The sequence below is a fragment of the Cyprinodon tularosa genome, unplaced genomic scaffold (assembly GCF_016077235.1).
Source record: "Cyprinodon tularosa strain WSP-4 unplaced genomic scaffold, ASM1607723v1 ctg1149, whole genome shotgun sequence".
In the NCBI taxonomy this organism is placed as follows: Eukaryota; Metazoa; Chordata; class Actinopteri; order Cyprinodontiformes; family Cyprinodontidae; genus Cyprinodon; species Cyprinodon tularosa.
In genome coordinates, this window is record NW_024037947.1 from 1 (window position 1) to 60,000 (window position 60,000).

At 44.5% G+C, this 60,000-nt stretch overlaps 3 protein-coding genes across 3 annotated transcripts in view; 1 reads left to right on the forward strand and 2 right to left on the reverse strand.

Annotated features, from left to right (window-relative positions):
• The first annotated feature begins 723 nt into the window (after nt 1-723).
• On the forward strand, nt 724-14,547 carry LOC119796520 (gamma-aminobutyric acid type B receptor subunit 1-like). The gene is made up of 6 exons (XM_038305121.1): nt 724-882; nt 4,407-4,500; nt 9,960-10,087; nt 11,347-11,475; nt 11,915-12,058; nt 12,899-14,547. The coding sequence occupies exons 1-6, from the start codon at nt 739-741 to the stop codon at nt 13,181-13,183; spliced, it is 924 nt and encodes a 307-aa protein (XP_038161049.1). The 5' UTR covers nt 724-738; the 3' UTR covers nt 13,184-14,547.
• Nucleotides 14,548-15,846: 1,299 nt separating this feature from the next.
• Nucleotides 15,847-19,290, reverse strand: tnfb (tumor necrosis factor b (TNF superfamily, member 2)). The gene is made up of 4 exons (XM_038305131.1): nt 19,064-19,290; nt 18,935-18,989; nt 18,792-18,851; nt 15,847-16,581 (listed from the first exon to the last, which is right to left on the reverse strand). Exons 1-4 carry the CDS (start codon nt 19,250-19,252, stop codon nt 16,136-16,138), a joined length of 750 nt encoding a protein of 249 aa, XP_038161059.1. The 5' UTR covers nt 19,253-19,290; the 3' UTR covers nt 15,847-16,135.
• A 36,134-nt stretch (nt 19,291-55,424) lies between these two features.
• Nucleotides 55,425-60,000, reverse strand: part of LOC119796581 — a 31,438-nt gene continuing 26,862 nt past the window's right edge. The window contains exon 6 of the mRNA XM_038305205.1: nt 55,425-56,000. Within this exon, the coding sequence (XP_038161133.1) occupies nt 55,651-56,000 (350 nt within the window). The 3' untranslated portion in view covers nt 55,425-55,650. The remainder of the gene's footprint in view (nt 56,001-60,000) is intronic.

Here is a 60,000-nt window from a genome sequence, read left to right on the forward strand (position 1 = left end):
ATAGGTCTAACATGAGGCTGGTGTGAAGGACACAGAGCAGCCGGTCTGCCTCACAGGAAGCCAGAGGGACCCAACAGTTTATTCCTCCAGTTCATGTTGACTGGAGACCTTCAGCATCTTCCTGCTGCATGGGGCTCTATTGCTCCCTCTGGTGGCTGTTAGAGGGATGTGCAACCCAGCACATAATCCCACTTGGATTAATCATCTCAGCTGCTTCAATCTGAGATGAAAATAGTTTTGTTCATCATAAAGCTGAGGCTCGTTCATTTGAAGGGTTTCTATCAAAGATCTGCTCATCATGTCTGCATCTTCAGCATCAAGAACATCAAGAAACCAGGTGGTGTTTATTAAACTGTTCCACCTAAAGTCAGAAGATCTAGATTTTACTATCTAGATCCATCAGAACATTTTAGAAAACACAAAACTATCGACCCTGATTCAGACAGACCTTTACAGGAGACCCTTCCTGCCTCCAGCATCAACAGCTGGACGAAGGAGCCTCTGCAGGAGCTACTGCAACATCTGGTTTCCCTTGGAATCGATGGAGACCAGTGCTGAGGCTGAGGGGGAGACTGGGAATACTGGGAGGGAGGAACAGTTTAGTCCATTGAGGACATAGGGACCAATCATTGGTCCCCACAAGTACCAAGAAGTCCCCGATATGTAGCTTATTCCTAAGAAGAACGGACGGAGGCCTGGATAGGACACGCAGAGGGACGTTCGTCCTGATGTCCTCTGATGCTGCTGACTCCTGTCTTTGTGTTTCCACAGCCGCCCCTGGAGCCGTGGAAACTCTACTCCACAGTGGGAGTGCTCCTGGCCATCGACTTCCTGTCGCTCATGATCTGGCAGATCGTGGATCCTCTGCACATCACCGTGGAGGTAGAGTACGACACACTGATGACATCACCGCCGCCGCCGCCTCAGAGGCTGCAGGCTGATGATCTGTGATCATCTGAAGGACGTTTTTCTTCTTTATTCAAACACCTCGTTTTAAAAGTTTCCGTTCAGTTTATGATGGGAGATAAAAAGCGGCGCTTTGATCAACGTTGGAATGAAGTTTTACTTCAGTCTCCAGATATCTGCTGATATTAGATTGATCCATTTCTATGGGGGGGCTTTCAGCTGTCTTAGGCCTCCCTCCCTCTATGGCAGGCCGTTTTGACATTTATTAGAAGCGCTGCCCTCTCTATTGTTCCATTTGTTGATCTCTGAAAGAAGATTCTTCCTAGTTAAAAAGACATTCCTACTAGTCAAAAATTTACTTATAGATATCCTAAAATACATTTTTGCTAGCAAAAACTACATTTCAGGCTGCCAAAAATATAATTGTAATAGAATGAATAAACTTTCAAATACGTAGGAATCTTTACAAATTTTAAGTGGCCATTTTGAGGTTAATTAGCTTGACTGAATATATATTCCAGATGTCTCAAATGCATTTATTCCTAGTCAAAATGATCAGATAACATTCTTCCTATCTAACTTATACATGTCAGATATCTGAAATGGAAATCTTACAAACGATGTCATGTTTTCCATTCATGTGTGTTGGGCTTTTACTTCCATATATCTAAACATTCTTCTTATCTAAAACGAATTCTGACGAGGATGAGTTACTGCTGCTCATAATTACTATTTCAGATATTAAAGATAAATATATAACATTACAGATGTCAAGATGTCATAGATAGCGCTAAAGCATTCTACCTAGTCACATTTCTATCATAGATAGCACTAAAGCATTCTACCTAGTCACATTTCTATCATAGATAGCACTAAAGCATTCTACCTAGTCACATTTCTATCATAGATAGCGCTAAAGCATTCTACCTAGTCACATTTCTATCATAGATAGCACTAAAGCATTCTACCTAGTCACATTTCTATCATAGATAGCGCTAAAGCATTCTACCTAGTCACATTTCTATCATAGATAGCACTAAAGCATTCTACCTAGTCACATTTCTATCATAGATAGCGCTAAAGCATTCTACCTAGTCACATTTCTATCATAGATAGCACTAAAGCATTCTACCTAGTCACATTTCTATCATAGATAGCGCTAAAGCATTCTACCTAGTCACATTTCTATCATAGATAGCACTAAAGCATTCTACCTAGTCACATTTCTATCATAGATAGCGCTAAAGCATTCTACCTAGTCACATTTCTATCATAGATAGCACTAAAGCATTCTACCTAGTCACATTTCTATCATAGATAGCACTAAAGCATTCTACCTAGTCACATTTCTATCATAGATAGCACTAAAGCATTCTACCTAGTCACATTTCTATCATAGATAGCGCTAAAGCATTCTACCTAGTCACATTTCTATCATAGATAGCACTAAAGCATTCTACCTAGTCACATTTCTATCATAGATAGCACTAAAGCATTCTACCTAGTCACATTTCTATCATAGATAGCACTAAAGCATTCTACCTAGTCACATTTCTATCATAGATAGCACTAAAGCATTCTACCTAGTCACATTTCTATCATAGATAGCACTAAAGCATTCTACCTAGTCACATTTCTATCATAGATAGCGCTAAAGCATTCTACCTAGTCACATTTCTATCATAGATAGCACTAAAGCATTCTACCTAGTCACATTTCTATCATAGATAGCACTAAAGCATTCTACCTAGTCACATTTCTATCATAGATAGCACTAAAGCATTCTACCTAGTCACATTTCTATCATAGATAGCACTAAAGCATTCTACCTAGTCACATTTCTATCATAGATAGCACTAAAGCATTCTACCTAGTCACATTTCTATCATAGATAGCACTAAAGCATTCTACCTAGTCACATTTCTATCATAGATAGCACTAAAGCATTCTACCTAGTCACATTTCTATCATAGATAGCACTAAAGCATTCTACCTAGTCACATTTCTATCATAGATAGCACTAAAGCATTCTACCTAGTCACATTTCTATCATAGATAGCACTAAAGCATTCTACCTAGTCACATTTCTATCATAGATAGCACTAAAGCATTCTACCTAGTCACATTTCTATCATAGATAGCACTAAAGCATTCTACCTAGTCACATTTCTATCATAGATAGCACTAAAGCATTCTACCTAGTCACATTTCTATCATAGATAGCACTAAAGCATTCTACCTAGTCACATTTCTATCATAGATAGCACTAAAGCATTCTACCTAGTCACATTTCTATCATAGATAGCACTAAAGCATTCTACCTAGTCACATTTCTATCATAGATAGCACTAAAGCATTCTACCTAGTCACATTTCTATCATAGATAGCACTAAAGCATTCTACCTAGTCACATTTCTATCATAGATAGCACTAAAGCATTCTACCTAGTCACATTTCTATCATAGATAGCACTAAAGCATTCTACCTAGTCACATTTCTATCATAGATAGCACTAAAGCATTCTACCTAGTCACATTTCTATCATAGATAGCACTAAAGCATTCTACCTAGTCACATTTCTATCATAGATAGCACTAAAGCATTCTACCTAGTCACATTTCTATCATAGATAGCACTAAAGCATTCTACCTAGTCACATTTCTATCATAGATAGCACTAAAGCATTCTACCTAGTCACATTTCTATCATAGATAGCACTAAAGCATTCTACCTAGTCACATTTCTATCATAGATAGCACTAAAGCATTCTACCTAGTCACATTTCTATCATAGATAGCACTAAAGCATTCTACCTAGTCACATTTCTATCATAGATAGCACTAAAGCATTCTACCTAGTCACATTTCTATCATAGATAGCACTAAAGCATTCTACCTATTCACATTTCTATCATAGATAGCACTATAGCATTCTGCCTAGTCACATTTCTATCATAGATAGCACTAAAGCATTCTACCTAGTCACATTTCTATCATAGATAGCACTAAAGCATTCTACCTAGTCACATTTCTATCATAGATAGCACTAAAGCATTCTACCTAGTCACATTTCTATCATAGATAGCACTAAAGCATTCTACCTAGTCACATTTCTATCATAGATAGCACTAAAGCATTCTACCTAGTCCCAATTAAAATACTCCTGGTCAGAATTGTATTCTAGATGTCACTAATTACATTTCTACCAGTAGAAATTTAATTTGATGTACTCTGGAATCAAATTTGTACTAGTAAGATCTACATTTCAGATATCTACAAATGGTTTCTTATTTTAAGTGGCCGTTTTAACATATATTCTATTTCAGATATCTTTAAATATGTTCCTTCTATGGAAAACGAACATGTCAGATATCTGCTGTGTAATTCTAACTTTTCCTCATTCATGTGTGTTGGGCCGTTACTTCCAGAAATAAACATTCTAGATGTGTGAAAATGAATCGGATTGTTGCTGCTCATAATGCTGTGTCTCTCTGGGATCAGAGGTTCACTAAGGAGGCTCCTAAGGAGGATCTGGACGTCCTGATCCAGCCTCTGCTGGAGCACTGCAGCTCAGAGAAGATGAACACGTGGCTCGGTATGTGGAGCAACACACACCTGCTGTCACTATCCTCATGGACACTTTGACTAACCTAAGCCTAAACCTAATTCATACCTTAGTCCTAAACTAACCCATTTGTCCTTTTTGGACAAAGAAAATTGGTGGTTTGAGAGGGAAGGAAGCCATCTTTGTTAAGGCTTGTTGTAGCCTGGAACTAAACGCCATTTCTGACATTTTGAATTGAAAAAGTTTCCTGGATGGAAGAGAAACGACTTTTCTGGAATGACTTTGACCTGGATGACTGAGAATCCTCACCAGCATAACCCTGGAGCATGAGGAAGATCTGTCATTAACATGAACAAACTGAAATCGATCAGATAGATAAGATTTAAACCAGTCTAGTGCTGTTCCTTTAATTCCAACAAAATATTCAAGTCTTTCTAAAATAATATTATGGTCAACTGTATCAAATGCAGCACTAAGATCCAACAGGACGAGCACAGATACAAGTCCATTATCTGAGGCCATGAGAATATCATTAGTGACTTTCACCAGAGCTGTTTCAGTGCTATGATGAGCTCTAAAGCCAGACTGAAACTCTTCAAAAAGTTCATTATGGTGGAAGTGATCGCAAACTTGTTTGGCAACTACTTTCTCAAGAATCTTAGATCAGAAAGGAAGATTGGATATAGGTCTATAATTGACCAAGTCATCTGGGTCAAGAGACGGTTTCTTAAGCAGAGGTTTAATTCCAGCAACCTTAAAAGCTTTAGGTACATATCCCTGTAACAGAGATAGATTAATCACATCTAGAATGGAGGAGGAGATCAAAGGGAATACCTCCTTAAATAACCTGGTTAAAGGGAATACCTCCTTAAATAACCTGGTTAAAGGGAATACCTCCTTAAAGCTACAGTGTGTAATTTTCAGCGACATCTAGCGGTCAGACTGCAGACTGCAGCAACATGAACATCTCCCCCCCACCGCTTCTCCCCCCCAACAGTACGGCGAGCGTTACGGGACAAAATGTCTTCCACGACGTCCGCATCACCTACCTTCTCAAGTGATGAGGTTTGTTTACATAGATAATTTTACAGATAGTATTTCATTAGTCTGTGTAGGGTATAGATTTCATGTAGACTTAAGATAATAAATATACCCGTTATTTTTTCTACGTCGTTGTGACGTCTTGGTGAGCTGCTTTGCATGGTGATATAAACAGACGAAGGAATTGTAGTCATTAGTTTAACAGCGAGATTGTGTTCGCTGGAAGAATATATATTCCCCGTTTACAGAGTCCAAGTCTTGTTTGTGGCACGGGGGTTACAAGGCAAGGAAGAGGGAAAGGAAGAGGGCAGAGAGGGCGGGGTGAGCGTGCAGCTGGGGCCAGGCGAGGGAGGGGTGCCAGCGGGGTGAGAGCAGAGGAGGAAAGGCTTGAAGATCTCCAAAGGAGCCGGAGAGAAGTAACCGAGGTATATATCCAGAAAATTATTTTACAGAAAATTACTGAATCATTACCTGTGAAACGTCAGGGACGTTGCTGAATAAGTATACTGGAGAGTAACAGCATCATCACGCAGCATGTTATTGTTTTAGACAGGTCTGAGCATCCTGTACTCCAAAAACTGCAGTGATATTAGACAATTGTGTGTGTAGGATTAATTACCTGTCCAAGAGAAAACTGGCAACTTGAGCGTCACTTTGAAAACCTTTTTCCTCCATCAGTGACTTCCATCGTGGAAATGCCGTGCCAATGTTGATCCGTGTTTTTTGTCGTTTCTTGTCACTCTTGCGTTTATTCTCGTCGTGTTTCCGCTTCTTAGATGACGGGGGTTCGGTGTCCGCCGCTTTTCGTTGTGATACAGAGTAGGCATGATCCTCCATTCGTCTGATGTTTGGCCACACAGTGCCAAACAGTTTGCAAAGTCACTCACGCCTGCCGCCTTGTTCACCTTTCTTGTTACTGAGGCGCAGTATACCTGCTTCTTCTTCTTCTTTGGTTTCAGGCAGACTAAACGCTTCTCAGGCATAATACTGCCATCTACTGTTCAGTACCGTCTCAGTTCATCTCTCTCAACTTGCCGTAGTTATTTTCGAGCGTCATGGGAGATCTCGCAATCGCTAGTTTGTTGCCTCTGCACTGCCGTAGCGCAAAGATGTCAGCCTCCATGGCTGCGAGACCCGCTCCTATGTAATTATAAATAACGAATTCTAAGGCAACGCAAATGTTATGGTTAAAAGGCTGAGCTCATAGGTGATGATAAATAACATAGTTATGTATAATATATTAAATTTCTGAATTTATATGCCTGTAATTATTACACACTGTAGCTTTAAATAACCTGGTTAAAGGGAATACCTCCTTAAAAAACCTGGTTAAAGGGAATACCTCCTTAAAAAACCTGGTTAAAGGGAATACCTCCTTAAATAACCTGGTTAAAGTGAATACCTCATTAAATAACCTGGTTAAAGGGAATACCTCCTTAAATAACCTGGTTAAAGGGAATACCTCCTTAAATAACCTGGTTAAAGCGAATACTTCCTTAAATAACCTGGTTAAAGGGAATACCTCCTTAAATAACCTGGTTAAAGGGAATACCTCCTTAAATAACCTGGTTAAAGCGAATACCTCCTTAAATAACCTGGTTAAAGCGAATACCTCCTTAAATAACCTGGTTAAAGGGAATACCTCCTTAAATAACCTGGTTAAAGGGAATACCTCCTTAAATAACCTGGTTAAAGCGAATACTTCCTTAAATAACCTGGTTAAAGCGAATACCTCCTTAAATAACCTGGTTAAAGGGAATACCTCCTTAAATAACCTGGTTAAAGGGAATACCTCCTTAAATAACCTGGTTAAAGCGAATACTTCCTTAAATAACCTGGTTAAAGCGAATACCTCCTTAAATAACCTGGTTAAAGGGAATACCTCCTTAAATAACCTGGTTAAAGGGAATACCTCCTTAAATAACCTGGTTAAAGGGAATACCTCCTTAAATAACCTGGTTAAAGCGAATACCTCCTTAAATAACCTGGTTAAAGGGAATACCTCCTTAAATAACCTGGTTAAAGCGAATACTTCCTTAAATAACCTGGTTAAAGCGAATACCTCCTTAAATAACCTGGTTAAAGCGAATACCTCCTTAAATAACCTGGTTAAAGGGAATACCTCCTTAAATAACCTGGTTAAAGGGAATACCTCCTTAAATAACCTGGTTAAAGCGAATACGTCCTTAAATAACCTGGTTAAAGCGAATACCTCCTTAAATAACCTGGTTAAAGGGAATACCTCCTTAAATAACCTGGTTAAAGGGAATACCTCCTTAAATAACCTGGTTAAAGGGAATACCTCCTTAAATAACCTGGTTAAAGCGAATACTTCCTTAAATAACCTGGTTAAAGCGAATACCTCCTTAAATAACCTGGTTAAAGGGAATACCTCCTTAAATAACCTGGTTAAAGGGAATACCTCCTTAAATAACCTGGTTAAAGCGAATACTTCCTTAAATAACCTGGTTAAAGCGAATACCTCCTTAAATAACCTGGTTAAAGGGAATACCTCCTTAAATAACCTGGTTAAAGGGAATACCTCCTTAAATAACCTGGTTAAAGCGAATACCTCCTTAAATAACCTGGTTAAAGGGAATACCTCCTTAAATAACCTGGTTAAAGCGAATACTTCCTTAAATAACCTGGTTAAAGCGAATACCTCCTTAAATAACCTGGTTAAAGCGAATACCTCCTTAAATAACCTGGTTAAAGGGAATACCTCCTTAAATAACCTGGTTAAAGGGAATACCTCCTTAAATAACCTGGTTAAAGTGAATACTTCCTTAAATAACCTGGTTAAAGCGAATACCTCCTTAAATAACCTGGTTAAAGGGAATACCTCCTTAAATAACCTGGTTAAAGCGAATACCTCCTTAAATAACCTGGTTAAAGGGAATACCTCCTTAAATAACCTGGTTAAAGCGAATACTTCCTTAAATAACCTGGTTAAAGCGAATACCTCCTTAAATAACCTGGTTAAAGCGAATACCTCCTTAAATAACCTGGTTAAAGGGAATACCTCCTTAAATAACCTGGTTAAAGCGAATACTTCCTTAAATAACCTGGTTAAAGCGAATACCTCCTTAAATAACCTGGTTAAAGGGAATACCTCCTTAAATAACCTGGTTAAAGGGAATACCTCCTTAAATAACCTGGTTAAAGGGAATACCTCCTTAAATAACCTGGTTAAAGCGAATACCTCCTTAAATAACCTGGTTAAAGGGAATACCTCCTTAAATAACCTGGTTAAAGGGAATACCTCCTTAAATAACCTGGTTAAAGGGAATACCTCCTTAAATAACCTGGTTAAAGCGAATACCTCCTTAAATAACCTGGTTAAAGCGAATACCTCCTTAAATAACCTGGTTAAAGCGAATACCTCCTTAAATAACCTGGTTAAAGGGAATACCTCCTTAAATAACCTGGTTAAAGGGAATACCTCCTTAAATAACCTGGTTAAAGCGAATACCTCCTTAAATAACCTGGTTAAAGCGAATACCTCCTTAAATAACCTGGTTAAAGGGAATACCTCCTTAAATAACCTGGTTAAAGCGAATACTTCCTTAAATAACCTGGTTAAAGCGAATACCTCCTTAAATAACCTGGTTAAAGCGAATACCTCCTTAAATAACCTGGTTGAAACTGGATCTAACATCCCGCTGAAGGCTTAGATGATTCAGATCATTTTCTTTAACATAATTAATTAGTAAAATGAATATTTTTTAAAGAACACATTTTATTCACTGTTTATTAAGGAAATTTATGTTTTTCTTTTTTCGCATTTCTCCTGTTAGCATCTTTGAGATTAATTAGACATAAAGAATCGACTAAATCTGTCTGAACGAACTGAATGTGACGTAACTTTATAAATAACAGTGAAGTAAAATAGATTGTTTAATCATTTTCATCAAATTAATGATTTACTGTCTGTTTAGGAATCATTTCTAAAATAATTTGGGTGTTTTGGACATAATGATGTAATTTTCTCACTATTAGCATCTGTGTTTATTATTGTCTAACATGGTAGATGGAGAACATCTATCTAAATGTAATAAAGCTGATAATCCTTAAAAGATCAAAGCTACGCAGAGTTTCTGTAAAAGTGAAAATATCTTCAGCAGCATCAGACATCAGTTCACCTTCGCTTCCACTTTCCACTGATTAAAACTCAGTTTTAATAAATTAAGTCTGCAGTCTCTGCAGGAGCAGCTAATGATCCATGATGTTCAGGTGAAACGGTTAAACTCACCTCGACGCCACCGAGACCATCAGGAAAAAACTGACTGTTCTGATGCAGACATATTTTAATGGTTAAATGTTCAACTAGTATTAAAAATAAATGTATATTCATGCATCTATCCCTGTTTCCTAATGTTTAAAGGTAAACAGGTAAACAGGTAGACTGAATCCACTTCCTGCTCTGAACGCTGCTCCTCTCCCTGCAGGCGTGGTTTACGGCTATAAGGGTCTGCTGCTGCTGCTGGGCATTTTCCTGGCCTATGAGACCAAGTCTGTCTCCACAGAGAAGATCAACGACCATCGAGCCGTGGGGATGGCCATTTACAACGTGGCTGTAAGTCCAACTGGAATACGGTCTCTGCTGCTGCAGTGAAGCTGCAATAAGGTCCTTTTTACAGAACTAAGGTCTGATAGTTCTTCCATGGGTCAGTCTGTCCTTACCTTTCTAGCCAAGTCTGCAGGAAGACATTTAAACCGATTGAAAGACGCCATCAGAGGGGAGAGTTAGCATAGCTTCACTGTCGCTAAGCGGCTTCAGCCGCCTGTGGTTGAGCTTCCCTGCAGAGGTTAGGGTCACAGTGATTTAATGCATTTAGCGTTAATCAGTAAAATAATGTTTTCATCACGATCACTGAGTCTGGGAGCGGCCATTTTTGCCCACATATAGTAGCCCCTCCCTCCTGCCATCTTCCAGCAGTGACGTCACGGTGCGGTAAGCCTAGCGCCATTCTCCCCGCTTTCCAAGCTAAATCAATGGCAACTACTAGACACATCTGCAATCAACAACAATTATTGAAGGTTTCCAGAGGACTTCACCATTGAAATTCACCAGAGCTATAGTGAAACTGACAATGCCCACGTGCATGGCAGCTGGATGCTGGAATACATCGGGTAAAAGTGAAACAAAGAGTTATTCCACCTTTCTGATTCCTGATCCTCCACGGACGGGTTGGTCGTTGGATCGCCAACTTGAAGAGGGAGGATTTGCCATCGAACTTCTGGCCAGAGAAAAAACCCGTAATATGTAGCCAACATTTGGAAGAAGAATGTTTTCAAGATGACTTGGATAATAGCGCGTTGTGACAAACACCAGATACAGCACTGGGACTTGATCAACAGCCGATACCGCATCGTGACGTCACTAACCAGTAGGTGGCAGTAGTGTTCTTTGACAAACATGGATGCCTCCAGTAAAGCACATTCACATGAAAATTACTCTGAATTAAAAACACTGATCATTTATTGAACAGGATGGAATCATTTCAGATTTAAAGAACTTTCAGAAGTTTGGATTCTGAGTTTGACCAAACTTTTCCTTTAACTCCAGAGGAGTTTAGATGTTTTGCTGCTCTGGAAGATCTCCTCAGCATCAACCTTCTTAAACTAAACGCTCATTAAATAAATTTATCTCTCATTCTTCATGATTGACGATAACTGTGCTGCTTTTCTGCTGCAGTCAGAGCCAAGTTCAAAGTGTTAATGATTCCCACGTTTCATCTTAATGAAGGCGTAATGGAGTCTGCAGGAGGCGGAGCTTCCTGATGCTGGTTTGATGGATGTGATCTCCAACCCCTCCTCCCTCTGCTCCTGCAGGTGTTGTGCCTGATCACGGCTCCGGTGACCATGATCCTGTCTTCGCAGCAGGACGCCTCCTTTGCCTTCGCCTCCCTGGCCATCGTCTTCTCCGCCTACATCACTCTGGTGGTGCTTTTTGTACCGAAGGTGACTGATTCCCTGAGAACATGAGAGAAACTCTCTGCTAGTCACAGTTCAGTTCAGAGAAGGTCAGACCTGTCAGAGCAAAGTTCAGCTCAACATTTGATCAAAGTGCGTCTCTCTGCCTGATGTCTCCATTTGTCTCAAGTTGTTTCCAACAACAAGCTGAAGCTGCTTGATGTAAAGCTGCTGCCAAAACGTAAATAAAACCAGCTTAGTTTTTCTGGTGTAGAACCGCAGCTAAATGTGGAGATTCTGCAGAATGCATCAAATTAGAGATTTATTCTAGTTTAGACAGGAGGAGGAGACCTGGAGGCGGCCTGGTCCTGCTTTAACCTGTCAGCAGTGAACCTGCAGGAGGCGTGGCCTTTTAGTCAATGTGTGGAAAAGCGTTTCCATGGATTCTGAGCTTTTTGTTTGACTTCCTCTTCCCTCGGCGGTGCAGATGCGGCGTCTCATCACCCGCGGCGAATGGCAGTCGGAGCAGCAGGACACTCTGAAGACCGGGTCGTCCACCAACAACAATGACGAGGAGAAGTCCAGGCAGCTGGAGCGGGAGAACCGGGAGCTGCAGAAGATCATCCAGGAGGTGAAGACACTTCACTCCCTCAGGTCCACCCTGAGGCAGCTCAGGCAGCCATGTTGGACCTGGACTGGGTCTGCAAAGTCTGCAGAGCTGCAGAGTCTGCAGACTCTGCAGCTCTGCAGAGTCTGCAGAGCTGCAGAGTCTGCAGAGCTGCAGAGTCTGCAGAGTCTGCAAAGTCTGCAGAGCTGCAGAGTCTGCAGAGCTGCAGAGTCTGCAGAGTCTGCAGAGCTGAAGATCTAACAGGCTAGCTAGCAAGCCGCGGGTCGAGTCGACCTCATCGCCCCCGGAAACGGTGTGAGAAGGAGGAGTTTAAATAGCTGCAGACCAGGAAGCAGAGTCGTAGTTTACCAGACCTCTCTGCAGCTTCTCTACTGTTACTCTTTACTCCATCCAGACGGCGTCCAGCCCACGACCAGAATCTAATGACTTAGCAAATATTCCCAAAAGAAGAAATCATGATAATAATTAAAAATAAAATAACTCCAATTGGGAAAAAGTTAAAACTATTAAATGTGGTTTATTTAAAATAAGATCTATGTCTTCAAAAGGTTAAAGGTATTGGGGAGGATAAAAAAACAAAAACCCTCTTCACTTAAAAAAAAATGCACATGTACAACCCTGCTCCCGCTCCCGAGAGGGAACGCCTATTAGCGCCTATAGTGCGAGGGCGTGCACAAGCCCTGTTCTGGTTGCTCATCCAGCTGGATTCCTCTCCTGTTTGATATAAACCTGAAGGTTATTTAACTTGTTCTCGCGTTTTATAACTTTTCAGATCAAAGATGAAGCAAAGATCTGCTTTTTGGTGCCTGTAAACTAAACGCTCTCCTCATTGTGTTTCTGCAGAAAGAGGAGCGGGTGTCTGCCCTTCGCAACCAGCTGGCCGAGCGACAAGCTATACGTAACCGCCGCCAGCCCACCTCAGGCCAGAACCAGAACCACAACACTCCTCCTCCAGCGTCTCACACCGATCCCAAGTCTCTGCTGCCCCCTCCGGGGTACTCTCACCCCACCTCAGACAATCACTCGCTGCCGCCATCCTTCTCTAACTCCTCCAGTCTCTACCCAGCTGACAGCAAGATGAGCCGCAACCACTGTCACAACAGCCAGATCCCGCTGCTGTACAAGTAGGCGGGATGGGGGGGTGGGGGTGGGATGGGGGGTCGGGGGTATCATGAAGCATAAACTGGAACAGTCACCTTGTTTGGAAGGAAAGCACAGGAGGTTACACCACCCAAACATAGCACACAGAGACAGTGTCCATCACGTCTGGACTGCGGGGGTCCTCTTCACCTGCGGGGGTCCTCTTCACCTGCGGGGGTCCTCTTCACCCGTGGGGGTCCTCTTTACCTGCGGGGGTCCTCTTTACCCGCGGGGGTCATGTGAACATTCAGCCCCCTCCATTGTATCTTTGAGGAGCGGGGATGTTTAAGGATGTTTCTTTGCTGTTTGGTCGGAGGGGTTTGGTGACTGAGCTCCACATGCAGTGGATGTTTCTGTTGTTCTCTAAGATCTGATCTGACTCGTCTTGGACTTGTTGTGTGACGTTTTGTTCACCCTCCAGGAGGAACTGTACAGATTTCGCGCAGCGATCCAGTGAAGAGCGGCTGAGCTGGGATGTCCAGGGTCGCTGTGCTTCATGTCATCACCTTACCTGAAAGGTCAGGGATCCGCATCTTCAGACTGCAGCTCAACGATTAGCTTTTTATGGATGGACAGAATAATTAGAGCTTCAGGAAGTTTCTGATGGTTTCAGTCTGTTTGCTCTTTGTGTTTTTAACGTCTTCTAACCTGAGATTGATTAGTGATGATAGAAGCTTTTCCATCTGTGGCCCCAAACTCTGAAGACAATACCTGTCCACTTCTACTGGAACCTCTGACCCCGTTCTTCATAACAGCCTCACCCTGAGACCAGAGAACATCATCAGGTCCAATCGCTATGTCTGTAGGTTCTAATCTACCAAATATCACGGTTCTAAATGGGTTCTAGAGTTTCTAGCTCTAGAGGTTTGTGTAGAAATACAAAAAGCTTCTTATTCGGCATCAGGACCTGAGCCCACCGGGTCGACCAAACACTCCTCTTTGTACCAAAGATAAAAACCTCTTATTCTGATCAATAAACCCTCCAAACTTTCAGCAAACCTGAATGCTTTGATCCCTCAAACACCGAGACACCCTGCAGAGCTTGATCTGTTGATTTTAACACGTTTCCTCTGATCAGCCAATCAGAAATGAGGGAAGAGAGCGGCGCCATGTGGGCCCTGGAACCCAGAGCTTCAGTCAGTCAGAACCACCTTATGTAGACTGAAGATCAGAACCATTAAGCAAGGTTCTACTTAACAAGACATTGGTTCTGTTCTGTGCTGACCTGATCTAGTCAGAACTGGTTAGAGCTGGTCTGAACTGGTCTGAACTGGTCTGAACTGGTCTGAACTGGTCTGAACTGTTCTTATCTGGTCTGAACTGTTCTTATCTGGTCTGAACTGTTCTGATCTGGTCTGAACTGGTCTGAACTGGTCTGAACTGTTCTTATCTGGTCTGAACAGGTCTGATCTGGTCTGAACTGGTCTGAACTGTTCTTATCTGGTCTGAACTGTTCTTATCTGGTCTGAACTGTTCTGATCTGGTCTGAACTGGTCTAATCTGGTCTGAACTGGTCTGAACTGGTCTGATCTGGTCTGAACTTTTCTTATCTGGTCTGATCTGGTCTGAACTGTTCTTATCTGGTCTGAACTGCTCTTATCTGGTCTGATCTGGTCTGAACTGGTCTGAACTGGTCTGATCTGGTCTGAACTGGTCTGATCTGGTCTGTCACTTACAGCCCATAAGTGTCCTGAGGTGTGTGGTTGTAACGTGGGCAGAGCAGCATCTACCCCAGACTGCGTGAATCTGTTAATGAAGCTTTTTAACACGTTTTCCTGCAGAGAATCATAACTATTTGTTCTATTTTGTTGTAAATGTTTGAAGGAAAGAGATGAAGGAAGATGATGAGGATTTGTTCAGGTCTAAATGTGGAAGCTGCACTGATGAACGGATCAGGTTCAGTTCTCTGGTCTGTTGGTGAGCTCCATCCTGAACCATGATGGATGTTTCCTCTGAGCTCAGTGGGCCTGCAAACCAACAGGCCTCCTGTCGGGTCGTGTGTCATAGGGATGCAGAAACCATTTATTATTAAACACATATATGCTAATAAACTTTGGAGATATTTGTATTCACTGTATCTAAATGTTGATATACTTCAGATAAAGTGTGTGGTAACATGTAGCTAACATGAATAAAATGTTTGTTTTTCCACTTTAAAAGCTGTCTGCTGCTGCTTGGCTGCTCCCACCAGGGGGCGCCAGATGTCTGCGGTGATTCTGACTGAGGTTGATGATGTGTGTTAGTAGTAGGTGGGGGGGGGGGGCAGACAAATGGCTCCCAGAGTGTTTGTCTGAAAAGGGTTTTTCGATGACGATGCAGACCAGCTGTGGTGCAGTCCCATGACCCCCCCCCCCCCCCCACACACACACACACAGCTTCCTGTGCTGTCTCGGGTTACAGCTGGAAGGTTGCAGGGTGTGTGTGTGTGTGTGTGGGCTGTGAGGGGGCGTCGCCGCGGAAAACCCGATCAGGGCTGAGGCTTCTGGGCCTCCACCTGACCCAGCAGGCGGCTGAAAGCTAGCAGGAAATTCCCCTCCTAACGAGGGAAGAATTCGCTGGCTGGGGAGGAATTTCAAGCAACTTTCACCGACTGGGTGTGTGTGTGTGTGTGGGGGGGGGGGGTTCTCTGTGGTCTCAGAAAAAAACTTCTCTTTTTGTTGCTTTTCAGGCTTTTTTATTTATACAAAACATGATAATAAACAGATTTAAATACCAATAAATATGAATAAATAAATGTTTAAAATAAGGAAGGAGCTTTCTGCTCCTACAGCCTCATGTCGGCATAAATACAAACAAAAAGTGCCTAAAACAGAAATAAAGTTTCAACTGGTACAGTTAATAAAGTCTGGGTCCATCTCCATGGAGATGTTAGCATTTCTACGTCTGAATCAAGGTGTGAAAGCGTGCTCAGGTACGCTCCCTGGTGATCACAGCAGTGACTCAAAGTGCAAAGACACCAAAGAAGGTCTTCCCCTCCTCGGTCTCCAGCTCAGTGAGCTGGTTGGTCTCCGTCCAAAGCCGGTCTCCTCGGTTCAGGTGGAAGACGGCCCCCAGGTAGATGGTGCTGTAGCAGCCGCGGCCCGATAGCCCGTCCTCCTCCTGCAGGTTCTGACACGCCGACCTGACGGCGTTCATCAGGGACACCGGCTTCCCCACGGAGGTGGAGGAACTCCAGATCCGGTGGCTGAGGGGCTGTAGGGACGACAGGCCCTGCTTGTCCTCACTGTAGGACACCCTGAAGGACACCTGGCTGTAGACGAAGTACAGTCCTCTCTCTGGGATGATGATCTGGTTGTCTTGCAGATGAAGGCCCCCCAAAGAGAAGGCCTGGCCCACAGCGTCCCTCCACTCGATAGAGGGCTTCCTGTCATCCTCGTCGTATTTACCTGCAAAGATGGAAGACACTTAGTCTCTGCAGGTCCCACAGGTGGCTCTCAGAGGACTAGGCCTAGGTCAGAGGGCTAGGCCTAGGTCGGAGGGCTAGGCTTAGGTCAGAGGGCTAGGCTTAGGTCAGAGGGCTAGGCTTAGGTCAGAGGACTAGGCCTAGGTCAGAGGGCTAGGCCTAGGTCAGAGGGCTAGGCTTAGGTCGGAGGGCTAGGCTTAGGTCAGAGGGCTAGGCCTAGGTCAGAGGGCTAGGCTTAGGTCAGAGGGCTAGGCTTAGGTCGGAGGGCTAGGCTTAGGTCAGAGGGCTAGGCTTAGGACAGAGGGCTAGGCTTAGGTCAGAGGGCTAGGCTTAGGTCAGAGGACTAGGCCTAGGTCAGAGGGCTAGGCTTAGGTCGGAGGGCTAGGCCTAGGTCAGAGGGCTAGGCTTAGGTCAGAGAGCTAGGCTAAAGTCAGAGAGCTAGGCTTAGGTCAGATGGCTAGGCTTAGGTCAGAGAGCTAGGCTTAGGTCAGAGGGCTAGGCTTAGATCAGAGGGCTAGGCTTAGGTCAGAGGGCTAGGCTTAGTACAGAGGGCTAGGCTTAGATCAGAGGGCTAGGCTTAGGTCAGAGGGCTAGGCTTAGGTCAGAGAGCTAGGCTAAAGTCAGAGAGCTAGGCTAAAGTCAGAGAGCTAGGCTTAGATCAGAGGGCTAGGCTTAGATCAGAGGGCTAGGCTTAGATCAGAGGGCTAGGCTTAGGTCAGAGGGCTAGGCTTAGGTCAGAGAGCTAGGCTAAAGTCAGAGAGCTAGGCTAAGGTCAGAGAGCTAGGCTAAAGTCAGAGAGCTAGGCTTAGATCAGAGGGCTAGGCTTAGATCAGAGGGCTAGGCTTAGATCAGAGGGCTAGGCTTAGGTCAGAGGGCTAGGCTAAAGTCAGAGAGCTAGGCTTAGGACAGAGGGCTAGGCTTAGGACAGAGGGCTAGGCTTAGATCAGAGGGCTAGGCTTAGATCAGAGGGCTAGGCTTAGGTCAGAGGGCTAGGCTTAGGTCAGAGGGCTAGGCTTAGGACAGAGGGCTAGGCTTAGGTCAGAGAGCTAGGCAATAGTCAGAGGGTTAGGCTTAGGTCAGAGAGCTAGGCTAAAGTCAGAGAGCTAGGCTTAGGACAGAGGGCTAGGCTTAGATCAGAGGGCTAGGTCTAGGTCAGAGGGCTAGGCTTAGGACAGAGGGCTAGGCTTAGATCAGAGGGCTAGGCTTAGGAAAGAGGGCTAGGCTTAGGACAGAGGGCTAGGCTTAGATCAGAGGGCTAGGCTTAGGTCAGAGGGCTAGGCCTAGGTCAGAGGGCTAGGCTTAGGTCAGAGGGCTAGGCTAAAGTCAGAGGGCTAGGCTCAGGTCAGAAGGCTAGGCTTAGGTCAGAGGGCTAGGCTTAGGTCAGAGAGCTAGGCTTAGGTCAGAGAGCTAGGCTTAGGACAGAGGGCTAGGCTTAGATCAGAGGGCTAGGCTTAGGACAGAGGGCTAGGCTTAGATCAGAGGGCTAGGCTTAGGTCAGAGGGCTAGGCTTAGGTCAGAGAGCTAGGCTTAGGACAGAGGGCTAGGCTTAGGACAGAGGGCTAGGCTTAGATCAGAGGGCTAGGCTTAGGTCAGAGAGCTAGGCTTAGGACAGAGGGCTAGGCTTAGGACAGAGGGCTAGGCTTAGATCAGAGGGCTAGGCTTAGGTCAGAGGGCTAGGCTTAGGTCAGAGAGCTAGGCTTAGGACAGAGGGCTAGGCTTAGGACAGAGGGCTAGGCTTAGATCAGAGGGCTAGGCTTAGGTCAGAGGGCTAGGCCTAGGTCAGAGGGCTAGGCTTAGGTCAGATGGCTAGGCTTAGGTCAGAGGGCTAGGCTTAGGTCAGATGGCTAGGCTTAGGTCAGAGAGCTAGGCTTAGGTCAGAGGGCTAGGCTTAGGACAGAGGGCTAGGCTTAGATCAGAGGGCTAGGCTTAGGACAGAGGGCTAGGCTTAGGACAGAGGGCTAGGCTTAGATCAGAGGGCTAGGCTTAGGTCAGAGGGCTAGGCCTAGGTCAGAGGGCTAGGCTTAGGTCAGATGGCTAGGCTTAGGTCAGAGGGCTAGGCTTAGGTCAGATGGCTAGGCTTAGGTCAGAGAGCTAGGCTTAGGTCAGAGGGCTAGGCTTAGGTCAGAGGGCTAGGCTTAGGTCAGAGGGCTAGGCTTAGGCCGGAGGGCTAGGCTAAAGTAGGGCCTGACTCACCGACTAAATGGATGGCGGCCGTCGCCCTCCTGCTGATTTCCCTCAGCTTGGAATGGGTCCCTGAGGAGAAGGAGACACAATGAGCTCAGATCATCTCAGGTTAAGCTTCCTGTGGATTTAGATCAAACTGAGGTGATTTTCACCTGTGGTGACATCAGAGTCCATGATGACTGGAGCTGCTGTGTGTTCTGAGCCGGTCTGGAGGTTAGAAAAGCTCAGATTAAAGAGAAGCACCAGAAACCAAACCTCTGCAGAGTTAAACTCAGACTTACTGTTGGTCCTGATCGCTCCAGCTGGTACCACACATAGAGCCGGGCTCCTCCAATGCTGAGGGCCAGTAGGAGCAGCACCCCAAACACCTTCCACATCCACCCTGTGGACGGCTTCTTCTCCACCAGAACCTCCATCCTGCCCTGAGGCCCTGCTTCCACGTCTCCCGCTGTGATTTTGTAGCCCGTCATCGTCTGTGTCTGAATCAGCCTCTGAGCTTCCGCCTGTCTGACAGTTAGACTGAACCTCTGCCAGGCGGCCTCTAGTATTTATGCTCTGGAGGCTGTTCCTGCAGAAGGGAAACTCCAGTTATGTCACTGAGTGGAGAGGCCGCAGCTGCAGCAGCCGCTCGCGCCGCGGAGAGAAACAAGCAAAGGAAAGAGAAGTCACAGAATTTCTCAGTGTGGAGCGTCGCAGGATCTGCGGCTTCAGACGCAGTTTTTAAAACAAGGTTTTAAACTAGAGGCTTCAACATGTGAACCTTCCCAATGATCTGTGAATGATAGGCCAGGCCATGCAGGGGGGGGGGGGGTCTTATTGACATCAAGAATTACTGATTTACTACAGAATCAAACAAACTGAAGGATCAGATTTAAAGTTCTGCAACCATCTGATCAGATCTGGGTCTAAATGTAAAAATCCTCTGGAAGTTTTGCTGAGCTGGAAAACAAAATCTGGCAGCTTTCTGTTTCATTTAGATGAAGCAATCAGAAGCTCCAAACCGGTTCTTCTGGTCCTTTTCCATTTCACTTTCTGAACTCAATCTTAGACTTGGATAAACTGATATTATTTTTATACAAGTCCAGTATATATTAAACTACATTTTGTTTTTTACAGCTTTCAGACAGTAAATTAACATTTCCATCCATAAAGTGACCAAATGTAAACAGTTTGGGAGAAAAAACAAAAACACTAATTGATCTGGAGGTTCAGCTTTAATATAAATCTTGGTTTGGTTTCATCAGTGTGATGGCGGTGGGGAAGAAGCTGCTGGTCCTGCATTGAATGCTGGGAAGCCTCTTCCCAGAGGGCAGCAGGGAGAACAGTCCATGGTGGCAGGGTGAGGGGTCATTGATGATGTCACGGGCTCTGGACACGCAGCGCTGGGATGAAATGTCTTTAATGGAGGGAAGAGGAGCCCCCATGATCCTCTCTGCTGTTCTCACCTTCTTCAGTCTGAGGCGCTGCAGCCTCCACACCAGAACCAGTCAGTGCGGGTTCTGTCCGACCCGGACTGACTGAGGTCTGTTGGTGAGGAAGTCTAGCAGCCAATAGTAGAGGGGTGTATTGAAGCCCAGTTGTTCCAGTTTGCCCATCAGATGCTGTGGGATGATGGTGTTGTGTAAAATGGGTTATATTGTATTTTATTATATTATTATGTTGTATCATTATATGAAATAAATAAATACAAAATGTTAGAACTGTAAATTTACAGTAATATGTTTAAATTACTGTTTTTATAGATTTTTTTTTACTGTTTTTCAACTTTAGAGAAGAGCTGTTTCCAAATGAAATTTCTTTTTGTTTTACACTTGTGTAAAATGACAAAATATGTCTAAGTCAGAGGATGAAGAGAGCAAATCCAGTTAGTCACAGTCAGAGAAACAGGACTACACTGGAAAACAGGCCAAGCTCCAACATCTAGAAACAAAGGTGTTGATGGCAGCAGCACAGCTGATATTTCTCTCCAGGATGGAGTCACAGCCAAACAGGAACAGACCAGACGAAGCTACTATGAGAAAAAGCAGAGAGAGCAGAACGTTAGAGATTGAACTAACAGATTCTGCAGAGTGGGAGAATAGAGATAGAATGAAGCAGAATGATGAAAAAGGGGTCCCTATGTCCTCCAGCAGTCTAAGCCTATAGCAGCAGAACTATAGAGATAGATCAGGATAACCTGAGCCACTCTAACTAGAAGCTTTATCAGGTATGAAAAGCATAAAAACAATATTCCTCTAAAATAGATCATCAATAGATCACCTGTTCACTCTAGTTTCCTGTCCTGTGAATTTCAAAATAAAGGTGTAGGCTAAATCTGATGATTTGGTTTAATGTTTTCATTTTGCATTAAATCCTGAGGTTTTTATCTGTATTTATAGACGTATCATTGCAGCCTTAGTGGAACCAGCTCTACCAGAAATAAACTATAAAACAAACTAACTTTGCTGTTTTTAAGGTTAATAACTCAAAGAAGCCTTCAGAGAGGAGGACCCGGCGCCATGATCTGACGCCATCATGTTTGTGATGTCATGTTGATCTTTAAAGGAGTTTAACGCTTTATTTGAAAACTGGTGAAATCAAACCAAACTTGATTAGAAACAAAGAGCTTAAAGCTACAGTCTGTCAGTGTTTGGGAGCCTTTTATCCTGGGAATGGGATTAACTGGGAGGACTGGGACTTTTTACAACATTCTTTCTCTGAGCTTCATGGGATTTTGTTTCAGATTTTATATAAAAGTCTTCAAACCAGAATTTGGTTTAACGGTTACAGTTTGCTGATTTCTCCTTTGGAGGACGGTGTGTGATCTGATAAGGTCCCGTCCTCTGATTGGTTCAAACGCTCCGTTATTAGCGGCATCCTGGGCTCCTTCACAGGCTCATCAGAGTCTGATCTAAGATCATCAGAGTCTGATCTAAGATCATCAGAGTCTGATCTAAGATCATCAGAGTCTGATCTAAGATCATCAGAGTCTGATCTAAGATCATCAGAGTCTGATCTAAGGTCATCAGAGTCTGATCTAAGATCAGCAGAGTCTGATCTAAGATCATCAGAGTCTGATCTAAGGTCATCAGAGTCTGATCTAAGATCATCAGAGTCTGATCTAAGATCATCAGAGTCTGATCTAAGGTCATCAGAGTCTGATCTAAGATCATCAGAGTCTGATCTAAGATCATCAGAGTCTGATCTAAGATCATCAGAGTCTGATCTAAGATCATCAGAGTCTGATCTAAGGTCATCAGAGTCTGATCTAAGATCATCAGAGTCTGATCTAAGATCATCAGAGTCTGATCTAAGATCATCAGAGTCTGATCTAAGGTCATCAGAGTCTGATCTAAGATCATCAGAGTCTGATCTAAGGTCATCAGAGTCTGATCTAAGGTCATCAGAGTCTGATCTAAGATCAGCAGAGTCTGATCTAAGATCATCAGAGTCTGATCTAAGGTCATCAGAGTCTGATCTAAGATCAGCAGAGTCTGATCTAAGATCATCAGAGTCTGATCTAAGATCATCAGAGTCTGATCTAAGATCATCAGAGTCTGATCTAAGATCAGCAGAGTCTGATCTAAGGTCATCAGAGTCTGATCTAAGATCATCAGAGTCTGATCTAAGATCATCAGAGTCTGATCTAAGGTCATCAGAGTCTGATCTAAGGTCATCAGAGTCTGATCTAAGGTCATCAGAGTCTGATCTAAGATCATCAGAGTCTGATCTAAGATCATCAGAGTCTGATCTAAGGTCATCAGAGTCTGATCTAAGATCATCAGAGTCTGATCTAAGATCATCAGAGTCTGATCTAAGATCATCAGAGTCTGATCTAAGATCAGCAGAGTCTGATCTAAGGTCATCAGAGTCTGATCTAAGGTCATCAGAGTCTGATCTAAGGTCATCAGAGTCTGATCTAAGATCATCAGAGTCTGATCTAAGATCATCAGAGTCTGATCTAAGGTCATCAGAGTCTGATCTAAGATCATCAGAGTCTGATCTAAGATCAGCAGAGTCTGATCTAAGGTCATCAGAGTCTGATCTAAGATCATCAGAGTCTGATCTAAGATCATCAGAGTCTGATCTAAGATCATCAGAGTCTGATCTAAGATCATCAGAGTCTGATCTAAGATCAGCAGAGTCTGATCTAAGATCATCAGAGTCTGATCTAAGATCATCAGAGTCTGATCTAAGATCATCAGAGTCTGATCTAAGATCATCAGAGTCTGATCTAAGATCATCAGAGTCTGATCTAAGATCATCAGAGTCTGATCTAAGATCATCAGAGTCTGATCTAAGATCATCAGAGTCTGATCTAAGGATCATCAGAGTCTGATCTAAGATCATCAGAGTCTGATCTAAGATCATCAGAGTCTGATCTAAGATCAGCAGAGTCTGATCTAAGGTCATCAGAGTCTGATCTAAGATCATCAGAGTCTGATCTAAGATCATCAGAGTCTGATCTAAGGTCATCAGAGTCTGATCTAAGATCATCAGAGTCTGATCTAAGATCAGCAGAGTCTGATCTAAGATCATCAGAGTCTGATCTAAGATCATCAGAGTCTGATCTAAGGTCATCAGAGTCTGATCTAAGATCATCAGAGTCTGATCTAAGATCATCAGAGTCTGATCTAAGATCATCAGAGTCTGATCTAAGATCATCAGAGTCTGATCTAAGGTCATCAGAGTCTGATCTAAGATCATCAGAGTCTGATCTAAGATCATCAGAGTCTGATCTAAGATCATCAGAGTCTGATCTAAGGTCATCAGAGTCTGATCTAAGATCATCAGAGTCTGATCTAAGGTCATCAGAGTCTGATCTAAGGTCATCAGAGTCTGATCTAAGATCAGCAGAGTCTGATCTAAGATCATCAGAGTCTGATCTAAGGTCATCAGAGTCTGATCTAAGATCAGCAGAGTCTGATCTAAGATCATCAGAGTCTGATCTAAGGTCATCAGAGTCTGATCTAAGATCATCAGAGTCTGATCTAAGATCATCAGAGTCTGATCTAAGATCATCAGAGTCTGATCTAAGATCATCAGAGTCTGATCTAAGATCAGCAGAGTCTGATCTAAGATCATCAGAGTCTGATCTAAGGTCATCAGAGTCTGATCTAAGATCATCAGAGTCTGATCTAAGGTCATCAGAGTCTGATCTAAGATCATCAGAGTCTGATCTAGATCATCAGAGTCTGATCTAAGATCATCAGAGTCTGATCTAAGATCATCAGAGTCTGATCTAAGGTCATCAGAGTCTGATCTAAGATCATCAGAGTCTGATCTAAGATCATCAGAGTCTGATCTAAGATCAGCAGAGTCTGATCTAAGATCATCAGAGTCTGATCTAAGGTCATCAGAGTCTGATCTAAGATCATCAGAGTCTGATCTAAGATCATCAGAGTCTGATCTAAGGTCATCAGAGTCTGATCTAAGATCATCAGAGTCTGATCTAAGATCATCAGAGTCTGATCTAAGATCATCAGAGTCTGATCTAAGGTCATCAGAGTCCGATCTAAGATCATCAGAGTCTGATCTAAGATCATCAGAGTCTGATCTGAGATCATCAGAGTCTGATCTAAGATCATCAGAGTCTGATCTAAGATCATCAGAGTCTGATCTAAGGTCATCAGAGTCTGATCTAAGGTCATCAGAGTCTGATCTAAGATCATCAGAGTCTGATCTAAGGTCATCAGAGTCTGATCTGAGGTCATCAGAGTCTGATCTAAGATCATCAGAGTCTGATCTAAGATCATCAGAGTCTGATCTGAGATCATCAGAGTCTGATCTAAGATCATCAGAGTCTGATCTAAGATCATCAGAGTCTGATCTAAGGTCATCAGAGTCTGATCTAAGGTCATCAGAGTCTGATCTAAGATCATCAGAGTCTGATCTAAGATCATCAGAGTCTGATCTAAGATCATCAGAGTCTGATCTAAGATCATCAGAGTCTGATCTGAGATCATCAGAGTCTGATCTAAGATCATCAGAGTCTGATCTAAGATCATCAGAGTCTGATCTAAGGTCATCAGAGTCTGATCTAAGGTCATCAGAGTCTGATCTAAGGTCATCAGAGTCTGATCTGAGATCATCAGAGTCTGATCTAAGATCATCAGAGTCTGATCTAAGATCATCAGAGTCTGATCTAAGGTCATCAGAGTCTGATCTGAGATCAGCATAAATGCGGCTGTGATCAGCCGTCTCATTTAGATCTGCTGTAATTCTTCACATCTCTTCTGATAGATTTAAGCCCGACTCTGTGGACAGACTAAACTTGAAATAATGAATATTGTATCGAATTATCATTTTTCACTTTCTCAGTCACTACCAACTATTGTTCCTCCTTCTACATTTAAATCTTTAGAAAAATGTTTTTGAGGTTTATCTGGAAAAGCAGGAATGAGGCTGAATGTCTGAGTGAGAAAAGGAGGCGTGGGATGATCTGGATGAAACCCATGGAGGCTCGTTAAGGACCTGGGACGCACTGAGGGATGTTCTTTACCAGGAATAAATTGGTTTTTGACCGTTGTGTCGGAGACACTGAGGGTGCAGGACAGAGATGGTGAATAAAGGCTGTCACCATTACTGGAAACGTTGACTTCCTCCCGTCTGCGATTGGCTGAAGGAGAGCGAATCACAACCAGGTGAAAAACTTTAGACTCTATTTACTCCCCATCCACAGGCAGATACGCTCTATTTAAAGAAACCCTGAAATATTTGGTCTATTTCTATAGAACTGCTTCTAACATGAGTCATCTCAGCCTCCTTCATAGATCTAGATCAGTCAGATTATCCAGTCAGATTAAAGCTCAGTGACTTTGATATAAAAGCTTTTCATCATTCTGACTGAGAACTATAGAAAAAAACCAGAATGGAGGTTAAGTCACACGGTGTTCAGTCTAGGCGAGTTTATTTCTATAGAACAGTTCAAAGAAAAGAAAAAGTCCTAAATGTTGGGCAACAGTGGGAGGAAACATCTGGACTGGAAGCCATGAAGGAAGAAGATCTGCTGGAGAAGATCAGGAAGTTTGGAGACATCTGGAGGCGAGAGTGATGAAGCTATGAGACCATCAGAGCGTTTCTCACTTTAACAAACAGAAATAAGATCATTAAATACAGAAATGTAGATCTAATGGATGGTGTGTTTGATTCTAGCTGAAATTATCTTCCTAAGCTGGTTTTATATCAGATAAAATCATCAGGCTGTTTCTGTTGATCGGCTAAATTGATCGCTGGACGAGGAAACCCTGTAACCCACGGCAACAGACGAGGGCTGATGGGCTGGATGGACGGTGGTTCCTCTGAGCTGCTTTCTTCTTCTTTGTGTTCTTCAGTCTCTCATCCTGTCAATCATTAATGAATGAAACACATGAGGTGTTTAGGCTCCGCCCCCATGCGTGAGCGAGCTTCCTGTCTGATGACCCGTGTCCTTCCTGGTGTTTAGATGTTGCTGCTCTGTGTGTGGAGGAACCTGCTGCGGAGCATCTCATCCTCCCGCCTGCTGCATCCAGACGCTTCTCCGCCATGTTGGGTTCTGATCTTCTCCAGGATCCTGGTTCTGATCCGAGTTCTGGTCCAGAACCAGCAGCTGATGGAGGATTTGATCCGACTGAAATAAAGGAATTCTTCTAATGAACCTTCTTCTATTTTAAAGATTATTAAAGATCATTTTATTCCAGGTTTCTGTTCTTCTGTCTCTTAACAACTTTTTTATGTCTGTTTTTTGGAAATTAAAATGTTTTATTTCATCATTTATCTTTCCTATAGTTTGATCAATGGGTCATTTATTATTATTATTATAACTGAGATTTAAGCTGTTTTTTCTCCTATTTTTTTAAGTTTCACAGACTTTATATCATAAATGTGATGTTATTTTTACTCTTAGAATTCAATAAATCGATTTATTTTTCTGTTGCTATTTTAAGCCTCTTCTTTTTTCGGTGGCTTTTAGTTTCAGACTTTAGTCGATTTTGTGGTTTTTGGCTCTTTTGTAGTAATTCTGTCTTCATAATGTTTTTCTGTTTTTTGATCATTTTGTGGTTAATGTTCTTGCTTTAATGTGTGTGTGTGGGGGGGGGGATGGGGCAGGGTGTGGGGGGGTGCTGTGAGGGCAGGTTGTGGGGGGGGGTGAGGGCAGGGTGCGCCTCAGGGCTGTGGGTTACAGTAAAGCTGCAGCATGCATCGCGCTATGACTCTAAATCCAAACTGTAGTTTTTCATCTTGTTCTATTTGGAGGGAAACTCTGCCTCCTTTTCTCACCTTGACTTCATTTATTCCAGCGTTACAAATACGAGCCAACCGCAAAAGGCTGATATGATCCTCGCCATCAGTGTGCAGCACCCACAGATAAACACAGACGGCATCTTCTCCCTCCCCCACCTTTCGATTGTTCAGACGCAGAGCAGAGCTCTTGGTTTTGGTATCCGGTGTTGCTCAGCAGAACAGGAAGCTTCTATGTTCCTTCCCTAAATGTCACCAAAAATCAAAGACACCTTTTATTCTCTTTCTGAACAGCTTCTAGGAAGTAAATGCAAATAATCCCAAGACTCTCTGACATTAAAGGATGTTTCTTGATGTGAACCAAAGAAGCTGCAGTGAGTAATTCATCCTAAACTCTTGGAATGAGTCATTCTGAGAGAGAAACTGCTGAGTCATGGATTGAAGTTGCTCTGGTTCTGGTCGTGGAGGATAAACAAAACTCTTTATGTTTGCTAAAAAAAACTGAAAAAGAGAATTTTTCTCACTTTCAGTCAAAGGTCACAGCTGAAAGTTTTTCATCTAAACTTTTCCTAAATAATCCACAGAATAAAGAAAATGATCAACCAGTAAAGGTCCAGAGACATTTTTAATTATAATCTGTTACTTTAAACAGAATTTAACGCTGAAAAAAAAGGAGATTTTTATGCAATCATCCTATACATTGAATAAAAAAAAAAAAAGAAAATGTTTCAATTTTAAAATCTAAAGTGTTTTTGAAGTGGAGAACAACAATCGTTCAGTTTGGTTTATAGATAATTTCCTGATTCCCATATTTTCTCAAACCCCTGAACTGATGGTTTGTTATTTTCTATCTTTTTTCTGTCTTAATGTTGGCAGTGGGCTTTAGGCTGCCCTGCAAGGCTTTAAACCTGGGTTTAACCGGAGACTAAGCCATTCTCAAGCACATATCAAGGAGCTCATTTTGAGCCTGGATCCAGATTTATTGTTGATTCTGTTCATGGTGGAGAATCCTGCTTCACAGCAAACTGAACCATTGTTGTTTTTTACTTCAAACAATTTTTTTTGTTTTTTAAAATGGAAAAATTTTCATTTTTTTCTTTTTTTTTAATTCAATGTATAACATGGATGCATAACAATCTGCATTTTATTCCAGCGTTAAATTCTGTTTAAAGTAACAGATCATTCAAAATGTCTCCAGATCTTTACTGGTTGATGATTTTCTTTATTCAGACCCGCTGGTTTTTAATTGGTTCCCCTGGTTTAATGTTTCTAAATATCTATTTCCCGTCATGTGCTCCATCCAATGCAGATCATTGGCTCCGCCCACATCTAGTGAAAACTAGTGTGATTGGATGAGTCATAGAAGGCAAACACTCATTGGTTAGCTAAAGGAAATCATCAGAAGCAAGCAGGTGTTCTTCAAACTGCTAACGTGAATTGTCTATGCCATGCTTCAATGAAGGATTCAGAAAAAGATGTTGAAATGTCTGAAAGGTCGGACACAGGCGAGAGCGTATCGGGAGACGGAGACCAACCAGACCTCCCTCATCCTTGGCCCTATCTCAGATGATTTAGAGAAATAGTCCAAAAATTGAGCTTTCAGTTCATATAGAAGCATCTGACTGTTTTTATTAAAGGTTACTTTATACTTTTATACCTTCAGTAGTTTTTGGAGTGCATACTTTTTCACTTTTACTGGAGTAAAGAGGTCAAGTTGATACTTTAACTTTTACCAGAGTGTTTTTAACCTGCAGGATCTAAACTTCTACTGAAGTAACAAACATGTGAACTTTTAACTCCGCTGGTTTTCTTTCTTCTATCTGGTTAAACTCGCCTCTAACTTCTGTTCTGCGTCTGAAGCTCCTGCTTTGATGCTGTTTCTCGGCGTTGAAGTCGGAGGCCTGAACCTTCAGCTTCGGATCTATTTTTCCAGGACGTTCCCAAACAGCAGCAGGAGGCTGAATGAGGGAAACCCTCACTGCTCTGCTTTCTGCATGTAGGAGTGAAATGTTTGCTATCAGCGTGTGAACGCTTGGCCGGCGGGCAGAAACGGCGAGTTTCCAGACAGAAGTCATCAGCAGAGTGACTCAGGCTCCCGCTGGACACAAACGGCTCTTATCATTGAGACGTCCTGATCCACCTGCCCTTCTGCTTCATGACGTGTTTCAGTCGCTCTGCCTCTTATCAGGCCTGATGAAGCCGCCTCCTGTTCTTTACTGATTGTTTTCATTTTCATCCCAGAATAGAGCAGAATTACGCCACGGCTGGGCCCAGACGCTCCGCTGCTACGCGTTGCATCAGGAAAGGATGGAAAGGGGAAGGGCGGCGAGGCGGAGGAAGGAACTGACTGTGGAGGCCATGTTTGTGCAAACAGTTTCAGATCTGCTGATGACACACTGCCAGGTGTCGCTTTTTAAGAAACAGCAAAGCCACAACTCAAAGGTTCGGTTTTCCCTGCCAGCGTTTGCTCAGTGTGGGCTCTGATGGCGTCGCATGCGAGGAGAGAAATCAGGTCACCGAGCTGCACGGCTTCATGGAGGCTTCATTTTCCTGCTGATCATCCAGATTCTGCTTCTTCCCACTTTCCATCTTCATACTTCCTGATAAACGCGCCGCCGTCCTCCACAAACAGAACTTTGTAAACAGAGACTGAAACACAGAGGAAGAAATTAGTTCTTTTGTGTTTCAAAGCAGCCAGAATCAAAAACCGTTCTTCTAATTAGATGAGTGTTAGAGACCCCCCCCCCCCCCCCCCCCCCCATGAGCAGGAAACTTCTCTCTATTGTTTCTCCTGGTTTAATGAAGTTAATTGTTTCCTTAATTAGCATCTAATCAGTGTATCTGGTTGATCATTGAGCTGCAGCAACTTCATGATAATGCTGTTAGCAGTGATTAGCTAACTGATGCTAACCTTTTAGCTTTAGGAGAAAGTCTGAACATCAGCTTGGATGATAAAAGCTTTTGCTGTCCAGCAGGGAACACAGCCTGAGTTTATTTTATATTTTAAAAGTTACGTTTCTGGCGTTTCGACACAGACGGCTACCAAACGGCTGATGTAGGCGCTCCAGCGCCGAGGCAGCGGAGTAGATATGTGGGCAGGAAGTGGTCGCTTTCTGGAGCCTCAAACCAACTTTATTCATAGACGACTTTAAACGTCCATAAAGCTTCTGTTCAAACAACCAAAACTGGAAAAATCAGCATTAAGCGTATGAAGCGGGGGCGTCTGGCCAATAGGGGGCAGTAGAGCGCCGCCCCACCCAATGACCCCGATTAAGACATTTAAAAACAAATAATAAAAACATATAATATTTTAATATATTAATATATTTTTTAGATGTGCAACATGCTGCTGTTTCACTCGTTGGATTGGTGACGTGTTTCCAAAAATCTTAGACTCTGGTTAAAGTTGTCCCGCGCAGCAGCTTCTCTTCAACGCTAAAGATAGGAGCAGCCTGAGGAGCGGGTTAGGCTTAGGCTTAGGGTTAGGTGTAGGTTAGGGTTAGGTTTTAAATTAAACCAGCCCTGAGAAGGGCTGAAGGTGCACTCTCCACAACAGCCTTTCCCTGTAGTTTCCCATGTTTGAAAAATTAGGCCTGCAGCCTGTCAACCAGTTTGCTCTCTGTATGCGAAAGTCGATTCCTGCTTTATTTAATTTTTTAGGTTCCAGATTATTGCAGTAAGTATTTTTCTTTCTCTTTCCCTCACTTTCAGGTAATTGGGTTTCTTTCTCCCTATTTGGGTTCTCTGTATGGCTCTATTATTTAGGCTCATCTTCGTGTGCTTTTGGCAACGTTTGGACAAGACTGTGTCTTCCTCAGGCCTGCATACGGTATTATCACAACTTAATTTAGCTTAGGCGCCCCTTATGCCAGGACTGAGGCCTTCTAGGTTTATGGCTCCTCCCACTAAAGGTCTGATTGGACATTAGGCTTAGGCTTAGGCTTAGGGTTAGGCGCTCCTGCACCCAGAGCTGGAAGGAACAGGGGCGTAGCCAGAATTATTGGCCAGTCAATAACCACTGTACACTGAGGGGGGGCCGAAGCAGATAGGCACCAGAACCTCAGGGTCAGTCTACTCGGTTCCAACAGGAAAATAAATGAGAAAAACATCCATATTTTCAAAATAAAAACTATACTTTCCTGCAGCCTTTGCCAACAAATAGACGCATCTATTTAAAGATCTGTAATTTCTAGATAAAAGGCCTAGTTTTGAGTTCTGGGGCGTAAATCTCTTCCATTGTCATCACTCATCTTACTCAAACTTTTATCATAAATATTCAGCATAAAATTTATATTTACAAACGCTAATATATACATAAATTGATTATTTGATAAGTTTAATGAAAATTATTATTTTATCTTTGATTTCACTGAAGACCCTTAGATGCTTGCAGAGACACATGATTTTCTCTTTACCCCATAAAACACAGAATCTAGTTCTGAAAAGAGCAGAATGATGTTCTTATCATCTTTAATGTTAATATAAATATATGTTTTTATAATTAACCACAAAAAAGAAAATAAATGTTTTTGAATCGTCCACTTTAGAGAATAAATCCTGCCACCATCTGTATTAGAGGAAAAAATTAATGGTAGTGGTGGCCACAGGGGTGGCCATTGATTGGCTAATGGTGGCCATGGCCCCCCTGGCCCCCCCATCTAGCTCCACCCCTGGAAAGGAACTTTATTTAAACACCACCTGCCTCCATAGCTGACGTCACAGTCGTCTGTTAGAAAGAGTGGCTGATTGACAGTTTATTGAATTAATTAGCAACAGGCTAGCATAACTGCAAGGCGTCAGTCGAGGGTTTTAGCCTCAGAAAAAGCAGGTGTGGCTTCATCCTCTGGCTGCAGCACGGCATCATCAGCACACCTGGAGGCAACCAGAGGAACCACAGAGCTACTGTACGCCAGATGTTTCCACGCCGTGTGGGACTGGTTTCGGTTTCATGTCGGTCAGATGCTAACGCTATGAGTCACTGCTGACATTCCGGCTCCGTTCTTGACCTTTGCGTGCTTCAGGTTTGTTGTCATACGATATGAACCAATAGTTCCCCAATTACAATATGAAAACATCAGAGCAGGAAGCATCTCTGCCAACCGTTACTCCATCCAAACCTGTGGTGTCACACATGTTTGACGGGGGAACAGAAAATCTGATCTATTTGCATCCAAAGTATGAATACAGGAAGTAGACCCTAAAAACATGAGCTGAGGTCAGGTGACTTATGACCTCACCGGCAGAGGAAGTGATGACAGACTTTCCTCATCTTCATTTTATTGCCTTTAAAAGGCAGAAGTGTTATCATGCAATCATCTAGCGTGACTCTGTGGGAAGCTGAAGCCTGAGGACGGTTTGTCCCCTGACAGCCACCGTACATCTGTCCTGTCTCTGCCTGTCCATAGCCTGGGCCCACAGACACAGGAAGAACCACGCTTTGAAAACCTTCTAAATAAATGATGGAAGTTGGAAAGTTGGTCTTCAGATCCTTCAAACTGAGACTTAATATTCCTGCATCAGATGCTGTGAATCTGAAAGGTTTCCATCTGTTAGCTGAAGCCTCATTCTCAGTTTGTTCAGAGGTCTCAGTTAGGACAAGTTAAACACGGTGGTGGCAGAATCATGCTCTTTATCTTCCTCAGGTTGAACTGGGCCTTTTGTCCAAGGCGAGGAAATCCAAAACCTTTGGTGAAGTTCTGAAGATGAAGAGGTTTCTAAGCTCAGTCCAAACAGACGTCTGGATCCAGGAGGTAGTGTCTCCCAGAGGACAGGACCGAGGGACGTCCCGCCTGGACCAGAGACACGGATGACTCTGGACCCGAGTCAAAATGACCTGCGACCTCTGATTTACTGACCGTTCATCATCTTCCAGTTTTATCCTCAGATTAAAAGGAAGGACTTCAAACATGGACACCGACAGAATCACACTTTATCTTCACAACATAAAACCTGTTTGGTTCCGTTTTAAATCATCAGATTTGATCATAGTTGTGAGTTTTTAGTTGATTTTATCTGGATCTCTTCAGGTCCTCCTTCACCTCCTAGATGCTCCCAGTTCCTGCTCTTCTTAAGGCAGGAGGTGTTCTGAAGGAAAAGCAGAGAGGAGAGGAGAAGGTTTATGACCAAAGGTCTGAGAGGAGGAGGACTGTAAATGAAACTTTAGAAAACAGAGAAATAACTGTTTATTGGAAAGGAAGAGGAGTTTACCTTCAGTTTAAATCAGTAAATGTTTTAATCGAGTGATGAAAAGCAGTTGTCATGGAGACGCCGGCTGACATCTCAACCCAGCAGATGCGTTAAAGGGTCGGGCCTTTAAAGAGGCTGAGTTCAGACAGGATTTCCTCTTTCTGGGTTTATCACTGGCTCTGAACATAGAAAACATTTCTAGATATAATCTGTTTGGGAAAAGAAAATCAATCGATTGTTTGCATCGTTTCTCTTGAGGGAAATAAAGTCGAGAGGTCGGTAAAGTTTCCAGGCTTGTGTTTTGGTGGATAAAAGTGGAGCCGGAGTGTGAAGCAGTGACCTGAACGCAGCGTGGAAACCTTTACAGCTCGTTTCCTGTTTCACAAACGATGACGCAACAGATGCAGCGGTGGATCCTTAACGCAGCTCTACTGCCGTTACAAAAGGAGCTTTGATGCTTCTTCCCCAACTAGACATCAGTCAGTTATTCTCAGCTGAAAACTGGAAGCTGGCCTTTACAGACAAAGACCATTATTAGAGGTGTCCTAAACCAGCCGTCCCAGTGACATTATCCCTCCCCCCATAAGAGGAAGCAGCCATGAATAACTGGGTCCTACTGGGCCTCTTCTTTCCAACTGAAGGAATGACTGTTTAATGTCATCTTTATCTGCGTCTTTCTTGTTTCTGACCAACAGCAGCTTCATAAAGTTCTCTGCTTGCCTGCTTTGCCTTGAATGACCACATCCTGTGATACCAAAGACACAAAGTCTACCTAAGAACATCTTTGTGATAAAGCTCAGAGTCAGGGCGGTTTGGGTCGTTATGCTGCTAGAGGCTAAAGGCCTGAACACGACGGCGGCGTACGACTTTTATCCGACTGTCTATAGAGCGGCTCTGACCAGGCAGGGTGAGCAGATCTGTGCAGATTCTTTAGCTTCTGTCTCTATGCTATACACACACATTAAAACTATAAATAAATAAACCACTGATGCATTCTATAAAGCAAACCCTACTTAATGAGTCTGCGCAGCATCTAGAACCAGAACAGCTAGAGAATGTTCTGCTTCGCTGATCTGATGGAACGGTTTAAGTCGCCACGTGCTTTCCTCAGAGCCTCTTTATCAACAGCAAAGAAAGCTGAGTTCTCTGCTTTTAGCGATTTCTGAACCGCTCCGTTAATCCGTGGTTGGTTGGTCGGCCCGGGTGGTGATGATGACATCATCAATGCATTTGTTGATGTAGGCTGACGCAGTCACTGCATCCTCATCTATATTTAATCATTTATCACATGTTGCTGCAGCCTTGAAGATGTTCCAGTCAGAGCATTCTGTGACTAAAAGACACTTTGCTACTTTCTCCTAATACTTTCTAGAGCTACATTATCTAGATCTGGTTGTAGTCGGCCAGTCTTTGTTGTTTTTCTACCCATAGAGTAGACGGGTCTGCTCTTTATGACCCGTCTACTGCTGCTGGTCGCTCATAGGGACGGTTTCCTGTGGTTCTAGGCGCCGCTTCCTCTCTGCTTTCATCACTTTACTCACAGTTTAAAGCAACCATCTGGGCGTCGTTAGTTACACCAGTCAGGTTTCTACCATCCACTCAGCCGGAGACCTGGAACTGTTTGTTTTATCGCTGTGAATCGATGCTTATGTAGATAAACCAAATCAAATCTGATCCTTGGTTTTGTTTTCTTCTCTTTGCTGCTGCCTTGTGGTTCTAATCCGGCCTTCATCTTTATCTTTATCAGTTTTCTGTGTTGGTCCAGATATTTCTGCTCAGGTCTGATGTTTCCTGTCGTCTTTAGACAGTTTACTAATGCTGGATAACGAGTCTTTCTTGGGTTGAAATCCTGCAACAGAATCAGAACAAAAGTGACTAGATTGATAGATTATATATTTGATGATTAGGCAGATCACAGTAAATAAACCAGCTTTAATCTGTCATGATGGCTTAAAGTCTTAACCCATATGCAGAACACACCACAGAGACGGAGATAAAAGTCAAACAGTTCATTGAAAAGCACACAGAGTAAATTGTGCACTGGTTCAGGTACTGGTCCGGGTCTTGGTTTCACAGAGTAATCTGCAGAGATGGATAGTTTGGTTAGCCAGGTGGCAACGAGGATATGGCAGAGTTTAGATCTTGACTTGTACCTGATGAGGTCCAGACTGTTCAGTGGAGAGAGGGAACCGGTTGGGTCCAGAGACTGTGGTTCCAGCAGAGAGAGTTCAGCAGCGACAGAGCTTAGCTTCAGGCTAGCGAGCTTCAGACCTTGAGTTGTTCTCCTAGTTCTCTCCTGAGAACTAATTGGGAGATTCAGACTGAGGATCTTCAGGTTTGGCTTCTTCGGACAGGCAGGCAGGTTTCCAAACATGAGCTCCTCCAGAGCTACTGAGTTCAGTCGGGTTTCCTGTGAGCAGAGAAGACAGAGACTGATTAGGATCAGGTTGCTCTCTTTAGAGCAGACAGAGATTCTTAATTCAGATTGAGGCTCAGGTTCCGCTAACCAAAACTGGTCAACACTCCGGCGCTGAAGACAGGTCTGGTCGCTGCTTAAGTAGGGAGGTCTCCTGATGAGCTCATGATCCTCAGGTGTGTAGAAGGCTCCAGCTCAGGAGCCCCATAGCGCTCTCTGCTGGAGACAGGTGGCAGATCTCCAGATCCCAACATAATCAACCACTAAGCGTTTTATTGGTCCTTAGCTGAGGAAGGAGAATCCAGCTCATTTTTCTCAGACTTTAAACTTTTTAAAAGGTTTAAATTCAGTTCTAATTGTGGGAATTAAGCTCATCTGATCAGCAGCATTGCTTAGAGTGATGTTCCTGAATCGTTGCTTAGTGAAGGACTTAGCATCGTTAGCATCGTTTAGCATCGTTAGCATCATTAGCATCGTTAGCATCGTTAGCATCGTTTCCTCTCCTTCTTCTCAGTCAGGATCTGCAGAGGCTTCAGGAAGCGTTTCTGCTGGATCTGATGACGGACTGAACAGGAAGGAATGACATCTGATGCTTCCTGAAGGGCTGCAGCCGTTGGAGGAAAAAGAAGTAAACAGTCTGAGGCGGGGGGCGGGGCTTATCCTCTGCTCTGACCTCACCAGAACCTGTGAGACCTTGATGTGTGACTTTGGCAGTGAAGGAGTTAAAACTAAAACTTTATAGATCCTAGATCCTAGATCCTAGATACCGGATCTGACCAAACGCTTTGACTGGAAACTAGAACCCATCCAGGTATGTCTGGGTCAGAATCCTCCTGGTTCCGACTGGGCCCCCTGGTTCTGACCGGGCCCCCTGGTTCTGACCGGGCCCCCTGGTTCTGACCGGGCCCCCTGGTTCTGACCGGGCCCCCTGGTTCTGACCGGGCATCCTGGTTCTGACCGGGCCCCCTGGTTCTGACCGGGCCCCCTGGTTCTGACCGGGCATCCTGGTTCTGACCGGGCCTCCTGGTTCTGACCGGGCATCCTGGTTCTGACCGGGCCTCCTGGTTCTGCTTCCTGGTTCTGACCGGACCTCCTGGTTCTGACCGGGCCCCCTGGTTCTGACCGGGCATCCTGGTTCTGACCGGGCCTCCTGGTTCTGACCGGGCATCCTGGTTCTGACCGGGCCTCCTGGTTCTGCTTCCTGGTTCTGACCGGACCTCCTGGTTCTGCCTCCTGGTTCTGACCGGGCCTCCTGGTTCTGCCTCCTGGTTCTGCCTCCTGGTTCTGACCGGGCCTCCTGGTTCTGACCGGGCCTCCTGGTTCTGCTTCCTGGTTCTGACCGGGCCTCCTGGTTCTGCCTCCTGGTTCTGACCGGGCCTCCTGGTTCTGACCGGGCCTCCTGGTTCTGACCAGGCCTCCTGGTTCTGCCTCCTGGTTCTGACCGGGCCTCCTGGTTCTGCCTCCTGGTTCTGCCTCCTGGTTCTGACCGGGCCTCCTGGTTCTGACCGGGCCTCCTGGTTCTGCTTCCTGGTTCTGACCGGGCCTCCTGGTTCTGACCGGGCCTCCTGGTTCTGACCAGGCCTCCTGGTTCTGCCTCCTGGTTCTGACCGGGCCTCCTGGTTCTGCCTCCTGGTTCTGCCTCCTGGTTCTGCCTCCTGGTTCTGACCGGGCCTCCTGGTTCTGCCTCCTGGTTCTGCCTCCTGGTTCTGACCGGGCCTCCTGGTTCTGCCTCCTGGTTCTGCCTCCTGGTTCTGCCTCCTGGTTCTGCTTCATGTCCCACAGACTCCGTTCTTCTTCTCCTTTTCACCACCTGGACGTGTCGTTAGTCTTTATTGTTGACTTTCCACTGTTATCACAGCGTCTTTCACTAGAGGACCAGCGATACTTTATCTGCTATCAGTGAATGAAACACGCTGTGGTCACTTCTTGTTTCACCTTATTGACCAGATTTCCTGTCAGTGTTTGCAGTCTGGGATCTTCGGGGATTCCTCAGGGATCTGTCCTTTCAACAATCTGTTTTGCTCTCCTTGTGTTCGGTTTTCCTGAAGCGCAGCGTCTCCAGTCACCTTTCTGCGGACGTCTGCTAAATCTTCATGCCTACCAAGCAGACTGGCAGCAGCAGGCAGTCTTCCTCTCAGGTCTCAGTGACGTCCAGGCCTCTTAAATATGAAGGATCAGTGAAGCTGCTGAATAATCTGAAACCATTTAATGAATCCAATTCCTGAGAAAGTAGTTGCCAAACAAGTGTGCAATCACTTCCACCATAATGAACTTTTTGAAGAGTTTCAGTCTGGCTTTAGAGCTCATCATAGCACTGAAACAGCTGTGGTGAAAGTCACTAATGATATTCTCATGGCCTCAGATAATGGACTTGTATCTGTGCTCGTCCTGTTGGATCTCAGTGCTGCATTTGATACAGTTGATCAGAATATTCTTTTAGAAAGACTTGAATATTTTGTTGGAATTAAAGGAACAGCACTAGACTGGTTTAGATCTGATCTATCTGATCGAATTCAGTTTGTTCATGTTAATGATAGATCTTCAACACGCTCAAAGGTTACCTGTGGAGTACCACAGGGATCAGTGCTAGGACCAATTCTCTTTACTTTATACATGCTCCCAATTGGTAGAATTATTAGACAGCATGGGATTAATTTCCACTGTTATGCTGATGATACCCAGCTATATCTGTCTATAATCCATCTTGGAATGGTGAACACCTTGGAATGGTGAACATCTTGGAATGGTGAACATCTTAGAATGGTGAACACCTTGGAATGATGAACACCTTGGAATGGTGAACATCTTGGAATGGTGAACACCTTGGAATGGTGAACACCTTGGAATGGTGAACATCTTGGAATGGTGAACACCTTGGAATGGTGAACACCTTGGAATGGTGAACATCTTGGAATGGTGAACACCTTGGAATGGTGAACACCTTGGAATGGTGAACATCTTAGAATGGTGAACACCTTGGAATGGTGAACACCTTGGAATGGTGAACACCTTGGAATGATGAACACCTTGGAATGATGAACACCTTGGAATGGTGAACACCTTGGAATGATGAACACCTTGGAATGGTGAACATCTTGGAATGGTGAACACCTTGGAATGGTGAACACCTTGGAATGGTGAACATCTTAGAATGGTGAACACCTTGGAATGGTGAACACCTTGGAATGGTGAACATCTTAGAATGGTGAACACCTTGGAATGGTGAACACCTTGGAATGGTGAACATCTTAGAATGGTGAACACCTTGGAATGATGAACACCTTGGAATGGTGAACATCTTGGAATGGTGAACACCTTGGAATGGTGAACATCTTGGAATGGTGAACACCTTGAAATGGTGAACACCTTGGAATGGTGAACATCTTGGAATGGTGAACACCTTGGAATGGTGAACACCTTGAAATGGTGAACACCTTGGAATGGTGAACATCTTGGAATGGTGAACACCTTGGAATGGTGAACACCTTGGAATGGTGAACATCTTGGAATGGTGAACACCTTGGAATGGTGAACACCTTGGAATGGTGAACATCTTGGAATGGTGAACACCTTGGAATGGTGAACACCTTGGAATGGTGAACATCTTAGAATGGTGAACACCTTGGAATGGTGAACACCTTGGAATGGTGAACACCTTGGAATGATGAACACCTTGGAATGATGAACACCTTGGAATGGTGAACACCTTGGAATGATGAACACCTTGGAATGGTGAACATCTTGGAATGGTGAACACCTTGGAATGGTGAACACCTTGGAATGGTGAACATCTTAGAATGGTGAACACCTTGGAATGGTGAACACCTTGGAATGGTGAACATCTTAGAATGGTGAACACCTTGGAATGGTGAACACCTTGGAATGGTGAACATCTTAGAATGGTGAACACCTTGGAATGATGAACACCTTGGAATGGTGAACATCTTGGAATGGTGAACACCTTGGAATGGTGAACATCTTGGAATGGTGAACACCTTGAAATGGTGAACACCTTGAAATGGTGAACATCTTGGAATGGTGAACATCTTGGAATGGTGAACACCTTGGAATGGTGAACATCTTGGAATGGTGAACTCCTTCCTTCTCTAAGGATCATCTGAGTTCTGGTCTCTAAGCAGACGCTGTCATGGTTTTGGGAAATACCTGAATTAGAAATAACTGAGCTGCTGAATGTTTGCTGTGACACAATGAAAACTCTGGATGTTTTCTTCTTCTTCTTCTGCTCCGCTGCATCGATCTGAGGATCTGAGGATCTGAGGGGATCCCCCGGCCTTTCCTGCTGCTCAGTCATCTGAGTGACATAAATCCTGTGAAATGGTGAGAGACCCGGTTCAGACCAACAAATGTTTGCAGAAATCAGGCTGATTAAAGTAAACAAGTCAACAGAAACAAGTTTTTAAAGGTTTCTAATAAAAACGCTGGATCTGCTCCATAAACTGTCGGATGGTTCAGTGGTTCTGGAGAACCAGACAAACTGAACCATTTGACAACCAGAGTCCAGTTTAAAGCATTCAGACTCATTTCTACGAGTCCTGCTGGTTTTCTACCATTGCAGAGATTTAAAACATAAATGTTTTTCTTTTTGTACGTCTAAAGGATCAAGTGCTGCCGATTCTTTTATTAAATGAATAAAAGAACATTTTTTCTGTTGTCAAACCTTTCTAAGAGGAAGCTGTCATTAGGCTGAGTTGTTGCACCGATGAGCTTCATTACTTCCCCTAAACCTCAGCAGCTGTTTGAACATTGAAAGCATTTCTACCACTTTGACCTGAGATGGAAAAAACGAGGAACCTCTGCTTCACAGCCACAGAAACACGAACGCTTGTCATGATCTGGCCTGTTTGCTCACCCTTAATTAGTAATTCGCCTCACCTGCCCTCTTCCTTCCCTGCCTCATTATAATTTATTCCTCTCACCTGTTTCCTCTGGTTTATATTCAGTTCAGCCTGAGCATTCAGGGCCAGATCATTGCTTGTCTTTCTGTCAGTCTTTCTGTTCAGTTTTTATTTGGTTCATGTCCTGGATCCTAGCTGCCAGTGGATAGAGGGTTTTAGTGTTTGTCTCGTCTCCTGATCGTCCACTGTTCCTCCCCCGCGGAGTCCTCTGGGGTTTTGGCTCATTATGGGGGGAGGTTCAGTTTTTATCCAGTAAGCCTGGCTCCAGGGAGGAGACCAGTTTAAAGTCAGCTTCAAGTTCCGGTTCCTACGTCCTGTCTCGGCTACCCTCTTCCACTGTGCCTGCTCATCTGCACCTGATCCTGTCTGCTCCTGTGCGTGACCACCTGGTCATGCTTCTGGTCCCAGTCAGACTCTGAACCCTCCTGGAAGCCTGTGGATGCCTGGAAGTCTGGATCCTGCCACCTGTCTCTGTTCCTGTCTGTTCTGGATCCCTCACCAGGATCAGCTTCCAGCATGTCCTCTGGGACTGCAGCACTGGGGACACTCATGGTCTGGACTGTTAAACCAGGTAAGTGACCAACACAGTTAATCTTCTGTCAGATGATCGTGGTCACTTACCTGTGTTTCTCCCCCAGAGTATCTGAGATTGGGCGGTGCCCCGCCCCCCCGCCTGCAGTGTCCGCGAGCCACAGCTCCGCTTTCGTTTTTGTTTTATTTTAATAAACCTTTAGAACTTTCCTACTGACTGTCTCTCCTGAATACTGGGTCCATCTGTCCTCGTTTCATGACAACGCTAGCAGTCAGACAGAAAGCACGAGAATGATGTGTCTTTAATTAACATTTGATCTCCAGCCGTATAAAACATCTGCAGATGTTAAAACCAGCTCCCTCCATAACTCTGCAGAAGCTTACCTGAAATAAATGCTCCTCTTTCCCTCAGAGTCTGAGTCCTGTGAAGGAGAACGAGTCTGAAGCCGAGTGGCGTCTCTGGAAACGAGTCTTCAGTCACATGCTTCCTTTCCAGGCTATAGCTGCTGTTTTCTTCTCTATCTGGGAATAAAAGGGTCATGCAGATCATCATCATCATCATCATCATCATCACTTTTCTGCTTCTAATTTCATGCATTTTTCTTCTTCTTTGGTGTCACTGCAGACAGAGACCAAGTTAAACAGGTTTTTCCCACAGTTTGTCCCCCTCACACCAGCCCCCCCTTCCTCATCTCTCAACATGTCTCCAACCACCAGAAAGCTCCCCTCCCCCACTCCCACCCCCTGCCATGCCTCCCTCCCCCCCTCACAGTCCCTTGGATGCAGGTGAGAGGCCAGATAAAGAGGAAAGCCTCTGGACGCCATGGTCCCCCCCTTTCTGGAAGACCTCCAGTGGGGAACCGGTTCTGAAAACACCACACAGCAAGAAACCGGCCCGCTTTAGACCAGTCAACCTGACCTCCCACCTGATTAAGACCATGGAGTGCCTCATCCTAGCCCACCTGCGCTCCGTGGGGTGCCCCGCCCTGGACCCCCTGCTGTCTGCTTACCAACCTGACATCAGAGTGGAGGATGCCATCATCTAGCTGCTGCAGTGGGCACTAACCCTGCTGGACCCCACTGGGAGCGCAGTGAGAGGATGTTCTTTGACTTTTCCAGTGCTTTCAGCACCATCAGAGCAGAGCTGCTGAGGGGGACGCTGGAGGACGCTGGAGAGGACAGACATCTTGCTGCCTGGACCATCAACTACCTCACTGACCGCCCTCAGTACGCGCTGCTGCACGGCGGTCAGTCAGAGGGCGCAGTCTGCAGTTCCGTCTCCATTCCTCTTCACCCTTTACACCTCAGACTTCACCTCCAACACGGACAGCTGTCATCTCCTGAAGTTCTCCGATAACTCGGCCGTTGTAGGCTGTGATTCTGAGGGAAAGGAGCTCGATCGGTCATCATGAACTTAGTGGACTGGTGTGAAAAGAACCACCTGGGTCTGAACACCCATAAGAAAAAGGAGATGGTGAAGACCCCCACCTCACTCCCCGTGAACATCCAGGGGCAGGACGGTGGAGAGTTTCTAATCCCTGGATGTTCACCTCCATAATAAACTGGACTCCTTCTGTAGAAGGAGGCCCAGAGCCGCCTCCCTCCACCTCCTGAGGAGGCTGAGCTCCTCTGCAGTGAGCGGCTCCTGCTTCAAACCTTCTCTGACTCTGTGGAGGCATTAGCCCTCCTCTACGCTGTGGTCTGCTGGGCCCCTGGCAGCGCAGAGCGGGACAGAAAGAGACGTTTCTGTCCTCGGCTGCAGTCTGGACTCAGTGGCTGAGAGGAGGAGCTGTCCAAGCTTCCATCCATCATGGACGCCACCTTCCACCCTCTGCAGCAGACTGGAGAGGAGCTGAGCAGCTCCTTTAGTCAGAGACTTTTACAGCCTGTTAGGAGAAAGCAGCGCTACTGCAGGTCATTCATCCTGCTGCAATGAGACGCTACAACCACAATAACTGCTGCTATGGAGAATAATTACTATTTAATACCCTGAGCAATAACCTGTTTCTCTATATCTGACACCCAGAGCAATATCCCTGTATAATAATCCTACTACCAAACAAAAGCTGTCATATAAATGTCAGAACCTTTGGTTCCTTCTTCTTCTTCTCTTCTTTGACTATTTAAACTGATGGAACGAGGAAATCTCTCCACAGTCAGATCAGTAAAGTCAATCAATCAATCAATCGATCGATCAATCAATCAATCCAATCGATCGATCGATCAATCAATCAATCAATCAATCAATCAATCAATCAATCAATCAATCAATCAATCAGAAAGAGGAAAAGGCGTCTAATACAGTGACCCAGTTTTTCCTGAAAGGTTTTTTACCTGAATAGTTCAGATTAACGATAGATTATTAATCTGTTGATCTGCTGGATAAACCACTTAGTTAATCCCCTCAATGTTGGAGGGGATGACATCATCAATGATGGCGCCCAGCTGGGTGCGTCTGAAACGGAGCATGACTGCAAGTTTTTAGTATTATTTAGTTGTGTTTCGTTTTTTAGTTTTTAAGAAGAATTAACGGGGATTAATCCAGGATATCCATGTCAATCAATCAGTCAATCAATCAATCAATCAATCAATCAATCAATCAATCAATCAATCAATCAATATGACGTACGTCGGATCTGCAACTCAGCAACAAATACGTCAAAGGTCGGAATCTCTGTGGAGGGAAACTCAGGTTAATGACAACGAACATCTGATGGAGGGCGATTAAAAGCATGTGAGTCCCTAACCTTGTTTTAGAGTTCAGTCTGTGCCCAGAAGAAGGAGGCTAACAGCAGCACAGGGCGAACGCTGCCCCCAGAGGTCTGGATGCCGGAACCTGAAGGCTGCTGCACTCGCCGATGAGCCGATCGAAGCACACGAAGGAAGGAAGGAGTTTCCAGGAGATCAAGTCAGTGTTGAAGAGCTGAAGTCAGAAGACAGATCCAGGTTCAGTCCACAAGCAGAAACCAACAGGAGCCTGAAGACAGATCAGGCAAAACAAACTAGAAACAGGAACAGGCTCAAAGGTCCGAAGGCAGAATCAGGATCAGGCAATCAGAACAACAACAGGTAGAGAACTCTGGCACTGATGACTGGGAGCAAGCAGCTTAAATAGAGACAAGAGCAGGTGGATAAGATCAGCAGTGATGAGAAACTGAGTGGAGCGAGACTGGTGAACGGAATCAACCATTAAAGCAGCCATCAGTGCTAAGATCATGAAACTTTATCAACCGTTACTTTAAAGAGCTCATTCTGACCATTAATACAAAATCTTAGTCTTTCAAGAGAAATTTAATCTAACATCAGAGGCTTCCACTAATGTATGGAAGGAGGTTCATCTCACACCCATTGAGTTCTATCAACTGTTTGGCCCAACATCAAAAGGTAAAATTCTAGAGTTCTTGTGTCATTGATGTTACTGGTTGAGGAATATATCCCAGTAATGATATTATGGGATTAGGCAGCAGGCGCTGGCTAGTTATCACGCTTACCTCATCACAGACATTTAGCAAAAACTGTGTTTTCCACATTCCAGAGGCAGCGGAATATTCTCCCTAACATAGCCTCACATTTTGGGCAGTTTGGAGACGCTATGCTGTCTGTTTACTCTACATCTACAATTCAATTCAATTCAATTCAGTTTATTTATATAGCGCCAAATTCACAACACATGTCATCTCAAGGCACTTTACAGTTCAACCAGATCATACAGTCAAATTGATACAAAGTTTTCTATCTAAGGAAAACCAGTTGATTGCATTGACTCATTGACTCAAATACAATCCCCCACACTAAGCATGCTTGTAGCGACAGTGGAGAGGAAAAACTCCCTTTTAACAGGAAGAAACCTCCAGCAGAACCAGGCTCAGTGTGAGCGGCCATCTGCCGAGGCCGACTGGGGTTCAAGGAGACAGAAGCAGAGATACAAAAAGCAGCTGTAAAAGGCGGCCCCGTCCAGGAAACACACAGCCAGGCAGACGAGCTCCAAGGCAGCTCCCATGCCAGAGGACGAAGAGAGCACATCCACTCAGTCACGGTCAGAGAAACAGGACCACACTGAAAAACAGGCCGATCTCCAACATCTATTAACAAGGGTGTTGATAGAAGCAGCACAGCTGATGTTTCTTTTCCAGGATGACGTCACAGCCAAACAGGAACAGACGAGGCAAAGCTACTCTGAGGAAAAACAGAGAGAGCAGAAGGTTAGAGATTGAACTAACAGATTCTGCAGAATAGGAGAACAGAGAGAGAATGAAGCAGAATGATGAAATGGGGGTCCCTATGTCCTCCAGCAGTCTAAGCCTATAGCAGCATAACTATAGAGATAGATCAGGATAACCTGAGCCACTCTAACTATAAGCTTTATCAAAAAGGAAAGTTTTAAGCCTAGCCTTAAAAGTAGACAGGGTGTCTGCCTCACGGACTAAAACTGGTAGTTGGTTCCACAGGAGAGGAGCCTGAGAACTAAAAGATCTGCCTCCCATTCTACTTTTAGAAATTCTAGGAACCACTAGTAAACCTGCAGATTGAGAGCGAAGTGCTCTGTTAGGAACATAAGGAACAATCAGATCTCTGATATCAGATGGAGCTTGGCCATTTAAGGCTTTATATGTGAGAAGGAGGATTTTAAATTCTATTCTTGATTTAACAGGAAGCCAATGAAGAGAAGCCAGGATAGGAGAGATATGATCTCTCTTTTTCATTTTCATCAGAACTCTGGCTGCAGCATTTTGGATCAGCTGAAGGCTTTTAACTACAGTTTGTGGACTTCCTGATAGTAAAGAATTACAATAGTCCAGCCTTGAAGTAACAAATGCATGGACTAGTTTCTCAGCATCACCCCTGGACAGGATATTTCTAATTTTTGCAATGTTCCTCAGATGAAAGAAGGAAATTCTAGAAACCTCTTTGATATGGGATTTAAATGACAGGTCCTGATCAAAAATAACACCAAGATTTTTTACTTTATTATCTGAAATCAGTTTAATCCCATCCAAATGAAGTGACTGGCTAATCAGTTTCTTTTTCAGAGACTCTGGTCCAAAGACTATAACTTCTGTTTTGTCTGCATTCAGAAGCAGAAAGTTAAGAGTCATCCAGGTTTTTCTGTCTTCAAGACATGCCTGTAATCTATGTAATGGGTTAGCTTCATCTGGATTTATAGACAGATATAGCTGGGTATCATCAGCATAACAGTGGAAATTAATCCCATGCTGTCTAATAATTCTACCAATTGGGAGCATGTATAAAGTAAAGAGAATTGGTCCTAGCACTGATCCCTGTGGTACTCCACAGGTAACCTTTACTAATTAATCTACAGAGATATATAGATATTCTGTTATATAATATTTTACATCTGAATCTTTTACATCTAGGATTTCCTCCCATATTTCTCTGTCTAAGGTTTAGAAAGTGAGATTGACTCAAAAAAGGTTATAGGAAGCTTTTTCCAGCTCAGTATTGATCGATTGATTGATTGATTGATTGATTGATTGATCGATTGATCGATCGATTGATTGATTGACCTTATAGATCTCGCGATGGAGACATGTACTTGTTCCATCAGCTCAAATAGTCATAGAAGAAGAAGAAGGTTGATGGGACATATGCAGAGTGTCCACAGCTGTTTTGTTTTTGTCTTTAATGTGTTTTATCAGATTTATATTCACCGCATAAAACTGACTAGTTTTAGGCATTATTTTAAACCCAGCTTATGTGAATCCATGTGTTGCCCGACCAAAAGGTTTTACCAATGCAGGTTCCTTCTCATATGAGAGGCAGAGAGGCTGGATTTCAGATAAAATTTCAGATAAATTTACTTTGTATCCAGAAATCTGCCTGAAACTCACAGATGATCAGAGCAGGATTTATATTTAGCAGGTCTGGTGATGTGAGGATGATGTCATCGGCGTACATCCAAACTCTGTGCTGTGATCCTTTCACTGCTCCTGCGATGTTGGCGGATTGTCGGACAGCCGTTGCTAAAGGCTCTATAGCAGGAGGAAATACCCGAGGTGACGGTGGCGACCATTATGCCTCCGTTCAGAGATCAGACTGTTTGTTAAAACGATTCACTGCAAGCAGGCGATAAGAGGGACACAGGTTTGGGTCTTTCCGTTTTTTGGGTCTAACTATAATATGAGCTGAGCTGATCTGGGGAGTCCATCCTCTTCAAACATTTGTTGAACACGCTGCTGTACTTTGATCATTTAGGCTTTTTCTAAAACTTCTGCTTCTGTTTTCAGGGATCGGTTTGTGTCAGCAGGACAGCAGCTGGAGGTTCCCCTCATCAGTAGTTTCCACGGCTTTCTGGAGGTTTTTCACTTTCATTCATTTTCTTTCCTTGTACCTTCCAGAGGAGGGACTTAAAAAGCCTCCTGCAGTCACAGGATGAACCATCCAGGCTTCCTTAATGCTTCAATAACACCTGGTTCTCTCTGCTAGAGTCCCAGCTGCTTCTAGAGCTGCAGATCGATAGATTTCCTAATATTTATTAAAGGAGAAGTTCGGTTTTTTACACTTTAAGCCCATTTTCTGTAGTGTCCAGGATGAAATCGAATGATCGACACCAAAAGTTTGACAATTTGTCCTGTCTCTGCTATTAGGCTTATGCAGAATCACCCCCTGGCTGCTTCAGAATGGCTTCCATAGAGCATGTCCGATAATGTCCTTAAAACAACCTTAAACGTTCTTTTTTTAAAATATGCTACTCGCCGGGTCGTCAGCGCTGTTCAATGACGTTCCAAAAAAAGTTTCGTGAAGAAAAAACGTTCCTGTAGTGTTTTATTTAGCATTTTGTAAATCCCATTGAGTTCTGTAGGAATAGTCAATATTCCGCTGCCACCGGAAACGGAAATGGGGCCTGTTTACACAGTTGTAGTCTTTTCGCTTCACTCTGTGTACTCCGACGTCGAGAATCAAGAATCCACCTTTCGTATTCCATTTTCAGAGTTTTTTAAAGTGTTTAACAGAGACGTTAGCACCTCGACGTCGGAGTACACAGAGTGAAGCGAAAAGACTACAACTGTGTAAACAGGCCCCATTTCCGTTTCCGGTGGCAGCGGAATATTGACTATTCCAACAGAACTCAATGGGATTTACAAAATGCTAAATAAAACACTACAGGAACGTTTTTTCTTCACGAAACTTTTTTTGGAACGTCATTGAACAGCGCTGACGACCCGGCGAGTAGCATATTTTAAAAAAAGAACGTTTAAGGTTGTTTTAAGGACATTATCGGACATGCTCTATGGAAGCCATTCTAAAGCAGCCAGGGGGGGATTCTGCATGAGCCAAAAAGCAGAGACAGGAGCAATCGTCAAACTTTTGGTGTCGATCATTCGATTTCATCCTGGACACTACAGAAAATGGGCTTAAAGTGTAAAAAACCGAACTTCTCCTTTAACTAAACGTCAGAGCTGGATGATCCAGAGAGTAAAAGCCTGTTCAGAGACCAGTTCAACCATTTCCATCTCCACAACGCAGACTAATGACCTGGTTAGTTGATCAGGATGAAGGAAAACCAGGCAGGGTTTATATTTACTGGACCTGGATCCTCCACCTGTGCTGGACGTGTTTCTGTGTTGTTCTGGCAGCTTGATCTCTTAGTTCAGGTGTCAGTTTAAAGATGCAGATTCAACAAACTCAGACTGAAATCCTAAACTCTGGGTTGATCTAAGCCTAAAGTCGGAAACTCTGAGTTTTTAATCTCATAAAAGCTGCTATTAATTAGTTCAAACAACACAGAGTAGGTCCACTCAGCGTTTAACACGTGTTAGGTAAGGAAAGCCATTATCAGCGAAGCACCGTTTCAACGAGTCACCATGGCAACAGGCAACAGGAAGTGCCTATTTCACCCCACTGGAACTAGAGATTTAAGACAGAAAAATGTGTTTAAAAGACAGAGAAACGGCTGCAGAGGAGAGAAGATTGTTCTTCGACTATCTAGATTTATATGAAGTTATGTATGGCAGGCCATTTTAACATTTAATAAAGCACTCTCCTCTCTGTTCTTCCATTTATAGTTTGCTAAAATAAGATTCTTCCTGATCAGAATCTCACTCCTAGAATGAACTACAATAATAGATGTTCTGAATTACATTTTTGCAACAGAAACTGAATTTCAGAAAGTAAATAAATAAAAGATACTTGTAATAATTAAGTTTTATGTACTTTGAGATGTTTCCACTTTTTTGTGGCCATTTTGACATTTATCAGCTCGACTGAAAAACATTTCTTCAAAGTCAAAATAATACAGATGCTGAAATTAATTTCTAGACATCCAGAATATTAATTCTTAGACTCGGTTCGGGTTTGACTTTTAAACTAAGACTTTTATTGTAATTGTGAGATTAATGGAGCGAATCTGCTGCTTGTTGGTTTGGTTTCATCAGTGTGATGGTGGTGGGGAAGAAGCTGCTGCAGAACCTGCTGGTCCTGCATTGAATGCTGGGAAGCCTCTTCCCAATTGGGCAGCAGGGAGAACAGTCCATGGTGGGGGGGTGAGGGGTCATTGATGATGTCACGGGACACGCAGCGCTGGGATGAAATGTCTTTAATGGAGGGAAGAGGAGCCCCCATGATCCTCTCTGCTGTTCTCACCTTCTTCCAGTCTGAGGCGCTGCAGCCTCCACACCACACAGTGAGACAGCTGCTCAGAACGCTCTCTATGGGGGGGAGGATGGGGGGGCAGGAAGTCCAAGCGCTTCTGGGCCCTTTGGACCAGTGAGGTGGTGTTTCCAGTCCAGGTGAGGGTGTCTGTGATGAATGTGGTGCTGCTGACCACCTCTACAGCTGAGCTGTTGATGAGCAGTGGAGCGTGGTCAGGACGCTTCTTCCTGAAGTCCACCATGATCTCCTTGATCTTCTCCACCTTCAGGATCAGGCTGTTATCTCTGCTCCACCAGCTGCTCCACCTCCTCTCTGTAGTCCAGGTGGTTGTCGTCTCTGATGAGGCCCACCACCGTGGTGTCGTCTGCAAACTTCACCATGTGATCGGTGGTGAACCTGGGGACGCAGTCGTGTGTCATCAGGGTGAACGGCAGGGGGCTCAGGACGCAGCCCTGAGGGGAGGGGCTTAGACTGATGACATCAGAGGTGTTCTGTTCGACCCGGACTAAAAAATATTATTTTGTTCCAGTTTGCCCATCAGCGCTTCATCATGATGGGAGTCAGAGCGACAGGCCGCTAATCATTGAGGGAGGCGACCTGAGGCTTCTTTGGGACTGGAATAATGGAGGCAGACTGGAAGCATGCTGGCACTATGGATTGGTCCAGCCAGGTGTTAAAGGTGATTGGTCCAGCCAGGTGTTAAAGGTGATTGGTCCAGCCAGGTGTTAAAGGTGATTGGTCCAGCCAGGTGTTAAAGGTGATTGGTCCAGCCAGGTGTTAAAGGTGATTGGTCCATCCAGGTGTTAAAGATGTCTGTGAGGACACTGGAATTTAGGGCCCATGATTGACATGGAATCCTGGATTAATCCCAGTTAATTCTTCTTAAAAACTAAAAAACGAAACACAACTAAATAATAATAAAAACTTGCAGTCATGCTCCGTTTCAGACGCACCCAGCTGGGCGCCATCATTGATGATGTCATCCCCTCCAACATTGAGGGGATTAACTAAGTGGTTTATCCAGCAGATCAACAGATTAATAATCTATCGTTAATCTGAACTATTCAGGTAAAAAACCTTTCAGGAAAAACTGGGTCACTGTATTAGACGCCTTTTCCTCTTTCTGATTGATTGATTGATTGATTGATTGATTGATTGATTGATTGATCGATTGATTGATTGATTGACTTCACTGATCTGACTGTGGAGAGATTTAATCGTTTCATCAGTTTAAATAGTCAAAGGCAGAGAAGAAGAAGGAGCCAAATGAAGAAAGAGGTGCATGATGGGATATAAACGTATATACAGGGTCTCCACATAGGACAGAATTTTTGGGGCGCTGCATTTTTATGCCCCCAAAGGTTTTTCTGCACTGCTGCTTATTTGAACATTTTCCTGTCAGTTAGTTTCCTTTGACATCACTATGTGTAATGACCCTTATGTGGCACTGAAGCTCGGGTACGAGCAAACTGACCTTCAGCTTTTAAAATCATCACAATCTTCCTCTTGACAGCCAGAACACGCCATGTCTGACAGTCTAATAAAAGCCATTTTTATTTCCTAATGAAAAACGCTAAATGTTTCCATCATTGTTGAAAAAAAAACTGATATTTTTAGAAACGTTGCCTAAATTTCACAGATTGTGAATCTAAATGAACTTTTTCAGGATTCAGAGTATAGATGATCATCTGGACCACAAGGAACATCACAGCACAGAAGTCTTAAAGCAGTTCTACATTTTTAGTCACTCTGATGTTTGTGATGAGATCTATAATAATCAGATGTTTAAACCTGTTTTTTAAATAGGATGTATTTATGGGTTCTTTTTGCGTTCATGGATAATATCTCCATAAGCTTCCGATCAGGAACAGATTCCTCCTGAAACATGAGAAGAAAACATTTTAAAGGAATTGCTGCCGTAAAGAATTCTTTACATTTCTGATGAAAGTTAATCGGCTGAAGCCTCCAATCAGCTCGATCAGCTCGTCACCGTTTGCTGCTTCTGACTGAATCTGGGGAAGTTTCTTCTCCAGAGGAATTTCCTAAAATAGTTGAGGAGTTAATGAGTGATGAAGTCAGATGAAGCGACATCTGAAAATGTTTCATCTCACTCAGACCCAAACAGGAAGGGAATAAAATGAGGGAATTCATTAAATATAACTGATGGTTAAACAGGCCAGTTATTATTAGTTCAACCTGAATGTTTGATTTTGTCTCATTTTACAAAAGAACTAAAACTGTGAAACAATAAAAAGGTGTTTTAATGTGTATCATTGACAGTAAATCATGGCTGATGAATCAGTTTCTCTGTGCTCCACCTGGTCTGGTCAGTTATAGATTTATGAATATAGATTGTTTCTGCTCTCCTGTAAAGTTTCAGGTCAGAGACAGAAAAGTCAGGCAGCAGAAATATCAGCCGAGCATCACAGAGATCTGATTCTTTTCCAAAACAGCCCGTTCTCATGTTCCCCCCCCCACATGTAAACATGGCAGAATGGATATGATTGAAAACGCTGCTTCCTTACCAGCATGGCGCCTGGACGCTGCCATGGCAACACATGACCTGCTGACCTCAAGGAAAAGTTCCGTTAATTCATTCATCAGTTTTATTCAGACGTTAAGGAATGCATCCCAGGGTTTAAATCTTCCCCCAAATACTCCGTTTCTATAGGAGAGATAGGAAGGGGCCCCCACTATCAGAGCCCTGATAGTGGGGGCCCCTCCCTGATAGTGGGGGCCCCTCCCTGGCCCCTGCTAACCAGCATTGGTACAGACAGGTGTGAAAGGAGGCCTCAGGTTCAGTCAGTGTCTGTCAGTCAGAGGTTCCTCAGAGAAAAGCAGATCCACCAGCTGAACGGGAAAAACATTCATTATTTTTATTTCTTCCATCAGATCTTCCTAGTTTCTCATCAGGTTGCTCCTTCACTGATGGTCTCTGCAGAGGATTCACACATTTGGTTGAAAATGGCGCCACCATGTGGCCATACAGCAGCCATTCACCTCAGTGCTGACAGGATCAGGATCAGCAGCTGGACCAGGATCAGCAGCTGGATCAGGATCAGCAGCTGGATCAGGATCAGCAGCTGGATCAGGATCAGCAGCTGGACCAGGATCAGCAGCTGGACCAGGATCAGCAGCTGGATCAGGATCAGCAGCTGGATCAGGATCAGCAGCTGGATCAGGATCAGCAGCTGGACCAGGATCAGCAGCTGGACCAGGATCAGCAGCTGGATCAGGATCAGCAGCTGGACCAGGATCAGCAGCTGGATCAGGATCAGCAGCTGGATCAGGATCAGCAGCTGGATCAGGATCAGCAGCTGGACCAGGATCAGCAGCTGGACCAGGATCAGCAGCTGGATCAGGATCAGCAGCTGGACCAGGATCAGCAGCTGGATCAGGATCAGCAGCTGGATCAGGATCAGCAGCTGGACCAGGATCAGCAGCTGGACCAGGATCAGCAGCTGGATCAGGATCAGCAGCTGGATCAGGATCAGCAGCTGGACCAGGATCAGCAGCTGGACCAGGATCAGCAGCTGGATCAGGATCAGCAGCTGGATCAGGATCAGCAGCTGGACCAGGATCAGCAGCTGGATCAGGATCAGCAGCTGGACCAGGATCAGCAGCTGGATCAGGATCAGCAGCTGGATCAGGATCAGCAGCTGGACCAGGATCAGCAGCTGGATCAGGATCAGCAGCTGGACCAGGATCAGCAGCTGGATCAGGATCAGCAGCTGGATCAGGATCAGCAGCTGGACCAGGATCAGCAGCTGGATCAGGATCAGCAGCTGGACCAGGATCAGCAGCTGGATCAGGATCAGCAGCTGGATCAGGATCAGCAGCTGGATCAGGATCAGCAGCTGGATCAGGATCAGCAGCTGGACCAGGATCAGCAGCTGGATCAGGATCAGCAGCTGGACCAGGATCAGAGGCTGGATCAGGATCAGCAGCTGGATCAGGATCAGCAGCTGGATCAGGATCAGCAGCTGGATCAGGATCAGCAGCTGGACCAGGATCAGCAGCTGGATCAGGATCAGCAGCTGGACCAGGATCAGCAGCTGGATCAGGATCAGCAGCTGGATCAGGATCAGCAGCTGGACCAGGATCAGCAGCTGGACCAGGATCAGCAGCTGGATCAGGATCAGCAGCTGGACCAGGATCAGCAGCTGGACCAGGATCAGAGGCTGGATCAGGATCAGCAGCTGGACCAGGATCAGCAGCTGGACCAGGATCAGCAGCTGGACCAGGATCAGCAGCTGGATCAGGTAACATCCCTGGACAGGTACTCAGAGCAACTGGATTCTGGACTTTCTGACCAACAGACCCAGAATGTCCGATCAGGCTCCAGCTGCTCCACGTCCATCACTCTCAGCACTGGCGTACCACAGGGCTGTGTGCTAAGCCCGTTTCTCTACTCCCTCTTCACCCACGACTGCCAGCCTGTGAACGCGTCTAATTCCATCATCAAGTTTGAGGACGACACCACGGTGATTGGTCTCATCAGCAACAACGATGAGTCTGCTTATAGGGGGGAGATCGAGGACTTGGCCACATGGTGCACTGAAAATAACCAGCTGCTCAACACCACCAAAATGAAGGAGCTGATCAGAGACTTCAGGAAAGATTCATCAGGCACCAGCGACACCATCCACATCAACGGAATGGCTGCTGAACGTGTCTCCAGTTTCAAGTTTCTGGGGACCCACATCTCAGCGGACATGTCTTGGTCAACCAACACCTCCTGCCTGGTCCAGAAGGCTCAGCAGCGCCTCTTCTTCCTGAGGACACTGAGGAAGAATCAGCTCCCTCCACTATCCTGGTGAACTTCTATCGCTGTGCAACAGAAAGCATCCTGACCAGCTGTGTAACAGTGCGGTACGGAAGCTGTTCTGTTGCAGAGCGCAAGGCACTGCAGCAGGTGGTGAAAGCTGCCCAGCGCATCACTGGGACTTCACTACCCACCATTGAGCAGGAGAAACGCTGCCTGCATGGAGCCCGCAGCATTAAGGACTCACCCACCCAGCCCACAGACTGGTTCCTCTCCTGCCCCCCAGCAGGCGGTTCAGGAGCTGGGGGGCAGGAGACTAGAGAACAGCTTTTCCCACAGCTGTCTTTACTGAACTCTAACCCTCACTGATAGACTCTCCCCTCCTTCCTCACACCTACCACCATTTTGCTTTTCTGTTTTTTTACAAGACTGTAATGTTAATCTGCACTCCTGACTGTTACCATAGTAACAACTCTTTACATGCATCGTGCACGTCGTGTACTCACCTGGACTGAATACTGATTTGAACTGCTGACTGTTTATTCACAGCACCAATTGTTTATATTTACATCTGCAATAACGTATTTTAACTGTAATATGCAATTAGCTTCCGCTGCACTTTAATTTAGATAGCTTCTATCCAAACTTTATTTATTCATTTTATAGTAAACCCATCTATATATGCTATAGGACATAACTGTAAAAACCCTTTTATAGTAATATCCACCTGTTTGTTATATTCTGTACATATCCAGCTGTAAATTTAGTTCATAACACTAGTTATCTATATATTATATTCATTATTTATAATATTCATCTCCATATTTATTCAGTAGAACCATGTCCTGTATTTATGGAACCATTATTTATTTATCCTGCATTCGCTGCTGTTGCTTCTGGTTGGACCTAAACTGCATTTGGTTGCCTTGTAGCTGTGCAATGACAATAAAGTTGATCTGATCTAATAAATAAACAATCAATCTCTTAATAAGAACATATTTTATTAACTTTTCTTATGCTTTCAATCAATAAAAATACAATATTTCTTCCATAAATTATTGACACACATAGGAGGGAGCGCTCCGCGTCACAGTTTACATTCGCTTGTTCTCAGCTTTAACAAACCAAGAGCATTCAGATACAGGAGGTCAGAGGTCAAATCTGAAGCATGTTGGTGGAGTTAGTGTCCCTTCACCAAAATACCATGGACAGCTCCAGTCTGACCAGTCTAACCAGTGGGGGGGCTTAGAGGAGCTGGAAAGCTCCCCAGAAGGTTTTGTCTCTCTCATATTCTCCCGTGATGTTCAGCCTCACGCTGTCGCCTCCATTCAGGCTGACGATGCGCCCCATCCAGACCAGGCCGCCCGCCTCCGCTGCCGGGACCTCGGCCTCCGTCTTCTCCTTTTTACCTGGAGACGGGTTCCTGATCAGCTTGACCGACAGGCCGTGCTTCTTCTGCCTCCTGAAGACCACCTGGGCGTAGATGAAGAAGCGGGAGCGGGCGGAGCTGTTGCTGATGTAGATGGAGTTCTGATGGAGGGACAGCGAGCAGGACGCACAGACCACATGTTCCTGCCATCCAGGATCATCCAGATCTGCAACCAAATCACAAACATTCCTTCAGTCCTGAGATGAACCTGCAGAGGAGAACGAAGATGTTTCCTTCCCTCTCTGGAGTTTTCTTTGCTTTGGGAAGATGTATATATCTATATATCTATAAATCTATATATATATAGATATATAGATATATAGAATATATAATCTAGCTCACCAGACTATGTAATTACATCTCAGCTAAATATAAAGGAGCGAGACGATGAAGGGCTTAAAAAACAAGCATTAAAATGTTAAAATAAATCCAGAAACAAACCAGGAGGCAGAGCAGGAAGGAGAGGATGGACTGATGGTCAGCCTGGACATGGACAGGACACCCACCACCATAGATCTGCTGCCATAGATCCTCTACCATAGATCCTACACCATAGATCCTCCACCATAGATCCTACACCATAGATCCTACACCATAGATCCACCACCATAGATCTGCTGCCATAGATCCTCCACCATAGATCCACCACCATAGATCCTCCACCATAGATCCTACACCATAGATCCTACACCATAGATCCTCCACCATAGATCTGCTGCCATAGATCCACCACCATAGATCCTACACCATAGATCCTCCACCATAGATCCTCCACCATAGATCCACCACCATAGATCCTCCACCATAGATCCTACACCATAGATCCACCACCATAGATCCTCCACCATAGATCCTCCACAATAGATCCTCCACCATAGATCCTCTACCATAGATCATCTACCATAGATCCTCCACCATAGATCCTCCACCATAGATCCTCTACCATAGATCCTCCACCATAGATCCTCTACCATAGATCCTACACCATAGATCCTCCACCATAGATCCTCCACCATAGATCCACCACCATAGATCCTCCACCATAGATCCACCACCATAGATCCACCACCATAGATCCTCCACCATAGATCCTCCACCATAGATCCTCCACCATAGATCCTACACCATAGATCCTCCACCATAGATCCACCACCATAGATCCTCCAGCATAGATCCACCACCATAGATCCTCCACCATAGATCCTCCACCATAGATCCTCCACCATAGATCCTCTACCATAGATCCTACACCATAGATCCTACACCATAGATCCTCCACCATAGATCCTCCACCATAGATCCACCACCATAGATCCTCCACCATAGATCCACCACCATAGATCCTCCACCATAGATCCTCCACCATAGATCCTCCACCATAGATCCACCACCATAGATCCTCCACCATAGATCCTCCACCATAGATCCTCCACCATAGATCCTCCACCATAGATCCTCCACCATAGATCCACCACCATAGATCCACCACCATAGATCCTCCACCATAGATCCTCCACCAAAGATCCTCCACCATAGATCCTCTACCATAGATCATCTACCATAGATCCTACACCATAGATCCTCCACCATAGATCCACCACCATAGATCCACCACCATAGATCCTCCACCATAGATCCTCCACCATAGATCCACCACCATAGATCCTCCACCATAGATCCACCACCATAGATCCTCCACCATAGATCCTCCACCATAGATCCTCCACCATAGATCCTCTACCATAGATCCTCCACCATAGATCCTCCACCATAGATCCTCCTCCATAGATCCTCTACCATAGATCCTACACCATAGATCCTCCACCATAGATCCTCCACCATAGATCCTACACCATAGATTCTCCACCATAGATCCTCTACCATAGATCCTACACCATAGATCCTACACCATAGATCCTACACCATAGATCCTACACCATAGATCCACCACCATAGATCCTCCACCATAGATCCTCCACCATAGATCCTCTACCATAGATCCTCTACCATAGATCCTCCACCATAGATCCTCCACCATAGATCCTCCACCATAGATCCTCCACCATAGATCCACCACCATAGATCCTCCACCATAGATCCACCACCATAGATCCACCACCATAGATCCTCCACCATAGATCCTCTACCATAGATCCTCTACCATAGATCCACCACCATAGATCTGCCACCATAGATCCTAAACCATAGATCCTCTACCATAGATCCTCCACCATAGATCCTCTACCATAGATCCTCTACCATAGATCCACCACCATAGATCCACCACCATAGATCCTCCACCATAGATCCTCTACCATAGATCCTCTACCATAGATCCACCACCATAGATCCACCACCATAGATCCTCCACCATAGATCCTCTACCATAGATCCTCCACCATAGATCCTCCACCATAGATCCTCTACCATAGATCCTCCACCATAGATCCTCCACCATAGATCCTCTACCATAGATCCACCACCATAGATCCTCCACCATAGATCCACCACCATAGATCCTCCACCATAGATCCTCTACCATAGATCCTCCACCATAGATCCACCACCATAGATCCTCCACCATAGATCCACCACCATAGATCCACCACCATAGATCCTCCACCATAGATCCTCTACCATAGATCCGCCACCATAGATCCTCCACCATAGATCCTCTACCATAGATCCTCTACCATAGATCCTCTACCATAGATCCACCACCATAGATCCTCCACCATAGATCCTCTACCATAGATCCTCTACAATAGATCCACCACCATAGATCCACCACCATAGATCCTCCACCATAGATCCTCTACCATAGATCCACCACCATAGATCCTCCACCATAGATCCTCCACCATAGATCCTCTACCATAGATCCACCACCATAGATCCACCACCATAGATCCTCCACCATAGATCCTCTACCATAGATCCTCTACCATAGATCCACCACCATAGATCCTCCACCATAGATCCTCTACCATAGATCCTCTACCATAGATCCACCACCATAGATCCTCCACCATAGATCCTCTACCATAGATCCACCACCATAGATCCTCCACCATAGATCCTCTACCATAGATCCTACACCATAGATCCACCACCATAGATCCTACACCATAGATCCTCTACCATAGATCCTCCACCATAGATCTGCCACCATAGATCCACCACCATAGATCCTACACCATATATCCTCCACCATAGATCCTCTACCATAGATCCTCTACCATAGATCCACCACCATAGATCCTCCACCATAGATCCTCTACCATAGATCCTCTACCATAGATCCACCACCATAGATCCTCTACCATAGATCCACCACCATAGATCCTCCACCATAGATCCTCTACCATAGATCCTCCACCATAGATCCTCCACCATAGATCCTCTACCATAGATCCTCTACCATAGATCCTACACCATAGATCCACCACCATAGATCTGCCACCATAGATCCTACACCATAGATCCTCTACCATAGATCCTCCACCATAGATCTGCCACCATAGATCCACCACCATAGATCCTACACCATATATCCTCCACCATAGATCCACCACCATAGATCCACCACCATAGATCTGCCACCATAGATCCTACACCATAGATCCACCACCATAGATCCACCACCATGGATCTGCCACCATAGATCCACCACCATAGATCCTCCACCATAGATCTTCTACCATAGATCCTACACCATAGATCCACCACCATAGATCTGCCACCATAGATCCTACACCATAGATCCTCTACCATAGATCCTCCACCATAGATCTGCCACCATAGATCCACCACCATAGATCCTACACCATATATCCTCCACCATAGATCCACCACCATAGATCCACCACCATAGATCTGCCACCATAGATCCTACACCATAGATCCACCACCATAGATCCACCACCATGGATCTGCCACCATAGATCCACCACCATAGATCCTCCACCATAGATCTTCTACCATAGATCCTACACCATAGATCTGCCACCATAGATCCACCACCATAGATCCTCCACCATAGATCCACCACCATGGATCTGCCACCATAGATCCACCACCATAGATCCTCCACCATAGATCTTCTACCATAGATCCTACACCATAGATCTGCCACCATAGATCCTCCACCATAGATCCTCTACCAT

What these genes read in the sequence shown, in the direction of transcription:
- LOC119796520 (XM_038305121.1), top strand. Translation starts at nt 739, where the DNA reads ATGCTGCTGACTCCTGTCTTTGTGTTTCCACAGCCGCCCCTGGAGCCG. An exon ending in TGGCCATTTACAACGTGGCT is followed by an intron (nt 10,088 to 11,346) that starts GTAAGTCCAACT and finishes CTGCTCCTGCAG; the next exon opens with GTGTTGTGCCTGATCACGGC. An exon ending in TGCAGAAGATCATCCAGGAG is followed by an intron (nt 12,059 to 12,898) that starts GTGAAGACACTT and finishes GTGTTTCTGCAG; the next exon opens with AAAGAGGAGCGGGTGTCTGC.
- tnfb (XM_038305131.1), bottom strand. Translation starts at nt 19,252, where the DNA reads ATGACGGGCTACAAAATCACAGCGGGAGACGTGGAAGCAGGGCCTCAG. An exon ending in GGACTCTGATGTCACCACAG is followed by an intron (nt 18,852 to 18,934) that starts GTGAAAATCACC and finishes CCTTCTCCTCAG; the next exon opens with GGACCCATTCCAAGCTGAGG. An exon ending in GGCCGCCATCCATTTAGTCG is followed by an intron (nt 16,582 to 18,791) that starts GTGAGTCAGGCC and finishes CCATCTTTGCAG; the next exon opens with GTAAATACGACGAGGATGAC.